Source organism: Coregonus clupeaformis, chromosome 3, assembly GCF_020615455.1.
Source record: "Coregonus clupeaformis isolate EN_2021a chromosome 3, ASM2061545v1, whole genome shotgun sequence".
NCBI classification, from domain to species: domain Eukaryota; kingdom Metazoa; phylum Chordata; class Actinopteri; order Salmoniformes; family Salmonidae; genus Coregonus; species Coregonus clupeaformis.
This window is the reverse complement of record NC_059194.1, coordinates 31663275-31733670: the sequence shown is the minus strand read 5'-3', so window position 1 is coordinate 31733670 and position 70396 is coordinate 31663275. Positions and strand designations below refer to the sequence as shown.

Here is a 70396-nt window from a genome sequence, read left to right as displayed (position 1 = left end):
TTAAGAAGAAAAAGTGTGTGATTATATAAGATGCATTCTCATAACGCCCGACCCACCTCTCACATGCCCAGGGCCCACCCCAAACAATACCACATCAGTCACTTCTAGGCCTAACCAATATAAAAAGGTGAGTGCTAAACATGGAGTACTTCGGCAGAGTGATGAGAGGCCTTATAACAGAAAGTGTTTGTGGAACAGTAGTTAGGCCTTGATCACTGTCAGATGACGACTAGTTTCTATCAATTTGGACAGGGTTGTCTGCCATATTATAATGTGTACAAGTTATGCTTACAAACTGGACTCCAACGTAGAGAGAACAGTTAGTTGGCTATCATTTGATGATGTACACTGGCATAATGTGAGGGGGAAATTAGCCAGCCTAACTTTCCCTAATAAAAAATATCTATTCACTACTATGACATGACACTTACATATAATCACAATTTGAGTTTGAGAGGTTCGGACAACATTCCAAAACGTATAAATGCTCAAAGTTGTCATGATTAACGTTATGCATTCCAAACTTGAAACCCATCACACTGTAATCAACAGTGAGTGGGTTACGGAAACAATGGCAGTTTTTAATAATTTTACAAGAGCAAGGTTGATACAAAGTATCCAATACAGTTGTTTGCAAGCCCAACCCATTACAACATGTGGCTGATAAAGTTTAGTACATTTCACTATCGAACAGCTAGCTACAAGTTTCAAAACTCTGCAGAAGCCGCCATGTTAGCTAGCTAGTTAACTAACCTTCGTAACTAAATTAACTGGATGGCTACTAATAACGACCGTTTGTTTTCGCATCTGGCTAGCTAGTTAGCCAGTAAGCTAACATTAGCTAAGGTTAGTTGGTCAGATAACCGTGCCAGATAAACACATCGTTACTTATTATCGGAATCATATTTGAATTAAACAAAACGCGCTGTAAGCATGCCAAAAATACAGAAAAAGTTCGACCTAATGGTGGCTAGTTTATATTTTAACAAACATATCAAACTACCGTTGGATGGTTAGCATAGCAAGTTAGCTTGCTTGCTAGCCTAACGTTATTGCGTGTGGGAGATGCGTACTGGTGGATCCCATTTCGTCCGATTCGTTATTAGCGAATGGCGCTACAAAGTGAATATCTGAAATTCAGTAACGCAAGATCACCGAGGAAACGTGGATATCCCCCACGTGCACGTTATGCGTGCATCATTCGCTACCCCGGTAACGTAGTAATGCACGAGCGGCGGATTATTTACCCCAATAAATGTATTTCGGTTGGATTGAGACAGTGTGTGTGCGTCGGTGGTCTTCCCTCTCTCCCGATCGCCATGAAATCTGAAAAAGAGGAAGTCGCCGGTTCGTGGGGGGTCAGGCCGCCCGCCGTACCAGTGTACACAACGTGTGACGGACAGGCAGAGTGAGAGGCACTGGTATGAGAGGAAGGCAGAGCGCCCTCACTTCAATGGCGGTGGTCAAACCGTGCACCCAATCTGGGTTGCCAGGTCTAGCCAAAATATCTAGCGAATGACCCATAAAACCAGCCCACAAGGCAACTACGGCTAATTTACAGTCACGTGCAGCCAGAATAACAGCAAAGTATTTGCATTTGTTTAAGCTTTTTCTAGTGACATTTATTTGGAAACATCCATAACAATGAGCTAATGAGGCGCGATTTCGGCTGGCATAGAAAATGTGCTCACTTGTCAGGACACTCACAGTTGTTCAGAGGAGCTAGCCAACAACACAGCTAACACAATCACTTCAAACTGCAGCTGGAAAGACTGCAAACTGGCTGCACTTCGTTTCGTTTTACTTTTTTAAAATGGACATTTCTTTGTATATATCCATAAAAATGATGCCATTTTAGCAGTGGCAAACTAGCCGTGGTATATTGGCCATATATCACCCGAGGTGCCTTATTGCTATTATAAACTGGTTACCAATGTAATTAGAGCAGTAAAAATAAATGTTTTTTTCATACCCATAGTATAAGATCTGTTATAAACTGGGTGGTTCGAGCCCTGAATGCTGATTGGCTGACAGCTGTGGTATATCAGATCGTATACCATGGGTATGACATAACATTTATTTTTACTGCTCTAATTAAGTTGGTAACCAGTTAATAATAGCAATAAGGCACCTCGGGGTTTGTGATATGTGGCCAATATACCACGGCTAAGGGCTGTATCCAGGCACTCCGCGTTATACCACACCCCCTCGTGCTTCATTGCTTAAATATACCATGGCTTTCAGCCAATCAACATTCAGGGCTCGAACCACCCAGTTTATAATTATCCAATAAACCCTTTTTCCATAATGTTATCGAGGAAATTAAGGAATATTGATGTCATTTTTAACAACGTAGGCTAAGAAGCAAAATTCGTTTTTCTATCAAAATAATAATTCTTGCAAGTTTAAGAATATGTCGCAAGACAAAAGATAAATATACCATGGCTGTCAGCCAATCAGCGTTCAGAGCTCGAACCACCCAGTTTATAAATGTAAATAAATCCAGTTTGCGCATGTGCATAACTATAGATAAATCCGACAGGAGAGTTTGAGTGATGAAAGTTTGACAGAGGATCTGTGCAAGAAACACTTTCAATATATATTTATTGTATCAAATGGTAGGCTACAGTAGCCTGCAATGGCATAGATATTAATAGCCTACTTGATGGCCAACAGATGCAAATGTAGCCTATCATTCTCCACATTTAATGTATTTTTCATTGTGGACATTTTCCCACAACACAAGCATGAGAGGGAGTTCCATAACTTCCATTTCAAATTTCCACTCGCGCAGCGCTCCAGACCCTAGAACTGAACATGAGTTACCAATGTAATTAGAGCATGGCGCTTGTAACGCCAGGGTAGTGGGTTCGATCACCGGGACCACCCATACGTAAAAATGTATGCGCACATGACTGTAAGTCGCTTTGGATAAAAGCGTCTGCTAAATGGCATATTATTATTATTATTATTATTATTATTATTATTATTAAGAGTAAAGTCCTTTGCTTGATACTGTTATCCATAAGAAAAGTCGACATTAGAACGCAGTTTACTTTAAACCACCTCTGAGCAAATGTATCTAAAGAGCTCTAGTGCGCTTAAAGTCGTTTTCCAATGCTTTGTCGCCGTTATATCAGTTCTAGCGCGTTAATATGTTTTATGGAAAAAGAGTGTCTCCATAATGAACAAAAATATAAACGCAACATGCAACAATTTCAAAGATTTTACTGAGTTTCAGTTCATATAAGGAAATCCGTCAATTGAAATAAATAAATTAGGCCCTAATATATGAATTTCATTTCTGGGAATAAAGATATGCATCTGTTGGTCACAGATACCTTTCAAAAAATGGGCCTCACAATGGGCCTCAGGATCTCGTCACGGTATCTCTGTGCTTTCATATTGCCACCATTGGCACTCTGTTCACAACGTTGACATCAGCATACCGCTCACCCACACGACACCATACACATGGTCTGCAGTTGTGAGGCCGGTTGGACGTACTGCCACATTTTCTAAAACGACGTTGGAGGTGGCTTATGGTAGAGAAATGAACATTACATTCTCTGTTAACAGCTCTGGTGGACATTCTTGCAGTTAGCATGCCAATTGTACACTCCCTCAAAACTTCAGGCATCTGTGGCATTGTGTTGTGTGACAAAACAGCACATTTTAGAGTGGCCTTTTATTGTCCCCAGCACAAGGTGCACCTGTGTAATGATCATGCTGTTTAATTAGCTTCTTGATATGCCACATCTGTCAGGTAGATGGATTATCTTGGCAAAGAAGAAATGCTCACTAACAGGGATGTAAACAAATTTGTGCACAACATTTTAGAGAAATAAGCTTTTTGTGCATATGGAAAATGTCTGGGATCTTTTATTTCATCTCATGAAACATGGGACCAACACTTAACATGTTGTGTTTCAATTTTTATTCTGTGTAAATAGCCTACCTACAACTGGTAAAAAGTTGTCATGGCCTCTGTGTGTGTGTGCTGCTCTGTCTCCATGACTGCTGCAGCCACGGCCGGCCCGCTCATTAGGCAGATTGATGAGGGCGGCATTTTCAGAGCTAAACTGACCAAGACTCACCTCCAACAACAACAACAACACATAAAACCTCACTTAATTCTGCCCCAAAACAATGACCATTTCTCTCAACCAGTGGCATATGGGATTTTTAGGTGAGCGCTGATGCCGCCCTTTGATTAGCAGTGGCCACTTTGTCAAAGGCAGGGGCCAAAATATTTTGCTTGTCCATTCCCAGCGTGCCTCTCAAAGATGCTGTTGGAGAGACGCATCTCTGCAGCGCTCCACCAACATTCTGTCAAAAAGATTATCGAATATAAATCATGTAGCAGATATAGGATATGGTAGAAATAATATGTGGCCTTTTCTGTAGCCTACAGGCTGGAGATAAAATGTATGACAATGTAATGAGATGGACACTTTTTACATCATGCAGGTTTCTCTGATCAAATAGCCTAACCTAAATGGCACTTAATCAAATAAAGAGTGAGCTGTCGTGTTAACAAACAACATACCCTAAAACAGGATAGGTCAAAGTAAAATGAACAATATGCAATGGACAATCATAACTGTTGTCCAGGAGTTTCACCCCATTGTCATGATCAGTGGTTTCAAGTTTGTATCATAAATGTTTTGACAAGCTGATCATAGTGAAAAACAAATGTGTAAACACATTGCAAATAGCTGATATTCAGAGCTTAAATAGGCAAATTGATTAGTCACAGGAATCAGGACTAATAAAGCCAATGCAATGGCCTGTTTTTTTTTTTTATTTCACCTTTATTTAACCAGGTAAGCCAGTTGAGAACAGGTTCTCATTTACAACTGCGACCTGGCCAAGACAAAGCAAAGTAGTGCAACAAAAACAACACAGAGTTACATATGGGGTAAAAAAAAACATAAAGTCAGAGATACAACAGAAAATATATATACAGTGTGTGCAAATGTAGCAAGTTATGGAGGTAAGGCAATAAATAGGCTATAGTGCAGAATAATTACAATAGTATTAACACTGGAATGCTAGATGTGCAAGAGATTATGTGCAAATAGAGATACTGGGGTGCAAAAGAGCAAATTAAATAACAATATAGGGATGAGGTAGTTGGGTGGGCTAATTTCAGATGGGCTGTGTACAGGTGCAGTGATCGGTAAGGTGCTCTGACAACTGATGCTTAAAGTTATTGAGGGAGATAAGAGTCTCCAGCTTTAGGGATTTTTGCAATTCGTTCCAGTCATTGGCAGCAGAGAACTGGAAGGAATGGCGGCCAAAGGAGGTGTTGGCTTTGGGAATGACCAGTGAGATATACCTGCTGGAGCGCAGACTACGGGTGGGTGCTGCTATGGTGACCAATGAGCTAAGATAAGGCGGGGATTTGCCTAGCAGTGATTTATAGATGGCCTGGAGCCAGTGGGTTTGACGCACGAACATGTAGTGAGGACCAGCCAACAAGAGCGTACAGGTCACAGTGGTGGGTAGTGTATGGGGCTTTGGAGACAAAACGGATGGCACTGTGATAGACTACATCCAATTTGCTGAGTAGAGTGTTGGAGGCTATTTTATAAATGACATCGCCGAAGTCAAGGATCGGTAGGATAGTCAGTTTTACGAGGGCATGTTTGGCAGCATGAGTGAAGGAGGCTTTGTTGCGAAATAGGAAGCCGATTCTAGATTTAACTTTGGATTGGAGATTCTTTATGTGAGTCTGGAAGTTGAGTTTACAGTCTAACCAGACACCTAGATATTTGTAATTGTCCACATACTCTAGGTCAGACCCGTCGAGAGTGGTGATTCTAGTCGGGTGGGCGGGTGCTAGCAGCGTTCGATTGAAAAGCATGCATTTAGTTTTACTAGTGTTTAAGAGCAGTTGAAGGCTACTGAAGGATTGTTGTATGGCATTGAAGCTCGTTTGGAGGTTTGTTAACACAGTGTCCAATGAAGGGCCAGATGTATACAAAATGGTGTCGTCTGCGTAGAGGTGGATCTGAGAGTCACCAGCAGCAAGAGCGACATCATTGATATACACGGAGAAAAGTGTCGGCCCAAGAATTGAACCCTGTGGCACCCCCATAGAGACTGCCATAGGTCCAGACAACAGGCCCTCCTATTTGACACACTGAACTCTATCTGAGAAGTAGTTGGTGAACCAGGCGAGGCAGTCATTTGAGAAACCAAGGCTATTTAGTCTGCCAATAAGAATGCGGTGGTTGACAGAGTCGAAAGCCTTGGCCAGGTCGACCTGGTTTTCACCTTTCATTCAGAACCTAAATTGAACCTAACTTCAAAGTCTGGAAAATACTTATTTTAGACGTCTTTTCAATGTCATTTTGCTTACTGGGACTATTCTACTTTTGGGAGGGGCAGCATTTTTTGGTCTTGCCTATGGCTGCAGAATGGCAAGGACCAACCCTGGCTGCAGCACTCTCTCAACCAGTGCTTTCAACTCACACACACCCCTCTGGCCCTCCCCCTCTCCAAAACGGTAGGCTTACCACATAGATGGGCATTCATACAATTATATTTCAGTCAGCACTCTAAGCTACACCTCAGTAAGCACGGACCGACCCCGAAGCCTTTTGGACTTTTATTGGTGCAGTTCCGGACCGGCCTTGATTTCCACCTCCACAGACATTGGTTTTTGATCCGGTTCGGACCAAATCTGAACCAATCATAGCCTAAGCCTATGTTTGGTTCAGATTTTGTCCGGTCTGGACCAACCTTGATTTGGCCCAAACACAGACGTCTATAAATTACTTATTTTCAACTCTCATTCAGAACCAAAAATTAGCCTGATTTCAACATCCGGAAAATACTTATTTTTCAACGTCCGGAAAATATGCCTTTTCAACTTCCTCGAAAATATGTATTTTAAACATACAAAAAGGTTTTCACCTTTCATTCAGAACCTAAATTGAACCTAACTTCAAAGTCTGGAAAATACTTATTTTAGACGTCTTTTCAATGTCATTTTGCTTACTGGGACTATTCTACTTTTGGGAGGGGCAGCATTTTTTGGTCTTGCCTATGGCTGCAGAATGGCAAGGACCAACCCTGGCTGCAGCACTCTCTCAACCAGTGCTTTCAACTCACACACACCCCTCTGGCCCTCCCCCTCTCCAAAATTCACTCACTCACTCAGTAACAGCCTGCTCAATACCTGATAGTCAGCAGCAGCAGTTCACAGTGAAATATATATATATATACAGTAGCAGTCAAAAGTTTGGACACACCTACTCATTCAAGGGTTTTTCTTTATTTTTACTATTTTCTACATTGTAGAATAATAGTGAAGACATCAAAACTATAAAATAACACATATGGAATCATGTAGTAACCAAAAAAGTGTTAAACAATTTTAAATATATTTTATATTTGAGATTCTTCAAATAGCCACCCTTTGCCTTGATGACAGCTTTGCACACTCTTGGCATTCTCTCAACCAGCTTCACCTGGAATGCTTTTCCAACAGTCTTGAATGAGTTCCCACATATGCTGAGCACTTGTTAGCTGCTTTTCCTTCACTGCCGTCAAACTCATCCCAAACCATCTCAATTGGGTTGAGGTTGGGGGATTGTGGAGGCCAGGTCATCTGACGAAGCACAGCATCACTCTCCTACTTGGTCAAATAGCCCTTACACAGCCTGGAGGTGTGTTGGGTCATTGTCCTGTTGAAAAACAAATGATAGTCCCACTAAACCCAAACCAGATTGGATGGCGTATTCCTGCAGAATTATGTGGTAGCCATGCTGGTTCAATGTGCCTTGAATTCTAAATAAATCACAGACAGCGTCACCAGCAAAGCACCCCCACACCATAACACCTCCTCCGCCATGCTTTACGGTGGGAACTACACATGCGGAGATCATCCGTTCACCCACACCGCATCTCACAAAGACACGCCGGTTGAAACCAAAAATCTAACATTTGGACTCCAGACCAGACACATTTCCACCGGTCTAATGTCCATTGCTCGTGTTTCTTGGCCCAAGCAGGTCTCTTCTTCTTATTGGTGTCCTTTAGTAGTGGTTTCTTTGCAGCAATTCGACCATGAAGGCCTGATTCACACAGTCCCCTCTGAACACTTGATGTTGAGATGTGTCTCTGACTTTAACTCTGTGAAGCGTTTATTTGGGCTGCAATTTCTGAGGCTGGTAACTCTAATGAACTTATCCTCTGCAGCAGAGGTAACTCTGGGTCTTCCATTCCTGTGGCGGTCCTCATGAGAGCCAGTTTCATCATAGCGCTTGATGGTTTTTGCGACTGCACTTGAAGAAACTTTAAAAGTTCTTGAAATGTTCCGTATTGACTGACCTTCATGTCTTAAAGTAATGATGGACTGTCGTTTCTCTTAGCTTATTTGAGATGTTCTTGCCATAATATGGACTTGGTCTTTTACCAAATAGGGCTATCTTCTGTATACCCCCCCATACCTTGTCACAACACAACTGATTTGCTCAAACACATTAATAAGGAACGAAATTCCACAAATTAACTTTTAATAAGGCACACCTGTTAATTGAAATGCATTCTAGGTGACTACCTCATGAAGCTGGTTGAGAGAGTGCCAAGAGTGTGCAAAGCTGTCATCAAGGCAAAGGGTGGCTATTTGAAGAATCTATATATTTTGATTTGTTTAACTCTTTTTTGGTTACTACATGATTCCATATGTGTTATTTCATAGTTTTGGTGTCTTCAGTATGATTCTACAATGTAAAAAATTGTAAAAAAAAAAAAATACTTGAATGAGTAGGTGTGTCCAAACTTTTGACTGGTAGTTTATATTATAAATATATATATTAAGAGAAATGCCATGGCGGCCGCGATGCAGTTTCGATCGACTTAGCCCAAAAAACACGACACCCGCGACCATTACATTTTCACCCGCGACATTGCTGCGAACATGGCAACACTGCACCCAATGACTTTCTCCATAATATGTGTTCATGTTGATGATATACTGAAGAAACTATTACGATTTATCATGCAATGTTCTTTACAGACAATTCTATATTTTTACTGGGTCACTGATCTCTGTAAAGTTAAATAATATAGAGTAATGCATTGTTATATTGTTTGTGTTTTACCTTTCTACATGTCTTACAGGAATTAAATAAGTTATATCTCAATGATTTGTCCAACCTTTAGAAAGTTTAGATAACTCAGTGTTGACCGCCAGGTGACAGTATATAGTCAATAATGTGCCCTATCCTCTCTTGACATTATAATCTTGCAATTAAACATGTTACATAAAGAAATCTTATAACATATACACCAGTCTTCCTTGGTCATCCAATTTGACTCCTATCAATATGCAAACCCCAACCCATCTTAAAGGGATAGTTCACCCAAATTATACATTAACGTTTACATTTACGTCATTTAGCAGACGCTCTTATCCAGAGCGATTTACAAATTGGTGCATTCAACTTATGATAGCCAGTGGGACAACCACTTCTTTTTTTTAATGCAAGAGAGGTGAGCAAAATGTTTAATATGTTGTATTTGTAACATAGTTAACTATTAAATGCATTACAGAAGTGTAATGATAGATCAGCTAAAGTTAACCTGGCCGTTTGTTACTTTCTTTGTGAATTAATTAAAGAATTGGCTTGAATCCTGGGCTATGTATTCGTTTGCATTGTTTTTGGTTTAGTTTTGTAGCTAATTCAAACAGTCAAGCATCGAAAATGTATGGCAATATTTAATATTTGATCAAAAATGCATGGTGCTGAGTGCTTTTACTTAAACCACACTCAGTAAACGCATTGTAACGTTGAAAGGATAGACATGAAAGCTAGCTACCTAGCATGTCAGTTATTTTCAGTAAATTAATTAATAAGCTTGTTCCCCATTGCTTTTGCTCTATAGTTCTCACCAAAATGAAGAGAAAAAAGGACATAATGTCCTTCTTCCTAAGAAAAGACAAGGCAGAAAGTCAGACAGAGCCAGAGGGTTCAGGTGTGGAGAGACCAAGAGAGAGCAGAGAGCCTGCAGAGAGAGAGCAGGAAGACTTGTCCATTGGAGAGACTGAGAGTGAAGGCAGAGTAGAGCAGGAAAGTGAGACAGATGGAGAGACTGAGGCTGAGGGGGATGTAGAGGCTGAGAGTGAGACACCAACAGAGGAGCCATGTGCGTCCACAAGCAGTGGACCATCAGGTTTATGATGTTGAATAAATCTGTGGTTACTTGTAAAGCAGTGCAATTAGTCAGTTTATATTTTACATTTTACATTTTAGTCATTTAGCAGACGCTCTTATCCAGAGTGAGTGCAAACATTTTTTTCTTCTCATGATGTATAAAAATGTGTCGGTTTATAATTGAAATGAATGATCTCATTTAACATGCTATTGGGCTTGTGATATAGATATCAGATTGATATCAGAAGTTGTCTGATGGCTATGGTATGTGTCTAAAATTACCCAAATAGATACTTTTAATTATAGTTTTTTTTCTTCAATAGATATCAGCAAATCCTGGCAGCCAGTGATGAACATGTACCCAAGAACTCTGATGGGGGACAGGAGGAGGAGCTTCAAGGCGGCCTGGTACCACATCCACCCCTGGCTTGAATATTCAAAAAAATCAGTGTTTTGTTGCACCTGCAGGCATTTTAGCACTCCTAAAGTCTCAGAGACTGTATTTGATTCAAAATTAGGTTTTAACAACTGGAAGAAGGCAACTTACAAAGAGGGGGGATTTGCAATTCATGCAAGGTCTGAGCGGCACAAACAAGCAATGATTACATGGAGAGACTATCAGAAAGCTGTAAAAAGTAATGCAAAACTGGTAAATGCCCTAAACAAGGAACACAACAAACAGGTTCAAGAAAATCGGGACTATATTGAAACAATAGGAGAAGTACTACTACTTACAGCCATACAAAAAATTGCACAAAGAGGACACGATGAGTCTGCAGAGTTTGATAATAAAGGGAACTTCATGGCAATCTTAGAAACAATAGCTAAGCATGACACAAATGACATAATGCAAAATACACAAGCAAAGGGATTCAGAATGAGGTTCTGAGTAGTTTGGCAGACATGGTTAGAACAAAAATTATAGAAGTGAAAGACAGTAATACAATGCTTTGAAGTAGCCTACCTTATCCATTTCATCCCTGATTTATTGAATGAGGGAATACTTTTATAAAGACAAAAGTATTTGGTTGTAATATCCTCCAGGATATCTGGGTCATTCTACAGATTCGGTGCCTTTTGTGATTGAGGAGGATGAAACAATGAACATTAAAATCTTAAGCTTTTTTTTATTTGATGTGACAAAGTAATGTGTGTACTTGATAGAAAATACATTTTCCCATCTCAATGTAGAGTATTAAGTTATTATTCTGTATTATTTTCTCAAACAAGTCCCAATTTAATTCAACCCCGTCACAGTCATTTTGTTATTCAACTATTCATTTTTCCAATAAGCTTGAGATCAGCTTCTGGCATAATCTCACAGCTTAGATGTCCCTTGTAAATAATGGCATATTGTAATTAAAGAGAAAATCAAGAAAAACTGACCAGCACCATCCTTTCCAGTTTACGATGAAGAAATTTCTAATCTAACTCCACATTTTCGCAAGAAATGTGCAAGAATGCTGCGTAATTCCTGACAAAATTGAAATAGCCTTATTTACCCTGATTTAATACACACAATAAAAACACTATTGATGTTATATTTTGTGTATTTAATACAAAAATGTAAAAAAATAATCTCGTAACAGGGATGAATGCACCGCAACAGGGTTGAAAATCATGTAACAGGGTTGAGTGAAAAGCATCACGTGTCATATGTTTTATCTTTTGAGATCACTAACATGTTGCCATTTTTTAAACATTTTAAACATTTTTAAACCTACTGTCAACATAGCTTTTAAAATCTAAAGAATCTAGATGAAAGCTAGACAGAGTAAAACACATTAATGAACTAATAACAGTAACAACATTTCATTGATTTCATAAAAATATCCATCTGATAATGGCAGGAGTCTGTTTGAACATTGAGCAAACATCTTAACATTGATAACCTATATAGGTCACATGTTGCCATTTTTAACATTTTAAACTACTGTCAACATAGCTTTTAAAGTTTAAACAATCAAGATGAAATCTAGACAGATTAAAACACATTAATAAACTAACAACAGTTACAACATTTTCATTGATTTCATAGAAATATCCAGAGTAATGGCAGGAATGTCTGTGTTGTTTGAATGTTTGAACATTAAGCAAACATCTTAACATTAATAACCTATAGGTAAGCCTACAGTTTGTTCACCATTTTTACTGAGAGAGCCTAGCCCACACTTCCTTCTGTATTTCCATGTGCCTAGAAGTCACCGGTTTAGGGGGATCAATGTGTTCCAAGATGTCCTCAAATGGATACCACAGGATATCATCAAGAAGTGGCCAGAAGTACTTATTTGGTCCAGCACAGCACATGCATTTGACCTGCACATGGGATTCATCTGTGGCTAGAATTATTCCGGGATAGAAATCGTCATCATATTTGGCCACGCACCATTTCCCGCATATGTCTGGATTTGCCCAATCAACCTCCCTCTGTGACACGACTGATGTAACTTTAGGGGTAAATGTGAAATGTTGTGTATTGAAACACTGGCATTCCAGTTTCTTGTTGTGGACTGTGCACATACAGCTTACATCACGGTAGGCAATTTGCCTTGCAGCCACACAAACAACTTGGTGGATCCGCATTGTGGATGGAACTACTGGCAAATTGGCTGGCATACCTTGGACGGCTTTTCGATGGCCTCGTCTTCAATGAAGTAAAGCTTGATGGCAGTGTTGTTCTCCTCTAAGACCCTGTACAGAGTATGAGCATTTGGGATGTCACATCCTTGACTTATCAGCCTGTCTGCGGTTCTTTTTAGGGTTGCACCAACACCATCTGGTGCTCCCTTCCCATGTCCAGGAGAATTACCTGACCACCGGCGCGCGGATGTCCCTCACCTTCCTCTCTATGTGTGTTTCCTTTCTGCTGCTGTTTTTTCCATTGTTGAATCTGAAATTGTAGGTCAAGGTCAAGTCAATGACCTGCTTACTCTTCAAGACTAAATATTGTATCCTTTTAATCACTATGTAGTAAAATGAACATGAACTTGCAGATAATACTCCTAAATATGTCAATGTATATAGGAGAGAGAACAAATTAATTGTCACTTTTTTAAAGTTATTATTTTAAAAAATTCCTCGTACTTTTAGTTGATACTGTAAAACCGTAAACAACAAACATTCAACAAGAAAATATGATTGGTATTAAGCAATATACATTAAATATTGCTAAGATTTAACAGCTATTCAACCCTGTAACAGCCATTCAACCCCGTAACATAAAAAAATGTGATGGGGTTGAATGTGACAGGGTTGAAGATTTTGTGCTAATCTGTTGCTAATTCGGGATGCTAGCAGCTAGCAGTGTGCCACATGGCCTTATTCAACAAAAGACATTGTTATACTTCATAGCTATAAAAACAATTCTTGGTAAAATCTTAACTATGAATTCCCCCCCCCCAACAGAGTTGAATACCTGAGATTGACAAAGCCCATATGTGCTTAAAAAACATGAAATATTTATAAAAGGTGAGAGAGCAGCTTTCCACTTGTCACACCAGGCTTCTCTGAAGACTTGTATGATGTCACTTCCTCATAAATGATGTCCACAGGATCAAACCATTATTTAATTGTGAGTGGGGGGTATTGTTGCGTTACGGGGGTTGAAAGAAATACAAGGACAGGGGTAAAAGCCTGAATTTCTCAGAAAATAAAATGTCTTATGCTGAGAAAATTGATTATGCATAATAAGGGGGCATATACAATTAATTTAACAAAAAAAAGCATTATTATTTAACACTGTGTACTCAAAATGAGTCACGCCATTTGCATGATGGTCAATAGGGACAGGCGAAATTCTTAATACTCCTAAGAAAAGCAAACATATAAGTATTGAAATTCATCTCTGTTTAAAATCATATTCTCTACTCCATATTAAAAACATGTAAAACTTTGAAATGTTGTAATTTAAGTGTAGTTTGATAAATGTTCTGACAAGTTATAACACTAGTACATCTTGGGACACTGACAATACTGAAATGTCACCGAATCTGTAGAATGACCCAGCTACTGGGTGTGCAGGCTTTTGTTCAAGCCCTGGTCTAACCACATTGTAGCCTAAAAATCAGCTGCTCAACAGGACCTTGATAAGCAGGTCTGGATCAAAAGACAAGCCTGCATACCCAGAAGCTCTCCAGATGTAGGGTTGACCACATGTTGACAACATGTGACAAACAGTGCAGTTCTATGTGGGGGGCTAAGTGCCTTGATCAAGGGCACAATGGCAGGAGGTGGTAGGTCTACATGGGATCAGACACAACAGCTTTCCAGTGTCAATAATGCTTACTTTTTCATGTAGGCTATAATAAGTCGTTAAAAGTCATGGAGAAGTCATTGAAAATGTGTATAAACCATTAACAGTGAATAATCAGAGGTCTCTATAGCATAATTTCAGTGAACATAGTCCAATGGACTGACTTGGAAAAAGACAGCTCCTGCACCTATTCCATCCCAAGTCAAGCACTGCGTATGTTCAAATAATCTATAGGTTACTTTGTTTTAGCTTCAAAATACATTTTTAGACACTTTCGGATGATTTGGACATAATGCGTGAAATATGCTAATATCGGTCCTATGACTTAAATGGGATTTGTGCCAGAAATGCTGAAATAATAGCATTTGGAAACAGTGCTAGTGAAGCTAAACCAAATATGGTGAATAAATAAGATATTGTAGTTTCCTCAGGCCATTTACCAATTATTATTTTTTTATGTGGGGGTGGGGGCAATAAGTAGACTATTTCTATTTCAAATCTTCTATCATTGATTAAGACAGGTGGGTCCACTCCAAAGTGCCACGTCATGAAGACACTCACCTGTCTCGATCAATGAGAGAAGATTTGAAATAGACAAGATGGCGGCATACACACTGTTAGATTACTTCATGGAGAAAAAATATTTATTTATTTTCATAAATTCAAACAAACCACCTGCAACTGGACACAGATATTTTACAAGGTACACGTATGGCCGAATGAAGATAGTATCACCAAATTAAGGCTGGTCGACAATTCTTTATGCTGCTACGCCAAACAGTACCTATCCTGTAACGGCTAATGGAGCATCACATTAGCCCGTTATAATTTGCTAGCTAAACTAAAGCATGGATTCCCGTCATACCTTGTCCATAGACTGCTTAGAGGGTAATGAAACCAATATGTAATTTGGGTGAACTATTCCTTTAAAACCATCTCTCATTTAAAGAAACACAGGACAAGGGGGATTTTTCTTGCAAAATTATTCTCTAATAAACTTTATTTGTACACAAATTGTGTAAGAGGACACTTCCATCTGAAAACATACAATACAAATTATCTCAGAAAGGCCACCAATCCTCTGCATCGCTACTGGTTTCTTCTCACACACATACACTCACACAAAATGGTTTCCACATGTGACCACTGTACAGTACATTATTACATTGTGCCCTATAGGATCCAACTGCAGCATCGAGTCAATTATTCAAATCCTATTACAGTGCAAGTGTGATCTGTTCATTAGTGGGAAACAGAATCAGAGAATGGAGACCATAGAAATAGAATCTAGGTTCCATTTCTATGGTAGACCAAGAAGAAAACATCTGTATGTTATGAACAAAAAGCAGTAGAACAGCAACAACTTCTTTTTATACTCAGCTTAAGGCATGATTAATGTACAATATTGATTTAATCCAATGGATAAGTGGTTTGGAGAACTAATGAATGCATTAGTCCAAGAAGTTAGGGGAAAGGAAGCAGTAAAACATCCACTCGCCAGCTGAGGAAAGCACATGGGTCCCTCTGATTCCCTTTACTGGTGGGTGGGTATTCCAGAGCCAAATCAACGTAGTAGTAGTACACCCATGAAAACAGATGTGTGTGCAGGCTTCTGCTTGTGTAACATTTTTCAGAGGCCTTCGATCAGCAACGCAACTGGACATACGTTCAGAAATGTATCCTGCCGACAGGAGTGTCCATAGAACCAAACGGCATCATTTTTATTATGGTAGTAGCAGTCGTACACCAACTACCCAGATAATTAGAAAGAGCCTATTTTGTACCTTCAGAATTCATCACTTCTTAGCCTTTCTCTTCATTGGGTTTCTGGATATACACATTTGCCCATACAGTACAGTCAGGCAAAATGACATTTTCCAGAAATGCTGAATAACATGAGCTTGTCGAAGTTGCTCTAGCATTACAATAATGGTAATATTGATTCTTATTAGTCTACAGTCAGCCAGTGATATGAAGGCCCCTGGTGTGGACCCTAGCAAGGCAGCAGGTTCCTGAGGGCTCAGCCAGGGGTGTGCGTTTATTTATCATTTCACCTTCATTGAAAACATTTATATAAAGTGTTTGTGTGGTGGATAACTATGAATATCAAGCACACAGAGAGCACAAGGGACCTCTTTCAGTTCTCCTCAATGAGGTTCAAGTCCAGTTCTGTGCAGTCTCTCTCAAACACACTCGGCTGTCCAGCCTCTAGCACACCCATATTTATTTTATCCTCATCATCCTCATAATCTTCCTCCTCACTTTCACTTAGCGGTCCGATGCTGGTTCTTCCCATGAGGTCTGCAGGGGAAAAGGTTCCTCTGAAGTCCCCTTGAACAGGCTCCATCTCCACGCAAACAGCCGCTCCACACACCAGCGGCTCACCACTGCGAATCTACACACAGGACATAGAAAACAATAAATACATCAATGGTTTTCAATCCACACACACACACACACAGAGAGTACCAGTCAAAAGTTGACACACCTACTCATTCAAGGGTTTTTCTTTATTTTTTACTATTTTCTACATTGTAGAATAATAGTGAAGACATCAAAACTATGAAATAACATATGGAATAAAAGAAAAGTGTTAAAGAAATCAAAACATGAGATTCTTCAAATAGCCACCCTTCGCCTTGATGACAGCTTTGCACACGCTTGGCATTCTCTCAACCAGCTTCATGAGGAATGCTTTTCCAACAGTCTTGAAGGAGTTCCCACATATGCTGAGCACTTGTTGGCTGCTTTTCCTTCAATCTGCAGTCCAACTCATCCCAAACCATCTCAATTGGGTTGAGGTCAGGGGATTGTGGAGGCCAGGTCATCTGATGAAGCACACCATCACTCTCCTTCTTGGTCAAATAGCCCTTGCACAGCCTGGAGGTGTGTTGGGTCATTGTCCTGTTGAAAAACAAATGATATCCCATCTGGTTTGGGCTTAGTGGGACTGTTGTATCGCTGCAGAATGCTGTGGTAGCGATGCTGGTTAAATGTGCCTTGAATTCTAAATAAATCACAGACAGTGTCACCAGCAAAGCACCCCCACACCTCCTCCATGCTTCAGGGTGGGAACCACACATGCAGAGATTATCCGTTCACCTACTCTGCGTCTCACAAAGACATGGCGGTTGGAACCAAAAATCTCAAATTTGGACTCCAGACCAATTGAAATGCATTCCAGGTGACTACCTCATGAAGCTGGTTGAGAGAATGCCAAGACTGTACAGCCGTGGTCAAAAGTTTTGAGAATGACCAGTATTGGTCTTCACAAAGTTTGCTGCTTCAGTGTTATGAGATATTTGTCAGATGTTACTATGGTATACTGAAGTATAATTACAAGCATTCCATAACTGTCAAAGGCTTTTATTGACAATTACATTAAGTTTATGCAAAATGTCAATATTTGCAGTGTTGACCCTTCTTTTTCAAGACCTCTGCAATCCGCCCTGGCATGCTGTCAATTAATTTCTGGGCCACATCCTGACTGATGGCAGCCCATTCTTGCATAATCAATGCTTGGAGTTTGTGTGGGTTTTTGTTTGTCCACCAGCCTCTTGAGGATCGACCACAAGTTCTCAATGGGATTAAGGTCTGGGGAGTTTCGTTATCACTTTTGCCTTATGGCAAGGCGCTCCATCATGCTGGAAATGGCATCGGTCTTCACCAGGATGTGTTGGTACCATTCTTTATTCATGGCTGTGTTCTTAAGACAAAATTGTGAGTGAGCCCACTCCCTTGGCTGAGAAGCAACCCCACACATGAATGGTCTCAGGATGCTTTAATGTTGGCATGACACAGGACTGATGGTAGCGCTCACCTCGTCTTCTCCGGACAAGGTGTTTTCCGGATGCCCCAAACAATCGGAAAGGGGATTCATCAGAGAAAATGACTTTACCCCAGTCCTCAGCAGTCCAATCCCTGTACCTTTTTGCAGAATATCAGTCTGTCCCTGATGTTTTTCCTGGAGAGAAGTGGCTCCTTTGCTGCCCTTCTTGACACCAGGCCGTCCTTCAAAAGTCTTCGCCTCACTGTGCGTGCAGATGCACTCACACCTGCCTGCTGCCATTCCTGAGCAAGCTCTGCACTGGTGGTGCCCCGATCCCGCAGCTGAATCAACTTTAGGAGACGGTCCTGGCACATGCTGGACTTTATTGGGCGCCCTGACGCCTTCTTCACAACAATTCAACCTCTCTCCTTGAAGTTCTTAATGATCCGATAAATGGTTGATTTAGGTGCAATCTTACTAGTAGCAATATCCTTGCCTGTGAAGCCCTTTTTGTGCAAAGCAATGATGACGGCACGTGTTTCCTTGCAGGTAACCATGGTTAACAGAGGAAGAACAATGATTTCAAGCACCACCCTCCTTTTAAAGCTTCCAGTCTGTTATTCTAACTCAATCAGCATGACAGAGTGATCTCCAGCCTTGTCCTCATCAACACTCTCACCTGTGTTAACGAGAGAATCACTGACATGATGGCAGCTGCTCCTTTTGTAGCAGGGCTGAAATGCAGTTCATTTTCATGGCAAAGAGGGACTTTGCAATTAAGTGCAATTCTTCTGATCACTCTTCATGACATTCTGGAGTATATGCAAATTGCCATCATCAAAACTGAGGCAGCAGACTTTGTGAAAATTAGTATGTGTCATTCTCAAAACGTTTGACCACGACTGTACAAAGCTGTCATCAAGGCAAAGGGTGGCTATTTGAAGATTCACTTTTTTGGATACTACATGAGTCCATATGTGTTATTTCATAGTTTTGATGTCTTCACTACTATTGTACAATGTAGAAAATAGTAAAACATTTAAGAAAAATGAGTAGGTGTCCAAACTTTTGACTGGCTAGATACCTCCGCTTTATCCGAAACTAATAGGCATACAACTTGTCAACAGCTTTTAGCATTTTCCATGGTTATTCAAATACCATGTGAGAATCTCAATGTCCACCTTTCAAATGAGGACGGTCTATGCAAATCATATGTAAAATGTATCGGACTGTGTGTCTGGACAAATGTTCTGTATTTCCTCATCCTGCTCCGAGACCCCAGTCAGAGCTAACTCTGTGCAGTCCCTTGGTCTTGTTACACCAGAAAGGCAGCCATTTCATAAACCACCACCCACCATCTTAAAACATGACAAGGAGACACACACATACACAGCCAGCTGCAGACCCAGCAGCAGCTCCAGTCACACCCCCAGGTCCCACGCCCAGAAGGCCATAAAAATCAACTGGGGGTGAGAGAGAAAACCGAAAAGAGAAAGGAGAAGTGATGACATCACTCCCCAGAACAGAAAGTCAGTAGTGGTGCCCAAATCAAGTGGTTAAATATAGATGGCTTGGTGGTGGCTGTCCATAGGGGCATGCAATTGGGCATGGGCACGCATCAACGACCGGACACATAGGAATGCAAGGGTCAGCCCAAAAGCACACATACACGCCGGGTCAGGGCAATGAGGTTACATAGCCAGGCAGCACAGTACCGACAACACCACACCCTGAACCCAAATCCAGACTGGTCTGGCTGGGACAGGAATGTGAGAGCAGTAGTTCTGCCTCATGAGGGGAGAGAGAGATTCAGAGAAACAGAGAGCCAGAGGCCCATTTCTCCTCGCTAATGATCCCAACATAAACACTCTGGTCTGTGGGGAGAGAGGCACGAGAGCAGGGGGTTTGGGGGGTGGGGGGGTGCTTTAGGCCTCCTGCTACTCTCGCAGGCAAATAAAAAAAGTTTGCTCTGACTAAAGGAGAACTATGAGCAGTTTCTACTAAAATGGTGCATGCTGTGCATTTTCAGCTCTACACATTCCATTTATATCTTATTTAATAGGCCTTAAAACTGTTTCACATCCCATCCAGCTCACCTGAGTCATCTTGCTGAAGTCGAGGCCGGGCCTGGTGTAGTAGGGGAGCGTGTCCGGGTCATGGCGTCGCTTCAGGCCAGGCTTACGTAGATCACAGGGCTGAGAGTGGCAGCGTGGGAGACGGAGGGGCAGGACACGCCTTGAGGACGACGGGGTACTACAGGCCGAGGAGGGAGTGGGGGAGGGGGCCGGGGGCTCCATCCCAAGGTAGCGAGGGGCTAGAGCTGGAGCACGAGAGGGCCGGGGGGGCAGGATGTGCACAGGTGACAGGGAGAAGCGGCGCTGCTGCAGGGGCCGACAGGAACCCAGCGTGGCCGGGGAGGAGGAGCAGGAAGCGGGGAAAAAACCGGCACAGCCCTCCCTGGGCGGGTCATAGTGGTCCCAGGAAACACTCCACGGGAGAGGGGAGTCAGGGGACAGGGCCAGACTGAAGAAGGTGGGACTGGAGGAGGAGTGCAGGGAGGAGGTGAGGGAGGAGCTGGGGCCTCGGAGGGGTACGGAGCCCACCAAGGAGCCAACCCCCATGCCGGCCACACCCCCTCCGCTGTGGCAGCGGCGCTTGACGGGGGTCCAGATCTTGGAGGCGCTGGGGCGCCAGGGGGTGCGGCAGCTGGACAGGTCCTCAGGGACGGACAGGGAGCGGCAGTGGCGTTTGGGAGGAGGAGGGGGCAGCGGCGGGGAGCTCTGTAGGGACAGGTCTGTCACAGAGGTGCTGGGGAGAGGGGTTCCTAGGGGGTCCAGGACAGAGGAGGCGTCCTGCAGATGGGTCTTGGAGGATGAGAACATAGACCAACTGCTCTCTGTGGAAGTGAAACAAACCAAAAACATGTCTCAATGTTGGCACATCCCCAAGTTAATGATTGAGCCGGAGCTTTGAATGAGGCCCCTTTATAAAAGTTTCAGGAATTAATGGATCCTTACCTGGAGTCAACCCATACCCGCGCCAATACACAGTGGGGTTAGAACCCACTTCAGGCAACGACTGAAACAAAGCAATGAAGATGAGGGGATTTATAGCAACGGCAATTCCTTATAGAAGAAACGCTACAAAACAGCCAGTGTGTGTATCACATGGCATGCTCACCACATTAAGAGAGAAAGCCCTGCGGTAAGGGGGCTCCTCCAGATTCTGTTTGCGGAGTTGCTCTGTGATGAGCGTCACCATGGTGACACGCTGATGCCAATGAGGAAGGGAGGAGGAAGAGAAGAGGAAGTGGTGGTGTTTGTCAGTCCGTCAGACTTCTGGCGAGGTTTGTGGTGTCCCCACCCCACCTCAACCGGCCAGACTGACCCTTCCAACCTCACTGAGACGCTGTCATCAACAGCTTCATCATCTCACCTGAACAGAGAAAGAGTAAGCAGAGCATACACATTTTAATGCTGAGTAGCAGACCATATTCACATGACTAATTTTACCAGGGATTGGTTTAGCACATCAATCTGAGCATCATGGATACATAATGATTGGGTTTGCGAGTCAATTTCCTGAGAAAAACAAAGTTCCATCTTAATCCCACAGCTGTGCGTCGCGTCGGGTAATACCAGGAAAGTGCGTGTTTGCACTTTGTATAAATCATAAAGTGTCAGGATACTTCATGCACTTAGAACAAATGCCATCTCTTACAAAGATACATAAAAAGCGTGCGGAACTCACGTGCAGCTATAGACACCGTTTTGTAAGAGAAGACCAAAAGGAGGAAGAGTGAACACTGCCCTAATGAGTGTTCCTTACCAGATCAGAGTTATAAGAGACAGACTAAGATATAGGCAAGCTCCTGCCTCAGCGAGATTAAAGGTACGCAGCAGAAGTGCAACCTCAAAAGGCAACGTGAAGAACACCAATCGGACACATTGCAGAAAACCTTTATTGTCTTTGTGAGAATACAAACAAAATAATATTTTTTGGTTGCACTGATGTAGACTTCAGGGGAATACCACATCACATTATAGTCAGGTGGGTCCTATTTCAGAGTGAGTGCTAATAGTGTGGCCCGTGTAGATGGCTGTGAGGAGAATGAGGGGGAGGGAGAATGAGAGAGGAGGAAAAGAGGGGGAGGATGGGGGAAGTGTGCGAAACGGAGGGGGAGTGGGGCCATAGGCATGCCATGCCCGCTCTGTGAGACAGACAAAAGGGGGAAGAGAAAGTGGAAAATGGGACTAGAAGGAGCTTAAAATGACCAAGGCACAGAGAACAAATAAAATATGCATAGAAGGAACCGAGCACCACGCAAAACAGAGTGAAACAAGGTGCCAGTTAGTAGAGTTCACCGACACATTTCCCCCCCCCATGCAAATACCAGAGTCAGTCAGCTTTTAAACGGTTATTGAAACTAGACACACCCTATGGGGACAAACTGACTCTGCTATACAAAGTCCCACACCAAATAAGACCAGCCCAGATACAACACTTGACTAGTCATTGCAACCTTTGCACTGTTGTGTATAATTATTGTGCACATCAATGAAACCAAAAGTTATAAAACCAACAATTGATCAACCGCCTATGTAATCATCCCAATGTGGGTGACAGCGGTCTCTTCCTGGTTTTGGGAAATATGGAGTTCCCCCCCCCACCTCCTAGCCACTGTTGCTTTAAGTGCTTAGGCAGCTGTGTGGCCTACAGGGCCTTGGTTTCCATGTGGCAAGTTAGTGCTACAGCACATGAAAACGCAACAAAGTGCACTAAATACGACTCAAATGCTGGTGCCATGGGACTAGCCATTTTACAGATAATCTAATTTAATGGCTAGACTTACTTTATGGGAGAATCATCACTAATAAAGATTAAATATCAAACCTATCAAGCAGTTACAAATGCTAATGACTAAAACGTGCATGGTAATTTCATTCATATAGGAAGTTTGGTGTAAATGGCACACGTGTGCCACTCACTGACAAACCCATACAGTTAACCTAACTGAACCTCAACATGTTTAGAAAGACGTTATAAAGCTTGTTTGCAACCTAGCTAGCAGGCAACTCTTTTTGGAAGTTATCAAAGCAAAGAAAGTCTCAAATCAATAATAAGAGTGCTTGGTAAACCGAGTCTAGCCAGACAGACTTGTGGTCAGCTCAGTTCTCCATCTTCTGATCTAGCTAGTTAGAGTAACTAGCTAGTAACTACTCAGCTAGTAGTAGGCAAGCTAGCCTACTAACGCCACAATAAATTATGTGATGTGACCAATTGGATTGTTGCTTGCTAAAAATAATAGGCTAACTAGTAGCACTATGGCAGTCGCTCTGGATAAGAGCGTCTGCTAAATGACGTAAATGTAATGCAAAGTAAAATGGCATGTTGCTAGTTTGCAAGAAACTTGCAAACGTATGACGTTAGATTTGGTCATCACCCCAAATACGAAGCTTAGCAGCTAATGACGGCTACGAAAACAATTAGCTAGTTAACGTTAGCCAGCAGCAATACGGTCTGTGGTGAGCCAACCAGGCAGTTGGCTAGCTATTCAACGTCACAGTTGGCAAGCTCTGACAAACTAGCCTGTCAGTGTTGGCTAACAAATTGCAGTATCACCACAAGCATATCTAGCTAAGCTAGCTGTTATTCATTTGGTCGACATTAGCTGTCCAAGTAGCTAACGTTAACTTGACAGCCATCTAGTTTGCTAGCAAGCCAACTCTAGTCTAGCTAACTTTAGCGAGCATGAACACGCAGCCCGTGGGAACTGACCGTCCTTATCACTCCACTAACTTAGCTGTTTGCTAGCAATTAGCTAGTTTGCTATGTTGTCATGCTTACACATCTAATTGTCAACATTTCTGAATTTATTTACATAACGGTATAATACATGTTACTTAAAATGATGTTGATTATTGACAGCAAAACAAGACTGTGCTTCGTAGCTAGCTCGATGATGAATTTACCTGCCCACCGTGTCTCCTTAGCAACCGAAAGCAGCACGGAGTAGTAGTTGGCCTTGCACCGAATATATAGCCATCGGAAGAAACCATTAAAAAGGGGTGGTTGAAACGTCTAACATGCTTGTATCTTTACTACACAAAATCAATATATATCACAATCCATCTAGGAATTAACTATATATCTTATCTAAAATTAAAAGTAAATCTTCAACGTGAAAAACGTTCTGATTTTTGACTCTTGAAAATCAAAAACTCCCCCATTCTGCTGAAAGTAGAAAAAAAGAGTCGACAGAAACGTATTCTAAAGACAATATGAAGATCAACGCATTGAGTACTGTACAGGCATTTTCAGTGATAATAAGTCAGCAATGTGTTGGTTGGGTTGGTCTTTTGAAACTACCACAGTTTTTATTAGTCCTTTTGGAAATTCGTGTGCCGGGCGAGATCCCAGCTCTCTACAAAAACATGTTTTGAACTCTGGGTAGTGTAGTTTGTCCATTTTTCGTGACATAATAAGTACACGTTTTTGCATGGGAAAGAAAACTCAAATGCTAGTTTTCCATTGTACTAAAAGACAGACACATTATTCGTTATATATATATATATATATATATATATAATTATAATTATAATCCAGAATGCATCGACGTCATTCAGACAGAAGCATGCGCAGTTTATGAAAATCCACATGATTTCTTCAGAGAGTTGTAATGACGGAAAGTACAACTAGAGTTCAATTTAGTAATACAAACTAAGAAAAACGCAGTGGAAAATGGCTTTGGAAATGTTCAGGAAAAAAGAGACTCTTGCAATGCGAAAGAAACTGATTGGGTATGTAACTGTGCATGACTTGAAGAATCTGAAACTGGCAGCGACAACCGGTAGCAACGCTTGGGCTTGTAGGAAATGTATTCACTGACATATAAAATGGTGTGCATTATGTCTCTCCTAGGCAGTCTTGCAGACTCTTCTATTCAGACGATCCGGTGAAGATAGTCAGAGCCAGAGGACAGTATTTGTATGACGAGAATGGCAAGCGGTACTTGGACTGTATCAGCAACGTTCAGCACGGTAAGAGACACATCTATAGAGCTCGCGAACTTGTAGTCCTACAAATAGGAAATGATATACATCAGGTTCGTTCAGCCATTCCTATGTGCAAAATTAATGGAAAATGAATAGTTTTGGAATAAAGTTAAAGTCCGAAAATATGGTCTGAGGTTAACACCGGATTATGAGATTTTATACGTTTTGTTCTGTGAGATAATACCAGTCAGTTAGCATGACCTTTATACATTTACATTTGACATTTTAGTCATTTAGCAGACGCTCTTATCCAGAGCGACTTACAGGAGCATTTATGAATGATGAAGCCTTTATTTGTTTTTATTAAATACCCAATGGGAAAAACCTGGTCTAAAAAATGTTTGAACGTCTTTTTACTGACCAGAATGTGTTTTTCTAACCACCATATGACCAGCCGGTCATAATTATGACCACTATATTATGTGCTATATTATATAGCCTACGATCTTAACTATGACCAGCATCATAACCTGGTAATGACCACCTGACTACATCTTATTACCTACACTCTTAGAAAAATAGGTTCCAAAAGGTTTCTTCGGCTGTACCCTTTTTGGTTCCAGGGAAAAGCCTTTTTGGTTCCACGTAGAACCCTTTTGGGTTCTATGTCGAACCGTGGAAAGGGTCCTACATAGAACTCAAAAGGGTTCTAGCTGAAACCAAAAGGGTTCTACCTGGAACCAAAAAGGTTATCCTATGGGGACAGCCAAATAACCCTTTTAGGTTCTAGATAGCACTTTTTTTTCTACTGTAAAAAGTATTGCAGAGGATAAAGTTGGATATTGAAAACATTGTTCATTACGTTTGGATTTGTTTCCATAGTCACCAATTAAAGTTAATCTGCAACATATTTTTACATTTAAAATAGATCAAGCAATGGCAAAAACAAATCTACATCACACTTTTTGGACATCTGCATACAGTAATTGTTTCATAATTCACCCACATACATTACATGCATAGAAAGACTGGGACACAGAGTATATAAAGGCCCATTGTTTTATTTGATTAATGATTAATACGAGTGGTGTATTTGTATTTATTATGGATCCCAAGCTAGCAGCTACTCTTCCTGGGGTCAAGCAAAATTAAGGCACTTATACCAGATATTATAATACATTCATGACAGATTTCACAACATATTAAGTGTGTGCCCTCAGGCCTCTACTCTACTACCACATATCTATAACACAAAATCCATGTGTACATGTGTGTATAGTGCGTATGTTATCGTGTGTTTGTATGCATGTGTCTATGTTTGTGTTGCTTCACAGTCCCCGCTGTTCCATAAGGTGTATTTTTATCTGTTTTTTAAATCTAATTTTACTGCTGGCATGAGTTACTTGATGTGGAATAGAGTTCCAAGTAGTCATGGCTCTATGTAGTACTGTGCATCTCCCATAGTGTGTTCTTGACTTGGGGATTTTATTTTATTTTATTTTTACACGTTTGAGTGAGCGACGGAGAATGAGCAAGAGAGAAATGGGAGAAACTTTACATGACTCACCAAGGGAGGTGTCTGTTGAATCAGGACACAAGGGTTTTGCACCTTGAAAAAAAAGGCGAGTTAAAATAGGATTTTATTTGCTTTACAAACGTATATTATTAGAAGCAGTGCTATTTCAATTGGATTTACTTACACTACACTGTTAGAAAAAAGGGTTCCAAAAGGGTTCTTCGGCTGTCCAAACGGGTTCTTCTGCTGTCCCCATAGGATAACCTTTTTTGGTTCCAGGTAGAACCATTTTTGGTTCCAGGTAGAACCCTTTTCTGTTCTATGTAGAACCCTCTGTGGAAAGGGTTCTACATGGAATCCAAAATAGTTCTACCTGGAACCAAAAAGGGCTCTTCAAAGGGTTTTCCTATAGGGAAAACCGATGAACCCTTTTAGGTTCTAGATACCACCTACTTTTTCTAAATGTGTAAGATCAGGCAATCATGGGCAGCAGAATAGCATGTCTCTTTGGGAATCCAGTCTTAGTGAGACCTGATGCAGAGAAAAAAAAAGTATAAAACAGAAGTCAATGACTATGGATTTAAGGAGGGGTGGTTCTGCTCTCTCCTTTCACTGGGATGTGGCAGAATAGGTCAATTGTAACCGAGTGGGTGGCCAGGCACTGCTGTAGAGGCCTTGCATCAGGTCATTGACATATTGACGAATCATGATTAACCATTACCTAAGGTCTTCACTAAGTTAGTCAATGTACTTGCTAGGCTAAGTCTATGTTGCCCCTCAGCAATCTGGCAGTCAGGCAGACAGACAGAGAGAGAGAGAGAGAGAGAGAGAGAGACAACAAAACATAGGCTATTTACATTTCTTAGTCAGCAGGCTGGATAACTTATGTACTCCTCCCGTTGTTCCCTCCTCCATCTTTCCATCCAAGATAGAAGGTTCCTGCAAAAAAAGAGAATCAAGAATTGAAAAATGCAGTGGAGAGGTGTAACGTTAGAATGAGTGTTGATGGGGAGCAGGGATAGGTAAAATGTACCGTATTGTCAAACACAAAATACAAAAAAATAGAAGGATCTCTGATAAATCAAGAAAATCTTCACATCAATATTGGGGGGTACACGTTTCAAGAATTAAACTAGCTTACTGTCTCACACACAATCAATGTTTCCTATACAGTTGAAGTCGTAAGTTTACATACACCTTGGCCAAATACATTTAAACTCAGTTTTTCACAATTCCTGACATTTAATCCTAGTAAAAATTCCCTGTCTTAGGTCAGTTAGGATCACTACTTTATTTTAAGAATGTGAAATGTCAGAATAATAGTAGAGAGAATGATTTAGTTCAGCTTTTATTTCTTTAATCACATTCCCAGTGGGTCAGAAGTTTACATACACTCAATTAGTATTTGTTAGCGTTGCCTTTAAATTGTTTAACTTGGGTCAAATGTTTCGCGTAGCCTTCCACAAGCTTCCCACAATAAGTTGGGTGAATTTTGCCCATTCCTCCTGACAGAGCTGGTGTTACTGAGTCAGGTTTGTAGGCCTCCTTGCCCGCACATGCTTTTTCAGATCTGCCCACAAATGTTCTATAGGATTGAGGTCAGGGCTTTGTGATGGCCACTCCAATACCTTGACTTTGTTGTCCTTAAGCCATTTTGCCACAACTTTTGAAGTATGCTTGGGGTCATTGTCCATTTGGAAGACCCATTTGCGACCAAGCTTTAACTTCCTGACTGATGTCTTGAGATGTTGCTTCAATATATCCACATAATTTCCCTTCCTCATGATGCATTCTATTTTGTGAAGTGCACCAGTCCCTCCTACAGCAAAGCACCCCCACAGCATGATGCTGACACCCCCGTGCTTCACGGTTGGGATGGTGTTCTTCGGCTTGCAAGCAACCCCCTTTTTCCTCCAAACATAACGATGGTCATTATGGCCAAACAGTTCTATTTTTGTTTCATCAGACCAGAGGACATTTCTCCAAAAAGTACGATCTTTGTCCCCATGTGCAGTTGCAAACCGTAGTCTGGCTTTTTTATGGCGGTTTTGGAGCAGTGGCTTCTTCCTTGCTGAGCGGCCTTTCAGGTTATGTCGATATAGGACTCGTTTTACTGTGGCTATAGATACTTTTGTACCTGTTTCCTCCAGCATCTTCACAAGGTCCTTTGCTGTTCTGGGATTGATTTGCACTTTTCGCACCAAAGTACGTTCATCTCTAGGAGACAGAACGCGTCTCCTTCCTGAGCGGTATGACGGCTGCGTGGTCCCATGGTGTTTATACTTGCGTACTATTGTTTGTACAGATGAACGTGGTACCTTCAGGCGTTTGGAAATTGCTCCCAAGGATGAACCAGACTTGTGGAGGTCTACAAATTTTTTTCCGAGATCTTTGCTGATTTCTTTTGATTTTCCCATGATGTCAAGCAAAGAGGCACTGAGTTTGAAGGTAGGCCTTGAAATACATCCACAGGCACACCTCCAATTGACTCATGATGTCAATTAGCCTATCAGAAGCTTCTAAAGCCATGACATCATTTTCTGGAATTTTCCAAGCTGTATAAAGGCACAGTCAACTTAGTGTATGTAAACATCTGACCCACTGGAATTGTGATACAGTGAATTATAAAGTGAAATAATCTGTCTGTAAACAATTGTTGGAAAAATTACTTGTAATGTAAAACTATAGTTTGTTAACAAGACATTTGTGGAGTGGTTGAAAAACGAGTTTTAATGACTCCAACCTAAGTGTATGTAAACTTCAAATCAAATAAAATTAAATGTTATTTGCCACATGCGCCGAATACAACAGCTGTAGACATTACAGTGAAATGCTTACTTACAAGCCCATAACCAACAATGCAGTTTTTAAGAAAAAAAATAAAAATAGGAAATTTACATTTACAGTGGGGAGAACAAGTATTTGATACACTGCCGATTTTGCAGGTTTTCCTACTTACAAAGCATGTAGAGGTCTGTCATTTTTATCATAGGTACACTTCAACTGTGAGAGACGGAATCTAAAACAAAAATCCAGAAATCACATTGTATGATTTTTAAGTAATTCATTTGCATTTTATTGCATGACATAAGTATTTTATCACCTACCAACCAGTAAGAATTCCGGCTCTCACAGACCTGTTAGTTTTTCTTTAAGAAGCCCTCCTGTTCTCCACTCATTACCTGTATTAACTGCACCTGTTTGAACTCGTTACCTGTATAAAAGACACCTGTCCACACACTCAATCAAACAGACTCCAACCTCTCCACAATGGCCAAGACCAGAGAGCTGTGTAAGGACATCAGGAATAAAATTGTAGACCTGCACAAGGCTGGGATGGGCTACAGGACAATAGGCAAGCAGCTTGGTGAGAAGGCAACAACTGTTGGCGCAATTATTAGAAAATGGAAGAAGTTCAAGATGACGGTCAATCACCCTCGGTCTGGGGCTCCATGCAAGATCTCACCTCGTGGGGCATCAATGATCATGAGGAAGGTGAGGGATCAGCCCAGAACTACACGGCAGGACATGGTCAATGACCTGAAGAGAGCTGGGACCACAGTCTCAAAGAAAATCATTAGTAACACACTACGCCGTCATGGATTAAAATCCTGCAGCGCACGCAAGGTCCCCCTGCTCAAGCCAGCACATGTCCAGGCCCGTCTGAAGTTTGCCAATGACCATCTGGATGATCCAGAGGAGGAATGGGAGAAGGTCATGTGGTCTGATGAGACAAAAATATAGCTTTTTGGTCTAAACTCCACTCGCTGTGTTTGGAGGAAGAAGAAGGATGAGTACAACCCCAAGAACACCATCCCAACCGTGAAGCGTGGAGGTGGAAACATCATTCTTTGGGGATGCTTTTCTGCAAAGGGGACAGGACGACTGCACCGTATTGAGGGGAGGATGGATGGGGCCATGTATCGCGAGATCTTGGCCAACAACCTCCTTCCCTCAGTAAGAGCATTGAAGATGGGTCGTGGCTGGGTCTTCCAGCATGACAACGACCCTAAACACACAGCCAGGGCAACTAAGGAGTGGCTCCGTAAGAAGCATCTCAAGGTCCTGGAGTGGCCTAGCCAGTCTCCAGACCTGAACCCAATAGAACATCTTTGGAGGGAGCTGAAAGTCCGTATTGCCCAGAGACAGCCCCGAAACCTGAAGGATCTGGAGAAGGTCTGTATGGAGGAGTGGGCCAAAATCCCTGCTGCAGGGTGTGCAAACCTGGTCAAGACCTACAGGAAACTTATGATCTCTGTAATTGCAAACAAAGGTTTCTGTACCAAATATTAAGTTCTGCTTTTCTGATGTATCAAATACTTATATCATGCAATAAAATGCAAATTAATTACTTAAAAATCATACAATGTGATTTTCTGGATTTTTGTTTTAGATTCCGTCTCTCACAGTTGAAGTGTACCTATGATAAAAAATGACAGACCTCTACATGCTTTGTAAGTAGGAAAACCTGCAAAATCGGCAGTGTATCAAATACTTGTTCTCCCCACTATACGTAATTTAGCAGACGCTCTTATCCAGAGCGACTTACAAATAATTAAAGAGCAGCAGTAAAATAAAATAACAGTAGGGAGGCTATATACAGGGGGTACCGGTACAGAGTCAATGTGCAGGGGCACCGGTTAGTCGAGGTAATTGAGGTAATATGTACATGTGGGTAGAGTTATAAAGTGACTACGCATAAATAATAAACAGAGTAGCAGCAGCGTAAAAGAGGGGGGTGGGGTGGGGGGGCAATGGAAATAGTCTGGGTAGCCATGATTAGCTGTTCAGGAGTCTTATGGCTTGGGGGTAGAAGCTGTTAAGAAGTATTTTGGACCTAGACTTGGCGCTCCTGTACAGCTTGCCGTGCGGTAGCAGAGAGAACAGTCTATGACTAGGGTGGCTGGAGTCTTTGATAATTTTTAGGACCTTCCTCTGACACCGCCTGGTATAGAGGTCCTGGAAGGCAGGAAGCTTGGCCCCAGTGATGTACTGGGCCGTATGCACTACCCTCTGTATTGCCTTGCGATCGGAGGCCGAGCAGGTGCCATACCAGGCGGTGATGCAACAAGTCAGGATGCTCTCGATGGTGCAGCTGTATAACTTTTTGAGGATCTGAGGACCCATGCCAAATCTTTTCATTCTCCTGAGGGGGAATAGGCTTTGTCGTGCCCTCTTCACGACTGTCTTGGTGTGTTTGGACCATGATAGTTTGTTGGTGATGTGTACACCAAGGAACTTGAAGCTCTCAACCTGTTCCACTACAGCCCTGTCGATGAGAATGGGGACGTGCTCAGTCCTCTTTTTTTCCTGTAGTCCACAATCATCTCCTTTGTCTTGAGCAAGTTGAGGGAGAGGTTGTTATCCTGGCACCACACGGCCAGGTCTCTGACCTCCTCCCTATAGGCTGTCTCATCATTGTTGGTGATCAGGCCTACCACTGTTGTGTCGTCAGCAAACGTATTGATGGTGTTGGAGTCGTGCCTGGCCATGCAGTCATGGGTGAACAGGGAGTACAGGAGGGGACTGAGCATGCACCCCTGAGGGGCCCCCGTGTTCAGCGTGGCAGATGTGTTGTTACCTACCCTTACCACCTGGGGGCGGCCCGTCAGGAAGTCCAGGATCCAGTTGCAGAGGGATGTGTTTAGTCCCAGGGTCCTTAGCTTAGTGATGAGCTTTGAGGGCCCTATGGTGTTGAACGCTGAGCTGTAGTCAATGAATAGCATTCTCACGTAGGTATTCCTCTTGTCCAGGTGGGAAAGGGCAGTGTGGAGTGCAATAGAGATTGCATAATCTGTGGATCTGTTGGGGCGGTATGCAAATTGAAGTGGGTCTAGAGTTTCTGGGATAATGGTGTTGATGTGAGCCATGACCAGCCTTTCAAAGCACTTCATGGCTACAGACGTCAGTGCTATGGGTCGGTAGTCATTTAGGCATTTAGTGTTCTTGGGCACAGGGACTATGGTGGTCTGCTTGAAACATGTTGGTATTACAGACTGTCAGGGACATGTTGAAAATGTCAGTGAAGACACTTGCCAGTTGGTCAGCGCATGCTTGGAGTACACGTCCTGGTAATCTGTCTTCTTGGTGAGAAGGTGACAACAGTTGGTGCAATTATTCGCAAATGGAAGAAACACAAAATAACTCTCAATCTCCCTCGGCCTGGGGCTCCATGCAAGATCTCACCTCGTGGAGTTGCAATGATCATGAGAACGGTGAGGAATCAGCGCAAAACTACACGGGAGGATCTTGTCAATGATCTCAAGGCAGCTGGGACCATAGTCACCAAGGAAACAATTGGTAACACACTACGCCGTGAAGGACTGAAATCCTGCAGCGCCCGCAAGGTCCCCCTGCTCAAGAAAGCACATATACAGGGCCGTCTGAAGTTTGCCAATGAACATCTGAATGATTCAGAGGAGAACTGGGTGTAAGTGTTGTGGTCAGATGAGACCAAAATCGAGCTCTTTGGCATCAACTCAACTCGCCGTGTTTGGAGGAGGAGGAATGCTGCCTATGACCCCAAGAACACCATCCCCACCGTCAAACATGGAGGTGGAAACATTATGCTTTGGGGGTGTTTTTCTGCTAAGGGGACAGGACAACTTCACTGCATCAAAGGGACGATGGACAGGGCCATGTACCGTAAAATCTTGGGTGAGAACCTCCTTCCCTCAGCCAGGGCATTGAAAATGGGTCGTGGATGGGTATTCCAGCATGACAATGACCCAAAACACACGGCCAAGGCAACAAAGTAGGGGTGTAACGATCCATCTACTACATCGATGTATCGATTTATATTCCTATGATCCAACTACATCGATCTGTGCTCGGCGAGTTGGCCTTTTGGACAACATATATCGATCTAAAATCGTTTTAAAATGTAATAAATCGATTGTATCGATACTAGGAAATAACCCATTGGATTTAAGCACGTCAGACTTTATATGGATGTTTTTCCTTAGCACTTTTAATGATAAAGGCTTTAAACATTACTCGATTCAGTCTGCCTATCCGTGACATCATCGCGCCAGCAGCAGCGCAAAGGCGCCAAGACAACAAAACATAGCATGGCGGACGACAGAGGAGAAGCCGACGAGCGAGAAATTATCAAGCCACCATTGCGGTCCTTACAAGAAACGGGAATCTAGGAAACTTCACCTGCACTGTCCAGTATCCAGGTATTTATTTCAGTCACACTGGTTGAATTTTTGGCTAAAAGGTTACTGAATCGATTTCAAGTCACTGAATCGTTTCGGATCGTATCGTTCTAAATGAACCAATATCGTCCTTGAATCGTATCGACAACCACGAATCGTGATACAAATCGAATCGTTGTTAAAACGAATCGTTACACCCCTACAACAAAGGAGTGGCTCAAGAAGAAGAACATTAAGGTCCTGGAGTGGCCTAGCCAGTCTCCAGACCTTAATCCCATAGAAAATCTGTGGAGGGAGCTGAAGGTTCGAGTTGCCAAACGTCAGGCTCGAAACCTTAATGACTTGGAGATGATCTGCAAAGAGGAGTGGGACAAAAACCCTGCTGAGATGTGCGCAAACCTGGTGGCCAACTACAAGAAACGTCGGACCTCTGTGATTGCCAACAAGGGTTTTGCCACCAAGTACTAAGTCATGTTTTGCAGAGGGGTCAAATACTTATTTCCCTCATTAAAATGCAAATCAATTTATAACATTTTTGACATGCGTTTTTCTGGATTTTTGTTGTTGTCATTCTGTCTCTCACTGTTCAAATAAACCTACCATTAAAATTATAGACTGATCATGTCTTTGTCAGTGGGCAAACGTACAAAATCAGCAGGGGATCAAATACTTTTTTCCCTCACTGTATGGTCAGATTTGCCAAATGGAGGGCGAGGGAGAGCTTTGTACGCGTCTCTGTGTGTGGAGTAAAGGTGGTCCAGAGTTTTTTTTCCCTCTGTTTGCACATCCGACTTCAACTGTATGTATTCATGTACCATCTCGCTCTACACACACACACACACACACACACACACACACAGCTAGCATGACAAAATGTTGACATGATGACAATCTTTTCTATAAGTTATTGTGATCATAATCATCATCTCTCTCCCCCCTCTCTCACACAGAACACACACACATAGCTAGCATGACAACTTTGACATGACAATGTTTTCTAAAGTTATTGTGATCATCTCTCTCTCACACACACGCAGAGAATATACACATTTGCTATCATTAACTAAACAGATATTAAAATGTTAAAATGTTAGCTAGCTAGCTACAACCAACACCTACAACAGGTAAAAATGGAGGATTAGCCAGAGAGCTAACGTTAGCTAGTTAAAATTAGCCAGCTAAATTAGTTAGTTAGCTAGCTAGCAAATATTTCCTTGATGTTCTTCTCCCCAACAAACTGCCCCATTACCTACAAAAGTTAAACAAGAATGCAGGAGAACAGGGACTACCACTTAGAAGTTAAATATTTTAGAAGTTTTTTGTGTACATTTTCAGAAACTGTTGTTGACCGATGCGCTCAAGCAAGCAGGCTGCCTGCACGCAGAGATCTATTACTGCGCGCGAGGCACAGATTCCAATCCAACTTTTAGCTGGAACTGATATGCCTACCTCCTTATTTAGCTACTGAAATTAAAATAAAATTACTGCTGCATTATGTTAATTGCTTAAAAGCTTTAAGGGACAATATAATAGTCATATTTTCAGGATCAAATTCAGGTGCAATAATTATTATTTTTTGTGGAAATAATTGTGATTAAAAATAGGGTTTTGTAAATCCTGGTGGATTGTAGTATGATATTGAAATAAAAGACAGGCCTATGTGTTATTTCTTAAATTCTGAAAACAAAATTAGTTAGTCATAATAGAACTTCAAAACAGAATTCACAGCAAGCTACCAGATATCATTGATTAAACAACCATTATTTCACTGTACTGCAGTTTTACTGTGTTTTAACGGCAGTGCATTTTTGTAAGGGTATCCTGTATTATTGTGCATGTTTATTGCCTAGAACAAATGTTATGGACGTGAATATACACTTTTCAATTGGGTGGACTGTAACTACGAAAAACACTGCCATAGCCTGTAGTAAAACCAAAAGCATTTATAGATTTGGAGATTCTCTAAATTAAGGACCATCTCTGATAGCTATAGGACCGCAGAGACAGTCACACATTTTTGCTTTTAATGACCTATCAAATTCCATGACTTGGGGGTGAAATTGATCACATTTATTTGTTTTTTGTAAAATTGGCATTTCAACACCAGCAGAAAAACAACCTTAAATGGCCCTACTCCTGAAAAAGTTAATCGGGCCGGATAAGCTGAAGTGGACTCGGCCTGGGTACCAATAGCCGGAGCCCAGAGTAATCTTGTTCTGCCGGACTCGGGAAGAGCTCAGCTCGCATGAAGCCCCCCGAGTCCGAGTCTGAATCATGCAAACCCTGCTGAAAAAGAACATTACTCCAATTTTAATAATTGTAATGCTTCTAATGTCTTATATGCAATGGGTGCATGGCCCACAAACACTATGCCCATGTTTATATAGATTGATGTCTATTCATTGAGTAGCATTTAGATAACTGGTCAGTAGTTCAATCAGATTTCAATAACAATCTACCAAAATAAGACGTCTTTTTTTCATAACGTCTAAAATACATCTTAATCTGGTTGTGATCTGGTTGTAAAACGTCCTGACCAGATTTCAACCAGTAAAAGACATCTTTATCACGTCGTATGCCCACTGGGTAAATGCTTCAAAATTCACCAAAAGTGACCTGATGAAGATGATCTAATTGAACTCCGTGGCGGAGTTAGTGCCTACAAAAAGACGCCATTACTATTTCTCTCTATTGGTGACATTCTTTTAATGCATCTGATTTGATAAATATTCTGTTGTATTTGGTGAATAATATTTTGTGAGAGCAAAGGACACAGTCCAAAGCCCTTTGAACTTTACAGTAGTACCACAACATAATCAACGTGACAGTACCTCCTAGTGGTAATTGTATGTAACGAAATGTTGAGAATGTTGGATTGTTCTTGCACCTATGCACCTACAGTGGGTCACTGTCATCCCAGCATCACACAAGCAGCCACGACGCAGATGGAGCTTCTGAATGCCAATTCGCGCTTCCTTCACGACAGTATAGTTCAGTATGCCGACCGCCTCGCTGCCACTCTGCCCGACAAGCTGTGTGTCTTCTATTTTGTCAACTCAGGGTAAGACACCATGCCCTACAACCTAAGACTTCCTCCTGAAACACAGCCCCAATGACATCTGCGTAAGATATAGGAAGAATAATGTAATATATATGTCTCCAACAGTTCAGAGGCCAATGATCTAGCACTACGCTTGGCCCGCCAGTACACCCAACATGAAGACGTCATTGTGCTTGACCAGTAAGGTTTCTCACATATCACACAAAAACAACTACTGTTCTGCTTCCTTTTCATTTGCATGTCTCAGTAGATTTCTTCTCTAAATGTACTCCTTCCTCTTTCCCCCTCCTCCATACTAGTGCATATCATGGGCACCTGACTTCGCTCATCGATATCAGTCCATACAAGTTCCAGAAGCTGACAGGACAGAAAGAGTGGGTTCACGTGGTATGTAAGAGGAGACATATTTCATGCCTTTTTGCCGTGTGCTACAAAAAGCTAATATTGTTATTTTCCCGTTTAATCCTTACAGGCACCCATACCAGACACCTATAGAGGTATATTCAGAGAGGACCATCCCAACCCAGCCCAGGCATATTCAGATACTGTGAAGGACGTGATAGACAAGGTGCACCAAAAAGGTCGCAAGGTACGGTAAATACAATGGGTTTTGCATGGAAAAGAACAGTTAGAAAATAGTCTCAATTTGGACAACCAGCAGGGTGTAATGCTGATAGTGTAGTAACAGTGTAATAACAATGTTTATAAGTATTGTACTAATTCTATGGATCTAATAACTCAAAACTGACTTGCAACCTAAAGGTTTCTGCATTTTTTGCTGAGTCGTTGCCCAGTGTTGGAGGCCAAATCCTCTTGCCCAAAGGATACTCAACCAAAGTAGCAGAGTAGGTACTTCTTCTGAGCATACAATATTAGTGCACTATTATACTGTACCATTCTCTCATCGGTGAAGAAAAGGGCTTTAGAGCCAAATCCACATTTGAGTTAGGATTGAGGCCATTGTGATAGTAAAGGCTATTGCTTTAATCTTTGACGTGACAGTGAGTGATGGTATCTTTCTGTCTCCACAGATATGTGCGCTCTGCAGGGGGAGTGTTTGTGGCAGATGAGATACAAACAGGTTTTGGGCGTGTAGGGAGCCATTTCTGGGCCTTCCAGCTGCAGGGTGATGATTTCAGCCCTGACATAGTGACAATGGGCAAGCCGATGGGCAACGGACATCCCCTGGCATGTGTAGCAACCACAGCGGAGATCGCTGGGGCCTTCACAGCCAACGGAGTGGAGTACTTCAATACAGTGAGAAACTGGTGGCTGTTATAACCTATATTCTGCCTATTAAGTAATGTTAACCATGCACAAAAGTTAATGCTGTACATGTGTAACTCAAATTAGAAGTCTCATCCCTAATCATGGTTTGTGGTTCTCCTGTGACTGTGTGCAGTTTGGCGGTAACCCAGTGTCGTGTGCCATCGGCCTGGCTGTCCTGGACGTGATTGAGAAGGAGGACCTGAGGGGGAACTCCTCACGAGTAGGAGGGCACCTATTGGACCTGCTGAAACAGCTACAGACCAAACATCCAATCATTGGAGACGTCCGGTAGGGGGCCTATGACATGGATTATGTGAAGGGAATGTCTCTATAATAACTACCTGCATATGACTATAACTACCCTGCTGCCAACCTCATAGTCTAGTCTACAGCATGATGCATCCTGGCTGAATACGGTATACAATAACTGGTTTTGTGTTTACTCTTGGCAGTGGAGTGGGACTGTTTGTGGGCTTGGAGATGGTCACCGACAAAGAACAGAGGACCCCAGCTACAGACGCAGCAGCGCAAGTTGTCAGAAGGTGAGAGGTCAGACTGTGGGCATTCACTGCTACAAGGCCTTATGAAGCAACAACTATACAATCATATCAAAGTGTGTCAGTGTTTGCTGCAGTCACAATTCAGTGAAGAGTTAACACTATTCTTATTTTGATATAAATCTTTGCATTACTTTTAAAAGAGAACCTGTAAGCAGAAATATCCTTTGGTCTCGTCTCCCATTCCAGATTGAAAGAGGAGTGTATCTGTGTCAGTACAGACGGCCCCTGGGAGAACGTTGTCAAGTTTAAACCTCCCATGTGCTTCAGTATGGAGGATGCAGACTTGGTGGCAGACAGGATACACCACATTCTCACAGGTGACTGGAACACTTAGCCTTGACTTATTACAATACATTTACACAGTTGTGTAGTATACGTTTATTATACTTGAGACAGAATACCCAGTCTCAACAAAACTTTTAAACCCAACTCGACTTAGCCTCCACAACTGCAGTGTTTGCTGAACCTAAGGTTCAGGGAGCTTACACCAACCTGATGATTTATATCTGCTGACACAGAAGTGTTGGGGGGACTATTTTTGAACCAGGTCAATGGCACAAAGTCTTGATGGAGCCATACCACACACCACCGAAGCAGGTGTGCGGGGACCTTTTGACAATTCTACTTTTCCTTTTCAGACATGGAGAGCAGTCATCAAAAACTGGACAATGGAGATTTCTAAGGTTTGTACAAACCTGTAGAAAGATTTAATTGCATCAGACAGTAAGAATTGGTCACAATCAGAAGAGTCAGAGGTAGTGTTGTTGTTAGTGTGACGTACTCTTCCAGTAGATTTCACTAACCGTTTCCAAAGTGCATTTCTCAGACATTGGATTTCATAGGGCAGAGCACCGGGGCCCGTATCCACAAAGCATCTCAGAGTAGAAGTGCTGGTCTAGGATCTGTCCATAGAAATTGTATTTATTATGATCTAAAAGGCAAAACTGATCCTATATCAGCATTCCTACTTTGAGGCGCTTTGTGGATACGGTCCCAGAACGTGGGTCTTTTGCTTTTCAGACAAACTGGAGTCATCATGGAGGAAGACAAGGGAAGGAATGCAGACGTATTCAACACAGCCAATCTCACAGATCCATACCACAATGAAGGATAAAAAGCCAAATCGTTAAGACATTAAGATTACACTACTAGATCTACCAACACGAGAATGGTTTGTGATAGTTCATGAAGTGGAATTAGTGACTGCTTTTGATCCTGCATGAGGGACAGAAGAGAAGCAGTGACATATGCAACAGAAAGGCAATACATTTGTACTATAAAACACTAACGTTGTGATCCTCCTCACATTTATACTTCCCTGTGGAAATAGATACAATCACATAGCAACTACTGGATCAAGAAGTGCTCACAACAAAGGTCTACTGATGTATGTTAGGCTGCGTTTATACAGGCAGTTAAATTCTGATATTTTTCCCCCCACTAAATTGGTGTTTTGACCAATCAGCTCAGCGAAACGGTCTGTGATTGGTCAAAAGACCAATCAGTGGAAAAAAATATCAGAATTGGGCTGCCTGTGTAAACAGCCTACTTGACGTGAAATGGACACCGGCCCAGGCAGACTGATGAGGTCACTTCCAGCTGATCTTGATAACTGCAACATTGCATGGCAACAGTGACTTTGTACACAAGTACATATGACTGTACTGTATTGATGACAGACAAAAATAATGTATGGGAGTGGGCGTGCACTTACCAGAGGACTACAGTTATTACCTTGACTTATCCACCTATAAAAACATACCAAATACTGTAGTTCAACTTCAGATCCATAGTGGGGTAAGATCAGCTAGCTTGGAAAGTAAATATACACGTAGGCTACGTAGTACAGCCTTCACCCCATTGACTGAGCAAGTTATCCCTCTGCCAGCAAAGTATCTGCCACCGCATCCCAGAGGCATCCATCCATACGGCACGATTTTAACCTTACCCAAGACAGGACAAGCAATCCATTTAACAGTACAAAGCAGTTAACAGTAACCAAAACAGCATTAGGGGGTTTATAAATAATAACAAAAGGATCCACGTGTAATATAAACCAAAAGTTTATTTCTACCAATTTACCCAAGACACTAGAGGAATGAGTTTCCAGAGGGAAAGGGAAGGCCGTCTACTTACATTAACAGGCTTGAGCTCAGTTGTACTGTATCGTATAACACTAGTAAAGCCACTTAAAATTACAGAGAAGATGGGGGGACCTCCTTAAAAAGCCAAAAAACGTATGCTGGTTGTCCTCGTCTACTAGCCAAATGCAAACATTCACTAGACAAGCTTACAATGAAACCTTTGATTAGTTTTAATCCCTTATCTCACCTCACCCCACATCTGAAGCCATGCAACTCGCATCAAACACTCAGCAAGGGAAAATGTTTTACTAAGCCTAGAAACAAAAAAATGCTATCGTTTTATTTCAAAAGCTTCTGAAAGCTCTGCTCCTGTTTGTTGGCAAATCCAGTAGACATGTAAAATACAACCATACAATACATTAGATTCAAAAAGGTACCAAAAAGTACAGTTAAAATAACATTTCCATCTCTGGAAATGTAAATGGACACAAAACAATATAAAATAAAAAAAAAGGTGGAAAAGTGACATTTGCTTCCCCAGTTCCTCACTTGATCTGTACATATGGAGTATGAGTCCACATTTCTGCCAACTCCAAAGGAAAAGCCAGAGCCCATGTTCGCTGTGGCCGGACCATGGATTTCTTTTTTCTTTATTTACTTTAGACCTTAAGAGAGAAACATGGTGCATACAGTTACTGACCATAACCAAATGGCATTTAGTATTACACACAGGGACACCACGATGTTTATGAATTACTTTACAGTTGTATACTTATATTAAAATGAACAAACTCACTCAGTGAGAGGAGAACATCAAAGGGGACATGACACCTAGCTGCCATACCTAGCACCCCATCGGAAAGGCCCTAATGCTTATACTGGGTCAACCACCACCACCACCACCACCTCAACCCTTATTGATCAAGTAGTGTTTATAGGGATGCATCTTAAAATGGTTGGCACATGGAATGAGTCCATTATTAATGAATTCCACCCCACTCCCCCCGTTAACAAACGTTTGAATGGGATCAGACTAGATGGGAGAAATTTTGGAGTCAAAGGCACAAATGGTTACAGCTAGATTGTCATATCACCATAGATGATGCAAAAATGCATACCTGCACTACATGTGATCAGTATGGCTTGTAGCTACTCTGGTGGCCTCCACGTCTTGGAGTTTTCCCATAGCCTGCATTGCCCTGGTCTGGAGGACAAGAAAGAAAGGGACTGAGTGTCTTCCGTACGACAAGTACCAACAAAGTTTCTCACATTTGCGTTGTGGGTGGTTATCGCTTACTGTAGTCGTAGCCACCCCCATAGCCATAGTATCCAGCGGAGTAGTCGTAGTTCCCATAGCCTCCGTATCCGCCGTAGCCGTAGCCCTGGTTACCATAGCCTTGGTTCCAGTAGTTGTTGTATCCACCACCTTGGTTCCAGTTCTGGCCCTGACCTGAGAAGATTACGTTACAGTGATTAGATGCACATAGAGCAGAGTTATATAAACAACTACTTTGATCTTGGGACTGGGGTGAGAGGAGCCAATTTAGAACCCTTTTTGCCAGGTTAAATCCACACCAGGTGTTTGGTGTTGATTCTCACCTCCACGGCCCCTGCCTCTTCCTCCTCCACCTCCACGGCCGCCAAACTGCTGCTGCTGGTACACCTCTTTGGGCTGGGCTATTTTAATCTCACACTGGAACAGATCGGTAACATGAAGACTTAAGTCAGACATGGAAAAAACCTTTGCCACACTTACTGCATGGATCTTCAATGTGAGGGTGACATGTTCCCTGAGGAAACCACCACTGATTTTATTTTTTATACAGAAATCAAGAGCTTAATTTGAAAGAGACCGTGCACAAACACACAATGCATTGACTGCATTACAATTGTTTACCTTGCTTCCACTGACGTTGTGGAATTTCTTTTCTAGCACTTTTTTGACAGGTGTTTCATCCTTATACGTGATGAACACGAACCCCCTTCTCTTTTCCGTCTTTGGGTCCTGTGGAAGCTCAATCGTCTCGATCTGCAGGTCAAAGGAAAGAGAAAACAATTACTGTTAAAACACCAAGTCAGTGTTATCCCCAAAGAGAGATGTTGATACTGTACCTCGCCAAAGGTTCCAAAGTACTCCTGGATATCGTCCTTGTCTGTGTCTGGGTTGAGGCCACCAACAAAAATTTTCTTTACGGGCTCCTTCTTCATAGCCATGGCCTTCTTGGGGTCGATCTGTCGTCCGTCGAGTCGGTGTTCCTTCTGTTCCAAAACCTAGACAAAAAGGAAGAATGGTCAGAGAATGAAGAATGGCAAATAGTTGTATGATGTTGCCAAGTTGTAATATTCCACATGGAAACGACATGCAGTTCTTAGAGAAAAGTAACAAACCCCCAAAATATGTCATCATCTTACCTTGTCTACACTGACTGCTTCTTTGAATAGAATAAAGCCGAAGCCTCTTGACCGGCCTGTCTGCTGGTCCATCTTTATGGTGCAGTCCGTCACTTCACCGAATTTAGAGAAATAATCTTTAAGATCTTTCTTACTTGTGTCCCAGCTAAGTCCTCCAACAAACATTTTCCTAGCAAAGAAAAAAGGAAAAAGGAAAACTGACTAAATATGATGGTTGGGTAACAAAATTGAATTTGTTTTTTTTTGGGGGGTTTCATTGTTGGACATAAGACTAACACACCTGGAAACCAGCTTCAAGTTATTTTAATTTAAGAAATCTGTTCCCATGCATAATAGAAATACATGTGATCGTATACAAATGTAAGCAAGGTTTGAGATGATTATGTTTTAGTCATATTGTGTGTAATATATATATATATGCGCCTTTTTGCAGTCTACAAATTATTTGTAGTTATTTTCTGGCCCCCCGACAAACTGCTCCGGAAAAAAATTGTTGATGATCCCTGATCTAGTACTACTACAAATCTGTGGCCATTGCTGACGTAGGAAGGCTGGGCCTACTACTTACTGTATGTCCAAAACCACGAAGGCCCATCATAAACCCCAAATCTCTGATCAGAAACAGTCCGTTATGTGACCTAAACAGAATAAACAATATAGCCCTGCAAAAAGATAATCACCGGCGAGGGAGTGTTACATTTGATCGCTGCTGTAAGTGCCCATCCCCCCTTGCTCCGCACATGGCGCCAACAAAGCCAGACGAAACAAAGAAGCGATGCAATCCATTCGCACTCTGCTGAGATCTAAGACATTTCTACACTCACCCTGCATCCTCCTCGCCTTTGCTGGCGTTGATCTGTCCGCCTTCGCCCTCAGTGGCACCATTTTGCGAATCTTCTCCCTCTACTGCAGTCTCGTCTTCTATGCAGGCTTCGGTCTCTTCCTCGCCTTTATTCAGGGGTTCGGTCTCTTCCGTTTCATCGGCTGTTTTGGCTCCGTTAAAATCCTCCTCGCCTTCGTGGCCGTTTTCTGATGTTTCCATTAACTGTTGCTCGGTGTCAGACATTTTATACTAGTTAGGTTTCCCTTTCCTGCACAAAATAAAACATTGTTACAAAAGGACCTGTACAATTATGTAACCCACTCGCAGTACATGCTTCGCCATTTATTTCTATGCCAGTGAATACATTCCCCCACCATTTTGGCTGGCAAGATTGTCTCCCATACATTTACAGAAAGCCATGTTTCCAGAATGCAAACGTAACATGGCAATCGATTCAACGAATGAGGGTGCAACAAAGTTTCCATTCTTGCACCGACAATATAACAACCAAATATCGTCAAACAATGTAACTGTATCGCGCCGATAACCGTTAGCATGACCCATACCACTCCGTTACGTAACGCGAAGGCCACGGTAACTGTTTTGCTATCCAAATATTACTGTCACATTTACGCCTAATAACGAAAATAGTTATTCTTATGGTACTTACACAAATAAAATAAATAAGATGGAAAAGAATCCCCTAAAGCCGCTTAATGATCACACAATCAGGAAAATACTCTTCAAGATGGATTCTCCCATACAACGCCAACTCGTGGTTGGTTTTATAGTACCGGTTAAACAAAAAACGAACTTTCATTTAGGGGGCCTCTGATTTGATCCCCAAAGCTGCCAATCATGGCTATGGCCAATTATGTACCCCGATTCACGTAAGAACTTGCAGTACCTTTTCTTAATTAGGTACATTCTTGAAGGAACAAGCCTGCAAACTACAAAACAATATTATTATATAAAAATAAAAAAAATGGGGGGGGGGCGGGCCAAGAGACCAGAGGTGGCAGAACTGAGTGCTCGGGTTGGGGTGTAGGTTTTGAGCATAGCCTGAAAGAAGGGAGGGGCAGTTCCTCTTGCTGCTCCATAGGCAAGTACCATCTTGTAGTGGATGCGAGCTTGGACTGGAAGCCAGTGGAGTCAGGGCCAGAATAATGCAGGCGCTTACCGGGGCTGAAGCCCCTTGCCCAAGAGGCAGCAAAAAAAATAAGTAGGAAATATATACAGTATATATTATTGACATTTTCATTGTAGTCATTTAGCAGACGCTCTTATCCAGAGCGACTTACAGTTAGTGAGTGCATACATTTTCATACTTTTTTCATACTGGCCCCCCGTGGGAAACGAACCCACAACCCTGGCGTTGCAAGTGCCATGCTCTACCAACTGAGCTACACGGGGCCTTCATATTATATATTTTATACTTTTTCACTGCAACCGCCAACCACAGGAAGACTCAGGAGCACGCTCTCAATGAGTATAGACAGTCTGCTGCAGTCTGCTGCCACTCTGCCAATCATCAGATTGGGGGAGGAGAGGAGGTAGGGGGACCACATGGTTAACTGAGGGGCCCTGCCTTGATTGGATTAATAAAAAAAATAAAAATAAGATGCATAATAAATAAATGTGACGGGTCAATTGTGTGAGTCAGGGGCTGGGCCCCACCTGTAGGGTGCCCAAGAGGCAAAAAAAAATACAATTACATTATTTTTTATTATTATACTTTTTTATCCAACCACAGGAGCCCACTCTCAATGTTCAAAATACACCAGAGAGCATAATTTAGCCACAGAGGATCAATAGTTTATCAAAAAAATAGTATGAAAATGTATGCACTTACTAACTGTAAGTCGCTCTGGATAAGAGCGTCTGTTAAATGACTAAAATGTAAATGTCAAAATAACTGTGGATTAAGTTTTATCACAAGCACAAAAGTATTTATCCCCCTTGGCGTTTTTCCTATTTTGTTGCATTACAACCTGTAATTTAAATTGATTTCATGTAGTGGACATACACAAAAAAAATAACTTGTTTCCAAAAATTCTAGAAAATAAATAACGGAAAAGTGGTGCGTGCATATGTATTCACCCCCTTTGATATGAAGCTCCTAAATAAGATCTGGTGCAACCAATTACCTTCAGAAGTCACATAATTAGTTAAATAAAGTCCACCCGTGTGCAATCTAAGTGTCACATGATCTGTCACATGATCTCAGTATATATAAACCTGTTCTGAAAGGCCCCAGAGTCTGCAACACCACTAAGCAAGGGGCACCATCAAGCAAGCGGCACCATGAAGACCAAGGAGCTCTCCAAACAGGTCAGGGACAAAGTTGTGGAGAAGTACAGATCAGGGTTGGGTTATAAAACAATATCCAAAACTTTTAACATCCCACGGATCCCACGGAGCACCAATAAATCCATTATTAAAAAAATGGAAAGAATATGGCACCACTACAAACCTGCCAAGCAAGGTGGGCATTAATCAGAGAGGCAACAAAGAGACCAAAGATAACCCTGAAGGAGCTGCAAAGCTCCACAGCGGAGATTGGAGTATCTGTCCATAGGACCACTTTAAGCTGTACACTTCACAGAGCTGGGCTTTACCGAAGAGTGGCCAGAAAAAAGCCATTGCTTAAAGAAAAAAATAACCAAACAGGGACTGGGAAACTGGTCAGAATTGAAGGAATGATGGATGGCACTAAATACAGAGAAATTCTTGAGGGAAACCTGTTTCAGTCTTCCAGAGATTTGAGACTGGGACGGAGGTTCACCTTCCAGCAGGACAATGACTCTAAGCATACTGCTAAAGCAACACTTGAGTGGTTTAAGGGGAAACATTTAAATGTCTTGGAATGGCCTAGTCAAAGCCCAGACCTCAATCCAATTGAGAATCTGTGGTATGACTTAAAGATTGATGTACACAAGCAGAACCCATCCAACTTGAAGGAGCTGGAGCAGTTTTGCCTTGAAGAATGGGCAAAAATCCCAGTGGCTAGATGTGCCAAGCTTATAGAGACATACCCCAAGAGACTTGCAGCTGTAATTGCTGCAAGGGTGGCTCTATAAAGTATTGACTTTGGGGGGGTGAACAGTTATGCACACTTAAGTTAAGTTTCACAAAAAATATTTTGCATCTTCAAAGTGGTAGGCATGTTGTGTAAATCAAATGATACAAACCCCCCAAAAATCAATTTTAATTCCAGGTTGTAAGGCAACAAAATAAGGAAAAATGCCAAGGGGGGTGAATACTTTTGCAAGCCACTGTATCTGCAAAAATTAAGGAAACACCAACATAAAGTGTGTTAAAAGGGAGTTGCGCCATCATGAGCTGCCAGAACATCTTCAATGCACCTTGGCATAGATTCTACAAGTGGACCAAACCATGCCAGGAAAATGCACCCCACATCATGACATATACGTTGTATCCCTTGTTTACTCAAGTGTTAACTTTATTTTGGCAGTTACTGGTATGCCTACAGGGAAGGCTGCAGTTGGGGCAAGTGTGACAAATATAGGCTACAGCTTGTTGCATTGTGGCTATAGACATATAATCCAAAGCCTGGGCTATTGTTTGTTTGAATTCAAGACCAGATTGATCTGTTTGTCAGAGTAGCCACTCATTTCGTTCATGATGATCTCTGCATGTGTAGTTCCCACCGTAAAGCATGGAGGAGGAGGTGTTATGGTGTGGGGGTGCTTTGCTGGTGACACTGTCTGTGATTTATTTAGAGTTCAAGGCACACTTAACCAGCATGGCTACCACAGCATTCTACAGTGATACGCCATCCCATCTGGTTTGGGCTTAGTGGGACTATCATTTGTTTTTCAACAGGACAATGACCCAACACACCTCCAGGCTGTGTAAGGGCTATTTTACCAAGAAGGAGAGTGATGGAGTGCTGCATCAGATGACGTGGCCTCCACAATCCCCTGACCTCAACCCAATTGAGATGGTTTGGGATGAGTCTGACCGTAGAGTAAAGGAAAAGCAGCCAACAAGACTTGGAAAAGCATTCCAGGTGAAGCTGGTTGAGAGAATGCCAAGAGTGTGCAAAAAAGAGTGTCATCATGGCAAAGGGTGGCTATTTGAAGAATCTGAAATATAAAATATATTTTGATTTGTTTATCACTTTTTTGGTTACTACATGATTCCATATGTGTTATTTCATAGTTTTGATGTCTTCACTATTATTCTACAATGTAGAAAATAGTAAAAACAAAGAAAAACCCTTGAATGAGTAGGTGTGTCCAAACTTTTGACTGGTGCTGTAAATAAAAACGTTTTTAGTAATATAAATCAATTTATGATATTACAGTACTGTATGAACGTATTAGACTGTGGGCAATGCAATTAGTTATGGCATGTATGTAAATATTCAATAATGTTGCATGTTGTTTATTAGCAGTCAAAGAAATTAACCTCATAAATGGTCAGCTACAACTGCACAGGTCTTTATGTGCAGTTCTTATTTTGTAAACCATCATACTGTAGGCAATCTTCTCCTCCTCCCCAAAATAAAGAGTGAAAAAACAGGTTCCTGTTGTCAAAATATAATTTTTTATTTCATCACAGGATTTTATGTAACACTGTTTCCTGAACATGAATTTAACCGATAAAGGCACATGCATGGTATTTTCTAGACTGGGCAGCCGAAAGTGGGCGCTAGACCTACACTATCGTCTAGGACCGACGGTCCGCCATTAAAGCTAGTTAAGGAGGAAAATTATGCCTTTGCAGCCTAAATGGAGGATGCTTTATGTACGAGCCGGTCCACGGGTGACACGAGTGTATTACCAGCTGGGCACATCAATCCTAGACGATAGTGCAGATCTAGCGCCCACTATCGGCTACCTAGGCTAGGTATTTTCCCCATCTCTGTTTTTTATTTTTATTTCACCTTTTATTTAACCAGGTAAGCCAGTTGAGAACAAGTTCTCATTTACAACTGCGACCTGGCCAAGATAGAGCAAAGCAGTGCGATAAAAACAACAACAACACAGAGTTACATCTGGGGTAAAACAAAACAAAGTCAAAAATACAACAGAAAATATATATACAGTGTGTGCAAATGTAGCAAGTTATGGAGTTAAGGCAATAAATAGGCCATAGTGCAAAATAATTACAATTAGTATTAACACTGTAATGATAGATGTGCAAGAGATGATGTGCAAATAGAGATACTGGGGTGCAAATGAGCAAAATAAATAACAATATGGGGATGAGGTAGTTGAGTGGGCTAATTTCAGAAGGGCTGTGTACAGGTGCAGTGATCGGTAAGGTGCTCTGACAACTGATGCTTAAAGTTAGTGAGGGAGATAAGAGTCTCTCTGTGCTTATGCTGCTTCCTCCCCAGTTGCTCCATTAAATATTTGTAGGTTTGTTGGGATTATTTCTGACCAGCCAATGTGCCAGCCAAGTCTTCGGAGAAAAACACAAATAACTGAATTCGTTTATTCAGAAATAACGCTAAAAGCAAATGTAACAAGTACTGAGGTTGATATTTGTATGTCCACATTTCTCATTCCACCCTGAAGGGGGCGACAGGCTTCTGTTTGCAGAGCTCAGTGAATCCCCTGAGCAATGTGGGGTTCACAAACAGCTGGACAGAGAGACTTGAAAATGGCTGTCTAGCAATGATCAACAACCATCTTGACAAAACTAATTTTTTTAAAGAATATGCTAATATTGTACAATCCAGATGTGCAAAGCTCTTAGAGACATACCCAGAAAGAGTCACAGCTGTAATCGCCGCCAAATGTGATTCTAACATGTATTGACTCAGGGGGTTGAATACTTATCTAATCAAGATAGTGTTTTATTTGTCATATTTTGTAAAAATACAATATAATTTTGTATTTTGTGTAGATAGTTGACAAAAAAAATACAATTAAATTCATTTGAATCCCACTTTGTAACACAACAAAATGTGGAAAAAGTCAAAGGGTATGAATACTTTCTGAAGGCATTGTAAATATTTAATGTGTGTTTGTTTAACTTACAGTGGCTTGCGAAAGTATGCACCCCCCTTGGCATTTTTCCTATTTTGTTGCCTTACAACCTGGAATTAAAATTGAATTTTTGGGGGTTTGTATCATTTGATTTACACAACATGCCAACCACTTTGAAGCTGCAAAATAATTTATATTGTGAAACCAATAAGAAATAAGACAAAAAAAACAGAAAACCTGAGCGTGCATAACTATTCACCCCTCCCCCCAAACTCAATACTTTGTAGAGCCACCTTTTGCAGCAATTACAGCTGCAAGTCTCTTGGGGTATGTCTCTATAAGCTTGGCACATCTAGCCACTGGGATTTTTTCCCATTCTTCAAGGCAAAACTGCTCCAACTCCTTCAAGTTGGATGGGTTCCGCTGGTGTACAGCAATCTTTAAGTCATACCACAGATTCTCAATTGGATTGAGGTCTGGGCTTTGACTGGGCCATTGCAAGTTATTTAAATGTTTCCCCTTAAACCACTCGAGTTTTGCTTTAGCAGTATGCTTAGGGTCAATGTACTGCTGGAAGGTGAACCTCCGTCCCAGTATGCTTAGGGTCATTGTCCTGCTGGAAGGTGAACCTCTGTCCCAGTCTCAAATCTCTGGAAGACTGAAACAGGTTTCCCTCAAGAATTTCCCTGTATTTAGCGCCATCCATCATTCCTTCAATTCTGACCAGTTTCCCAGTCCCTGCCGATGAAAAACATCCCCACAGCATGATGCTGCCACCACCATGCTTCACTGTGGGGATGGTGTTCCCGGGGTGATGAGAGGTGTTAGGTTTGCGCCAGACATAGCGTTTTCCTTGATGGCCAAAAAGCTCAATTTTTGTCTCATCTGACCAGAGTACCTTCTTCCATATATTTGGGGAGTCTCCCACATGGCTTTCGGCGAACACCAAACGTGTTTGCTTATTTTTTTCTTTAAGCAATGGCTTTTTTCTGGCCACTCTTCCGTAAAGCCCAGCTCTGTGGAGTGTACGGCTTAAAGTGGTCCTATGGACAGACACTCCAATCTCCGCTGTGGAGCTTTGCAGCTCCTTCAAGGTCATCTTTGGTCTCTTTGTTCCCTCTCTGATTAATGCCCTCCTTGCCTGGTCCGTGAGTTTTGGTGGGTGGCCCTCTCTTGGCAGGTTGGTTGTGGTGCCATATTCTTTCCATTTTTTTATAATGGATTTAATAGTGCTCCGTGGGATGTTCAAAGTTTCTGATATTTTTTTATAACCCAACCCTGAACTGTACTTCTCCACAACTTTGTACCTGACCTGTTTGGAGAGCTCCTTGGTCTTCATGGTGCCGCTTGCTTGGTGGTGTTGCAGACTCTGGGGCCTTTCAGAACAGGTGTATATATAGAATTTTTAAAAACAAGTTATGTTTTTCATTTCACTTCACCAATTTGGACTATTTTGTGTATGTCCATTACATGAAATCCAAATAAAAATCAATTTAAATGACAGGTTGTAATGCAACAAAAGAGGAAAAACGCCAAGGAGGATGAATACTTTTGCAAGGCACAGTACATTTGGGGAACATGAGCTTGATCTCTCGCTCGGCTGAGGAGAATGAGTCGCTGCCATGCACTGCATTCCTTAGGTCAGGGGTGCCGTACTTGGCTCGCAGGCTGGGATACAACATGCACATGTAGCCTACAGTAAAAGTGCTGAGTCATGCAGTATTGATCGATCATATGCGCAATAACTCATATATGCAGTACACAGTAGGTATGCGGAAGTAATAGAATAACTAGGCCTACCCGTATTTGAACTGGATGGACAACATTTTGTTGCATATTGATAAATATTTGCTCTCATCAGTGAACTTCCATTGGGTGAAATCAGTAAAAATTCAGATAGCTGTCAAGGTCTCTCAAGACAAACCACACTGACAGACCCCCCAGTGAATCTCTTTTCCATTTGGGGTGAGAAGAGGATAGAAGAGGGCTGGAAACCCAATCCTCTGCCTTCTGACTGACCATTCTGGGTGTCTCCCTGGCCTTGGTGCAGTTGACAGGTCTTCCAGTGGGCAATAGCCCGGTCTCTGGTGATCATGAAGGCCGTTAGGCTTAGGAAGAAGAGCTTCCCATACTGCACTGCTCAGGACAAAGCTGCAGCTTCCGTTTCTGTGAAAGAGCAATTACACAAACAGTGATGAATGACAAGTGTACATGGCAGATGTTGAGCTTGCCTGTGGTTCAAACCAAAGCACCGCACTCAATAATCCAATCAAGTTCGTTTTGCCCATGTCCTCCATCTATGCCTTTTGGTTAATTACGCTGGTATTGTGCGGTTTTATTCCCTAGAGACGAGACACATTCATTATTTTCAGTAGGAACCTCTGCTCTGGCAACACCCACTTTGTATTTACCCATTGCCAGTCACTGATGTGTCAAACTGTTCAGAAACTGGCTAGTGGCGACGCTATAGGCAGCATGAATGTTTGTAGTTCAACGGATGTGCTGCACGTCTGAATAAACAGTGAATACCAACCTGTAAAACAGTGAACCCAGATCTGAGAACGATATCCATCTCCTCATCGTGGTGTATAGTCAGGTTTGATCAATCCAAGAGTTCTCTCCACGTAAATCCGAGGAGAGGGCATCTGATTCTTGCATTTCATTCATAACGTTAGCTCTTGTAGAGTGAACTCTCCCTCAATCTTGACAAAAACATGGTTAGTAGACGTTGAAATTAACTTCAACACTTATTGCAATAACGTAGCTGGACTTGGATCATAAATGGTCGAGTAGTCAATAGACGTCTGGTTCGGACTAATAATACTGGCCCCATCGCAAAACCTGCCAGTCTGATGACGCGAAATATGACGTCAGCCAGCTACATGTTCAAATTGGCAATGGGATAACGCTTACATTTACAAGTACCAAGCGTTCAAAGTAGATAAACCTCAGGCTGATAAGAGCAAGGAAGGCCCATAGCTATCCAAGTTAAATATTTGTTACGTCCAACAAAGTTTCAGCTTGCTAGCTACAAACCTTTTCGAAGAAGTTAGCTCATTCCCATTGATGTTCGCATTGTTGCTAGGATACCGACTACGCCAAGATATTTAGACTACTCTTGCAGTTCAGTGGGAAACGCACAAACGCAATAACATGTTGAATGTTCGACAATTACAATATGTCAAAATGTTTCACCCATTTATTACAGAATCACAACCCAGTTATTACAAAAGGTCAACAAAAAATGTCTGCATCAAAACTGCACCACACATCGTGCAAACGTATTCAACCAAACAAGACAAACTCAGTTCATTTAAAACTATTTTATTCATCGCCGAATCTGTGAAAAGGTCCTTATCGGGTTCCGATGGTAACCTGCCACACTCTGATCAGGTTATCTGTGTAGCCAGCAAACAGGGTCTGTTAAAAGAGAAGGGACAATAAGAAATGGCCAAAAATTGCAACACAAAAAGAAGCTGTTGACAATGTATTAAAGTATAATACTCCCACTAGGGTTGACCATTCCAAGTGCTAGACATTGCATGAATATGTACTCTAGTTCCTGTACCCATCATCATTGCAGGACTTGTCATCAGAGCCAAAGCTCAGGCAATAAATGTCACTTTGTAATCACAGGGCAAGGCAACAACCAACTGGGCAGACACTACTTTCTGAGAGCAGACTGAAATAACATGACCCAGTTCTAGACATAATCCCAGGGTTCTAATGTAGTTCTGTGGGATGTAGAGTAGTAATGGGGTATGTCATACCTGTCCGTCAGCAGACCAGGCCAGAGAGGTGCACTGTGGGGGCTCGGCCTTACTGTTGGTGCTGATCACCTCCTGTCTCAGCTCATCCACAATTATCTTACCCTCCAGATCCTGAAGGGAGGGGAGGAGAAGGGGAGAATGATGAACATAGCTTCGATAGAGACAATGGGTTGTGATGGAATTGGAACAACTACTCTGATGTGGACATGGCAATCACATTCTCAGGTCCAATGGATGGCTTCAGAAAAGGAGCCAGTTAGCAGAGCTCAGAAACAGCCTCTTTATCATCATAGAAATAAGATGGCATTGGAATTTTCCATCATCGCTCCTTGACTAATGTAGAGTTGAGTACAGACTACAACACAATAAGGTCTTTCCAACCAACTGCACCGTCAGCACTGATGTATTCTGAGAGTAGGAGTCTTACCCAGATCTTGATGCTGGGGCCGGTGGCGGCACAGAGCCAGTATCGGTTGGGGCTGAAGCAGAGGGCGTTGATGTTGTCACCACTGTCCAGGGTGTACAGGTGCTTCCCCTCGTTCAGGTCCCACAGCATGGCCTGACCATCCTATGGGAGGAGAGAATGGGATTCAGGGTCAAAGGTCAGCCAATGCAAATTAACATGCATGCTTGCAGGGCAACTTGGGCATGCAATAATGTGTAGAGTCCATGGTCGTTCACTGGGGATATGACCAATCAACAATAACACCTTAAAAGGCAAATCTCAGTTGGCAGGTTGTAGTAAAATAAATGAAGTTTCAAAAGTGCAGGTTGCGTTCAGAAACAGCCTCTTTATCATCATAGTGAAACAGACGGCATTAGAATTTCCATCATAACTTTGCAACACCACATTACACACCAATAACTATCCCCACGTTATTACATCAACCACAGAACCATCCAAGTGCCCTTAATTTAACCTGGTCACATTCAATAAAGGCAGAAACTGCTGGTGAACAGTGACAATTTTAAATCTATAGCGTAATAGCCAATATTAGCAGAGTGCTTTCATCATACCTTTCCACCAGAAGCGCAGAGAGAGCCATCGGGAGAGACGGTCACTGTGTTCAGGTAGCCAGTGTGGCCAATGTGGTTAGTCTTCAGCTTGCAGTTGGCCAGGTTCCACACCTAGAAACAGAACAATGGGGAAGGCCATGTGTCAGGATACACATAAGAAAAATACCCGCCAGAGGTGAACCATTTCAAGTGTTCGACATTGCACACATTTGCAGCCTGGTTCCTGTACCCATCATCATTGCAGGACTTGTCATCAGAGCCGAGGCTCAGGGTGATAATGTCACATTGTAATCACAGGGCAAAGCAGGAAAACACTTAATCTTACAGAGAGCTTGATTTTATTACATCTATAGTAACCAAACCCCCTTTAACAATTATCAAGATCTCTGCTTAGTTAAATAATCTACACAGCCAACTGTCCTATTGAGTCACTTGTGCTGTATGCAGTTTTGTCCTTACCTTGACCATCTTGTCCCAACCACATGAGACAATGATGGGGTTGCTGCTGTTAGGGGAAAAGCGCACGCAGGACACCCACTCAGAGTGGCTCTCATCCTGGATGGTGTACTTGCAGACTCCCAGGGTGTTCCACAGCTTGATGGTCTTGTCCCGAGAGCCAGACACAATCTGCCTGTTGTCAGCGGAGAAAGCCACGCTCAGGACGTCCTTGGTGTGGCCCACAAAGCGACGGGTGGTGGTGCCACTGGAGGGGAGGAAGATAATCGTTGAGTCCATGTGTAAATCTTCACACTACAGACGACTAATAACCGTTATTCAAGTCAACACTATTGAAACCAAGGCAGAACATGATATTCTCTGATATACCCACGTCTCATCTTTCACAGGTAAGCGCAGGTTGCGTTCAGAAACAGCCTCTTTATCATCACAGGGATACAGATGGCATTGGATGTTTCATCACCACTTTAGAACCAGCATTGACTCATGTCTGCAGCATGATATGAAACTACCAACATTTCCTTCTTGGGCTCAGGCACCAGGGGTGAACCCCCTATACCCAAATGGTTGGATTAATAACCTCGTCCTCGCTGACCTGATATACATGGAGGGGTGTAAACAGGTTGGTAGAGGCAGATAACTCTGGTCCTAGAATGTCTGTGTGTAGGCTTTTGTTCTAGCTCAGCAATGAACCACCCAGGACAAAATGAGTAAACTAATCCTAGTCTTCAGTTCAGAATCACTTGAATCAGATGCCTGCACACAATTTAGACCTCCAGGACAGGAACTACCCCTCTGTAGTTCACAGGAACCCTGTATGGAGCTAAACCATCACCCCACTGCCCCTATACTTACGTGGTGAGGTCCCACAGGCGGAGGGTCCCATCCCAGGACCCGGACAGGGCAAACTGTCCATCTGAGGAGATGACTACATCGCTCACAAAGTGAGAGTGTCCCTTCAGGGCGCGCTGGGGGATGCCATAGTTGGTCTCATCACGGGTCAGCTTCCACATAATGATAGACTTATCTGAAAAAGAGAAATGCTGATTATAAATTTAAATTAAATGTATGGAATGGTAGAGATTGCAGTTGAACAACAATAGGTAGGCCTAGCTAACTAATGTAACATGGGATGTTGACAGAAGCAAAAGTGCATTGCCGTGCAAGCTGTCCAACTAACGACGCGTTAAGTATGGAAAGCTAGCTATCCGGCCAACTACCGGTATGTTGCCTTCAACAATCACTGACAGACAAGTAAAACCATAGCTTCCTCAAACAGGAACATTTAACAGATTACTATGCTAGTCACAATTTAATTGGCAGGTCCAGAAATCCATTTTTCATTGCTAGCCTACTGAACATTTTGTCCACTTGGCGGTGCACGTGGATGTGGTGTCGGCATAGCAGGTGACGTTTGTTCCCAAGGGCCAGCAATCGGACAGAAAACTTATTTGTAGAGCAGTTTGTCCACTAGACATTGCGTTTGACGCAAGACTTGTCCCCTACATTGATTGAGCTCACTTTTCTGATTCAATTGTTCAAGCAGTCGAGGCTACACATCAATTTAACAAGTACCGGGTAACATGCTTCGGGTTAGCAATATTGCCGTCCATCGTAGCGGGCTGAGAAGCGCTTACCTCGGGATGCAGACAGAATCATATCGGGAAACTGAGGGGTAGTCGCGATCTGGGTGACCCAACCATTGTGCCCCTTCAGGGTACCCCTTACTGTCATCTGCTCGGTCATTTTGGCGAAGTTTTAATGTGCCCTTTTCAAGGATTGATATAGATTAGTTTGAGGGCTAGGTTTCCCTAGTTCCTCTCACATTTAGGCACAGAGAAAAAGGAAGTTCAGACCCGGATGCAGAACCTTTGAGGGGTCGATCGCGCGCGGAGTACACTGGGAAGAACAGTTTTAACCCTTTCGTACCCGTGTGCTTTATTTTTTATTTTTACCTGGATCTTACTCTTCTTCCATGTCAAACAGAAACAGAATAATATTCTTCGAAAGATTAAAGAGACCATTGCAAAGTTATAATTTAAAGCACATATGTCAATGTATTTTACAAAACAACATCATTTGGATAGGTAGACATCACGTGAAGTAGCAATCATGTTATGGATGGTGGTAATCCCCCCAAAATGTATCCCCAAATTACAGTTACATAAATGTAAGTGCTGTAAAGGTGTGACATGAAATAGGCCACAGAAGGCCTTTCATTCCAATAATTATTAGTAGGCCTAATGCAGTGGTTCCCAAACTTGGGGTCCCTGATATTGAAATGGGGTCACTTGAGAAAATCTGTAATCTTATTAAACAAAAAGGCAAGAAAACGTTTCAGTTGGGGTCCCCTATATATTTTTTCCTCAATTTGGGGTTGCAAGCCGAACAATTTTGTAACCCCAGGCCTAATGATTGCAGTCAGAATGCATTATGGTCTTTCGCTCTGAATAATATAGTAGGCCTACTATTCCTAATGCAAAATACATTTTCCTCGTAATTATATAACTTTATAAAAAATATAAAAAAATATGAGTGAGGATAAGGCCTATCATTGCAAGAATGTAACTGAACTGATCAATGTGGGGACCGAGTCAGCTTTTTTGAAATTATAAGATAACTTTTATGGACAAGTTCTGATTCATCATTTGGAATATGAGTGCAGAGAATGGTTAAGAACAAATGACCAGAAGAGGTTCAAGAAGGTAACAGTATATTTTATGGAGTTTATTTCAGTCTACATGTTGAGTTGACTAGATTTTACATTATACAGAGATAAAGATAGCAGTTACAAAAATAGCTTAATTATTTTACAACCAAAATACACAACCAAATAAACAAACTCACAAAATCGACCTAATACTGTAATATTTTTTTTATAAAACACGCTAAACTGTACTCAGACATTGTGTCACCAATGGTTGGCAATTATTCCTTAAAAAATGAGAAACTGAGGATATCTGCCAAAGAAATAAACCTGTAATATTGCAGAGAAACATCAGTTTGTCAAGGTAGAGTATCACACACATTGCTGCATAAGTCCAACATCAAAGGCCCAATGCAGACGTTTTAATCAATATCAAATAATTTCTTGGTAACAATTAAGTACCTTACTGTAATAGATTTTAATTAAAATGGGGAGAGGTTTGAAACTCTACTTTGTATTGGTCTATTAACCAATTTACCAACCTTCCGCAAACCTGCTGATTAGAAGGTCCTGTGTAGATTGTCTTTTCAACCAGCAACTATCAAGAAAAAACACTGATCCAATTTTTCACACTTTCACAGTGACTGCACTGGGCCTTTAAATGAGAGGGATGAAGAAAACAACCAATATGATTGTGCACTACATCCCAGTTTCAAATATAACACTTTGTGAATAAAAATACTGAAAATGGTACATTAATAAAGTACAATATAATGAACCAGTTGTTTATTATATTCCAGGGGCATTCATTTAATAGCATAAATGTGGTATAGTGAAACTCACAAGCAAGTTACTTATATCTGTCATGTGCTCTTGATATTGAAATTGAGGTGTGTGTGTGTGTGTGTGTATGTGTGTGTGTGTGTGGACCCTACAGGAATACTTGAGAAACACAGAAACACAGAGTGATCGAGCACCATGAAGATAGATCTCCAAAAGACCATCCATAAAGTTAGAAAGAGTGATCGAGCACCAATTAGATAAATCTCCAAAAGACAATCGATGAAGTCAGAAAGAAAAATGTAAATCAGAATAAATGAAAAAAGATAATTCATGATGTGATAATGTATAAAAACAAACAAGTAGGTTTAGTTAAACCAACCGACAATTATGACCTTTTTGTCATGGTGTGTCAATGTGGACCAATGAATATAACTATTATTAAATTAATGACTTTGGGTACATTATTGTACTTCAGTCTGTGAACTCTAGTCTTATATGACTAAACTCATTGGTTAAGACAAACAAACAATTTTAAGTCAGCAGCAAGAATTCATACTGTTGTTGAGAAAACAGTATTTCATCGAAATGTGTCTTTAGCTAAGGTTAAGTGATAATACTTCAATATACATCTTCAATACTGTACTGTCAACACTGTCAGAAAATACTGATGTGATATTTCTAATTGGCATCTGATGAAAGCCAAATAAAATCACAAAATTACTTAATGTTCAAATGAACTTCATATTCAACTTCATTGATGGATTACTACATATTTGTGAATACTGCACATGGCTCCTTCAGTTCTGACTTTGAATTTAACACAATGAACTTAGTATGTATCTGTATATTATACAAACACGTCCATGCACAGGAATGCAAATGTAACTGAACTAGAATAAAATCAAATAAAACATCACACTTGTCATCACTCCCAGTAGTGTAAGCCACACACAAAAAACATCTGCATAAAAAACTGATGCCTTGTGGCATTTTACATGGAAAGACTGTTAGAGATTGTTCTGTGCAAAGTAAATACCTCAGTAACTTATTGCCTTAGTGTGCTGGTATGGGTGAAGCTACTGTATATGATGATGTGACTAGTGTTGATCATGCACTTTATTAAATGGAAACACTAAAGTAAAGAAGAGCAACAAATTAAATCGCCATACACCATATCATAAAAACACTTTCATCATATCCGTCGGGTGAATCCACAGACATCATATATTATTATTATTATTATTATTATTATTATTATTGTGTCATCATAGGTAAATCCTTGCATCTGTAGCCCAGAACCAACTGTGAGTGTGGTAAAAAACTACAACAGCCAATGGGTGAGAGCCCTCTTCAGGTGTAAGTGGAAATGTAGTGTTCTGTGTCGCCCCCTCCTGGTGTTTTTCCATAATGCAGGATCTCAGTATTATGAATTGAACTGAATTGCACGGAACCGTTTCATGACTCTCTCAATAGAGGTTGTCTGTCCTCTGTGCTTCCATGTCTGTCTGTCTCTCCCGCGTCTTCCCTCTGTCCTCCAGGCCTGCTCTCCCCTCTGGGCTTAGAGAGAGCGAGACGCTTGCGTTTGAGCTTCTGTCTCCTCCTCTCCTCCTCCTTCTCCTCCTTTCAAAAACAGAGAGAGGGAGAGAGACTTACACTCCTCCATTTACCACACCAGGAGTCTGTCCATCCGTGGGGTTGAGCAGGGCGGTGCGAGCACACACACTCCCATGCAGAATTAATGGCCAGGCAGCAACATGGCAGACGAGACTCCATTAGTAAGGCCACTCTACCTATCCATCCACTCTCCAGCATGTGCCTGTATGTCCGTTAGGTTAGGAGTCTGTTTGCTGCTTTATTTCTCTCCCCTGATGTTGCTCAAAGATGGCTGTGTCCCATTGAGTACATTTTACTTTATATCCAGAGTCTATGTGTACAAAACATATCTGCATTGATCGATATATGCGGTCTGGTTAATACTGTTGACTCAAAATAACAAAACAAAAAAAATCTCAATATATTATATAAAACGTTTCCATAAAAATGCAAAAAAAGAACATAAATGCGATGTAGTATTCAGTTGCAATATATACCATATCAATATGTACAGTGGCCATGCTTGATGTTAGTCATCACTGCAAGAGAAGGAGAGCAGGGATTAGTGGGGGTCACATGTCAAGAACAACACTAATGTTAACAAATCACTACAGCGCTATAATACATGCTTCATTCGTCATCTTATAATCATACTCATAAGATGATGATTATATAACATACATATTATAATCATACTCACACCCCAATAACATTGATATATTGGGTTTAATACATGCCTATTGGCACAGTCAAAATAATCTAAGTTGGGCAATGAACATTACGTTGTTCATTGTTGTTCATAGTTTATTATCTTGAAACTCCGGTTTGATAGAGAATGTACACTCATCATGTTGCATGTGGTTGCGAATGAATGTACTACATATAACTCAGGCAGGTATTAAGCAACCCTGTGTGTTATAATCTACCACCACTCACCTTGTGCCAACATCCTGGTATGGGCAGTCCATCCTGCCCCTGGGGATAACAGAACAAGAGAGAGGGGTGGTTAGTGGGGCAGTTTCACATAATGTATGGTGAAAACACCAAAGTTTAGTTTAGTTTATTAGGATCTCCATTAGCTACTGCACATGCAGCAGCTACTCTTCCTGGGGTCCATATAAAACATACAAATACATGACAAAGTACAGAACAGTTATAGTCAAGAGTATATAAGCAAAACAATATGTTTTATACAAAAAATAAATAAATAAGAGTTAGATATTGGACACCAAGAGACAACAGGAATACTATTTACACACTATTCATGCATATCCATATTCTTATATACAGTTAAATTAGATCTTTAGAAACAGTAGATGCGCTGTGATACAATATGTAACCTCTGGTGGCAAAGCATTCCATGATGACATGGCTATACATAACTGAGTGACACATTAAATCCGTTTTTGGTTTGGTACAGTGAAGAAACCCACAGTGGTGTGTCTGGTGGGGTATGTACAATGAGGGAAAAAATGATTTGATCCCCTGCTGATTTTGTACGTTTGCCCACTGACAAATAAATTATCAGTCTATAATTTTAATGGTAGGTTTATTTGAACAGTGAGAGACAGAATAACAACCAAAAAATCCAGAAAAATGCATGTCAGAAATGTTATAAATTGACCTGGCTCCCAGGTGTCTTTTATACAGGTAACGAGCTGAGATTAGGAGCACACTCTTAAAAGGAGTGCTCCTAATCTCAGCTTGTTACCTGTATAAAAGACACCTGTCCACAGAAGCAATCAATCAGATTCCAAACTCTCCACCATGGCCAAGACCAAAGAGCTCTCCAAGGATGTCAGGGACAAGATTGTAGACCTACACAAGGCTGGAATGGGCTACAAGACCATCGCCAAGCAGCTTGGTGAGAAGGGGACAACAGTTGGTGCGATTATTCGCAAATGGAAGAAACACAAAAGACCTGTCAATCTCCCTCGGACTGGGGCTCCATGCAAGATCTCACCTCGTGGAGTTGCAATGATCATGAGAACGGTGAGGAATCAGCCCAGAACTACACGGGAGGATCTTGTCAATGATCTCAAGGCAGTTGGGACCATAGTCACCAAGAAAACAATTGGTAACACACTACGCTGTGAAGGATTGAAATCCTGCAGCGCCTGCAAGGTCCCCCTGCTCAAGAAAGCACATATACATGCCCATCTGAAGTTTGCCAATGAACATCTGAATTATTCAGAGGAGAACTGGGTGAAAGTGTTGTGGTCAGATGAGACCAAAATGGAGCTCTTTGGCATCAACTCAACTCGCCGTGTTTGGAGGAGGAAGAATGCTGCCTATGACCCCAAGAACACCATCCCCACCGTCAAACATGGAGGTGGAAACATTATGCTTTGGGGGTGTTTTTCTACTAAGGGGACAGGACAACTTCACCGCTTCAAAGGGACGATGGACAGGGCCATGTACTGTCAAATCTTGGGTGAGAACCTCCTTCCCTTAGCCTGGTATTGAAAATGGGTCATGGATGGGTATTCCAGCATGACAATGACCCAAAACACATGGCCAAGGCAACAAAGAAGTGGCTCAAGAAGAAGCACATTAAGGTCCTGGAGTGGCCTAGCCAGTCTCCAGACCTTAATCCCATAGAAAATCTGTGGAGGGAGCTGAATGTTCGAGTTGCCAAACATCAGGCTCGAAACCTTAATGACTTGGAGGAGATCTGCAAAGAGGAGTGGGACAAAATCCCTCCTGAGATGTGTGCAAACCTGGTGGCCAACTACAAGAAACATCTGACCTCTGTGATTGCCAACAAGGATTTTGCCACCAAGTACTAAGTCATGTTTTGCAGAGGGGTCAAATACTTATTTCCCTCATTAAAATTCAAATCAATTCATAACATTTTTGACATGCGTTTTTCTGGATTTTTTGGTTGTTATTCTGTCTCTCACTGTTCAAATAAACCTACCATTAAAATTATAGACTGATCATTTCTTTGTCAAACGTACAAAATCAGCAGGGGATCAAATACTTTTTTCCCTCACTGTATGTCTGTTTGAAGTGTATGCAAATAGATTATAGAAATGGTTAGGCATTTTCAACACACAAATGTTTCTTAAAAAGACTCGAAGAAAAGTGGTCAATTTCTCCTCAACCCTCAACCATGAAAGACTATCATGCATGTTGTTTATATTAGTTCTATGTGTGCAGTTAAGGCCAAGGCGTGCTGCTTTGTTTTGCTAGGTCTTTCTTTGCTGCATTTGACCATATTATTAGACAGTAATCAAGATGGGACAAGATCAGAGCCTGAACAACTAGTATAGTTGTTCTTTGTGTAAAAAACGCAGAAAGTCTTTTTATAACAGACATACCTCACACCGTCTTTGTCAATATGTCTACCATGATAGCTGACTATCCAATGTTACTCCTAGGAGTTCAACTTCTTCAACTTCTTCAATGGTCACATCCTTTATGCACAACTCCAGTTGAGGTTAAGGTATAAGAGAATGCTTTGAACCAAATACAATGCTTTTGGTTTTAGATGTATTTAAGACCAGTTTATTGGTAATTACCCATTCGGACACTGACTGTAACTCCTTGCTAAGAGTCTCAGTGAGCTAACTGGCTGTAGGTGCTGATGTGTAGAGTGTGCAATCATCAGCATACATAGTTATTTTAGCTACTATACCACATGCAAGTCAGCACATTAACAACCAACAACCACATCAAGACCACAACACAATATGGAGCTGGAATTATGCTGATCTCAGGATTCCTGTGACTATCCTGCCTACTGCTGTAAAAAATGACATAATTCAGATAGCAAACACACATGGAATAGGAAAGCAGACTAAGGGAAATAGTGCATGGGATCGAAAGGGGAAAAAGGCAGACACAAAGGAAAGAGGTGAAAAGGTGGAAACAGGTAGAGATACTGTACCAAAGGACAGGGGGCCTCGGGGCCAGAAGGAGGAAGAGGAGCAGGAGGAGGGATGGACTGTGCCCCCTCATCAGAAAGTCCTTTAGTCCCATTAGAACCCTGTCAGCAAGAGCCAACCTACTGTTACACACACTCTGAACGTACATTACTTCCAGAGATACAGAATAGCATATACAGTACAGAAAGTATTCACACCCCTTGACTTATTCCACAGTTTGTTGTGTTACAGCCTGAATTCAAAATTGATTATTGTTTTTTTCTCTCTCATCCATCTACACACAATACCCAATAATGACAAAGTGAAAACATGTTTTTATACATTTGTGCAAAATTTATTGAAAATGAAATACAGAAATATCTAATTTACATAAGTATTCACAACCCTGAGTCAATACTTTGTAGAAGCACCTTTGGCAGTGATTACAGCTGTGAGTCTTTCGGGGTAAGTCTGTAAGAGCTTTACACCTCTGGATTGTGCAACACTTGCCCATTAATCTTTTAAATATTCTTCAAGCTCTGTCAAATTGGTTGTTGATAATTTCTAGACAACCATTTTCAGGTTTTGGCATAGATTTTCAAGTAGTTTTAATTAAAAACTGTAATTCGGCCACTCAGGAACATTCACTGTCTTCCTTGTAAGTAGCTCCAGTGTAGATTTGGCCTTGTGTTTTAGGGTATTGTCCTGCTGAAAGGTGAATGCATCTCCCAGTGTCTGGTGGAAAGCAGACTGAACCAGGTTTCCTCTAGGATTTTGCCTGTGCTTAGCTCCATTCTATTTCTTTTTAATTCTGAAAACCTCCAAAGTATTTAACAATTACAAGCGTGATCAAGACAAAGGAGATGATTGTGGACTACAGGAAAAAGAAGAGGACCGAGCACACCCTCATTCTCATCGACGGGGCTGTAGTGGAGCAGGTTGAGAGCTTCAAGTTCCTTGGTGTCTACATCACCAACAAACTAACATGGTCCAAGCACACTAAGACAGTCGTGAAGAGGGCACGACAAAACCTATTCCCCCTAAGGAGACTCAAAAGATTTGGCATGGGTCCTCAGATCCTCAAAAGGTTCTACAGCTGCACCATCGAGAGCATCCTGACTTGTTGCATCACTGCCTGGTATGGCAACTGCTCGGCTTCCGACCGCAAGGCACTACAGAGGGTAGTGCATACGGCCCAGTACATCCCTGGGGCCAAGCTTCCTGCCATCCAGGACCTCTATACCAGGCGGTGTCAGAGGAAGGCCCTAGAAATTGTCAAAGACTCCAGCCACCCTAGTCATAGACTGCTCTCTCTGCTACCGCACGGTAATCGGTACCGGAGCGGCAAGTCTAGGTCCAAGAGGCTTCTAAACAGCTTCTACCCGAAGCCATAATACTCCTGAACATCTAATCAAATGGCTACCCAGACTGTATGCATTGCCCCCCCCACCCTTCTTTTACGCTGCTGCTACTCTCTGTTTATTATCTATGCATAGTCACTTTAATAACTCTACCTACATGTACATATTACCTCGACTAACCGGTGCCCCCGCACATTGACTCGGTACCGGTACCCCCTGTATATAGCCTCGCTATTGTTATTTTACTGCTACTCTTTAATTATTTGTTACGTTTTTTAAAATATTTTTTTTTAGGTATTCTTTCTTAAAACTGCATTGTTGGTTAAGGGCTTGTAAGTAAGCATTTCAGTGTAAGGTTGTATTCGGCGCATGTGACAAATACAATTTGATTTTATTTGATTTTATACCCATAACATGAGGCAGCAACCACTACGCTTGAAAATATGGAGAGTGGTACTCAGTAATGTGTTGTATTGGATTTGCTTCCTTCTTTTCACTCTGTCAATTAGGTTAGTATTGTGGAGTAACTACAATGTTGTTGATCCATCCTCAGTTTTCTCTTATCACAGCCATTAAACTTTGTAACAGTTTCATTGGCCTCATGGTGAAATCCCTGAGCGGTTCCTTCCTCTAAAGCAACTGAGTTAAGAAGGACAGCTGTATCTTTGTAATGATTGGGTGTATTGATACACCATCCAAAGTATAATTAATTACTTCAACATGCTCAAAGGGATATTCAATGTCTCCTTTTAAAAATGTTTACCCATCTAGCAATAGGTGCTCTTCTTTGCAAGGCATTGGAAAACCTCCCTGGTCGTTGTAGTTGAATCTGTGTTTGAAATTCACTGCTCAACTGAGGGACCTTACAGATAATTTAATGTGTGGGGTTCAGAGATGAGGTAGTCATTCAAAAATAATGTTAAACACTATTATTGCAAACAGAGTGTAACTTGAGTGTAAGTTGTTTAGCACATTTTTACTCCTGAACTTATTTAGGCTTGCCATAATAAAGGAGTTGAATACTTATTGACTCAAGACATTTCAGCTTTTCATTTTAAATTAATTTGTACAAATTTCAAAAAACATAATTCCACTTTGACATTATGGGGTATTGTGTGTTACAGGAGGGGGTCGCAGTTCCGGAGCGACCCACTAGGTGTCATCCTCCGACAACCTTAGGCACCTCCTTACTCACAGTCTGGACTAATCATTATCCTATTGGTGTCACCTGTGTCTACCTGTTCACCTGTGTATTTATGCCCTCACTTCCCTGTGTTCCCTTGCTCTGTTTTCTCTGCTAGTTTCTCTATGCTCAGCAGTACTAATCAGTGTCTGATCGGAGAAGTGTGTACAGGTACTCGAGAAGTCTTCTTCCTGTTTCTTTATTATTTCAGTCATAGTTACTATTTCGTATTTTGGCTGTCAGCCAGTTTTTGGAGACTTATTTGCTCCACCTTTCTTTCATCGTGTTAAGTCTGTTGTTTTATATCCTGGCTTCAGGACCACCAGTAAAGATCCTTGTTTCACCATCTCTGCCTACTGTCTATCCTGCACCGCACCTGGGTCACACCTCACACAAACCCTTACAATTGTGTGTAGGCCAGTGACAAAAAAAATCTCAATTGAATCCATTTTAAATTCAGGCTGTAACACAACAAAATGTGGAAAAGGTCAAGGGGTGTGAATACTTTCTGAAAGCACTTTAGTTAGAAATAGAGATTAAAATGAAACAAGTAAATAGTAAAGTATCTGCAATTGTAATTAAATAACGTTTTTTATCAAGTCTGGCTCAAAGGAGATAAATGTCCATAGGCTCATGGATGAAAGGTCAAGGTTGAGTGTGACGTACCACAGGACAGGGCTGGTCCAGTCCAGGAGGACCCTGCTCCCCCTTACCGCCCTTCAGACCTCTCTTCCCCACTGTCCCCCGGTCACCCTGTTGAGAGAGAAAGAGAGAGAGAGGTCAGACAGGCAGTGTTGGGGAGTAGTTCCACTAAATTCAATTCAACTAGTAATTCAACAACATGTTGCAGTACCTTGGTGGAAGTTTAACTAAATAAAAATCTTCGTAGTGTTTTCAGTAGTCAATAATTTTTTTGCCTGTAATGGTGAAGGTAACTACTGGAACTATTTTCACCCCAAAAAACATTTGTTATTATACGACATTTCAGATTCAGATATGATAATTTTTCTGTAACTCAACTTCTTCCAGTGTGAAGTAGTTGGTAGCTTGATAAACTATATATTTCAGAGTACTTACCCCAACACTACTCTGACATGTCTACCTCGGATCAGCCTCTCAGAATAGCACTAAAAACAAACAACCAACCCAGAAAAGGACTAAAAATGGCCCATATTAACATATGTAGCCTGAAATGGACAAATTGACAACTCACAAAATATTCTGGCCATCTCTGAAACTCACTTAGATAATTCCTTTGATGACGCAGTAGTAGTTAGTTATACATGGTTATAGATATATTGGAAAGATAGAAATGCAAATGGAGGAGGTGTTGCTCTGTATGTCCAGAGTCATATTCCTGTTAGAATGAGAGCTTCTCATGTCAGATCATGTAGAAGTAATATGGCTACAGGTTCATCTGCCTCACCTAAAGCCTATTCTTGTGCGAAGTTGCTATAGACCACCGGGTGCTAAAAGTCAGTATTTGGACTATATGTGTGAAATGCTCGATAATGTATGTGATATCAACAGAGAGGTATATTTTCTAAATATCTAAATATTGACTGGTTGTCATCAAGCTGTCCACTCAAGAAGAAGCTTCAAGCTGTAACCGATGCCTGCAATCTGGGTCAGGGTATCAGTCAACCTACCAGGGTATTTACAAACAGAACAGGAACTAAATCATTGATCACATCTTTACTAATGCGGCTGAAATCTGCTCTAAAGCAGTATCCACACCCATCGGATGTAGTGATCATAATATAATAGCCATATCTAAAAAAAAAATAAGTTCCAAAGACTGGACCTAAAATTGTGTATAAGCGATCATACAAGAGGTTTTGCAATGATTCCCATGTCGAAAATGTGAAAAATATTTGATGTGTAATGAGGAACAACACTTGAAGCATTTATGAAATTGCTTCTTCCGGTTACTGATAGGCATGCACCCATCAAGAAACTGACTGTTAGAACTGACAAATCCCCATCGATAAATGATTAATTGAAAAATTGTATGGCTGAGAGGGAGAGGCAAAGGGAATAGCAAATAAGTCTGGCAACACAGCAGACTGGCAAACATACAGCAAATTGAGAAATCACGTAACTAAACTAAACAAAAAGAAGAAGAAACTATACTATGGAAAAAGATAAATGATATAAAGAATGATAGTAAAATGCTCTGGAGTAATTTATAAAGTGAACTCGGCTCCATCCTTCATTGAGGCAGATGGCTTGTTCATAACAAAAACCTTTGATATTGTCAACCACTTGAATAACCTTTTTGTTGACAAGATTAGCAAACTTAGGTATGACATGCAAACAACAAACGCTGAGCCTTCATATTCATGCATAAAATAATGAAAGACAAGCACTGTAGTTTTGAGTTCCGCAAATTGGGTGTGAAAGAGGTGATATTCTTTTTGCTATCTATAAATAAGGACAAGCCAGCTGGTACCAACAACATGGATGGTAAGTTGCTGAGTTTGGTAACGGAATACATTGCAACTGTTTGCCACATCTTCAATTTAAGCCTAGAAGATGGTGTGTGCCTCAGGCCTGGAAGGAGGTCATTCCGCTGCCCAATAATAGCAGAGTACTCTTTAATGGTTGAAACAGTCGACCAATCAGCCTCTTACCAGTGCTTATCAAACTTTAGGAAAAAATTGTTTTTGATCAAATACAAAGTTATTTTCAACCAGGTCACCCGTGATACATGTCAGTATTCAACGTCCATCCATGTCTGAGGACATCGGGAGATGACGTGGGAACCGGCCACTAGGGGCAACAGTGAGCGGTGTTACCTTCAAGTAGGTTTCGGTTTTGCTAGGGCATTGTGGACGGGGATGACAGATGGGCGTAAGCATCTGCCTCTGATTCCAAATGTTGCATGTTTGAATCTAGCGATAGAAAGTTGTTTTTGAGATTTTGGTTTTAAGCCTATCCCAAACCTTAACCATTCCGAGTTAATGCCTAACTTTACAATTTCAGAGTTAATGCCTAAACTTAACCCATTCAGAGATTATTCTAATTTTCCCCCTTTTTCCTCGCATTTTGTGATATCCAATTGGCAGTTACAGTCTTGTCCCATCGCTGCAACTCCCCTATGGACTCAGGAGAGGCGAAGGTCGAGAGCCATGCCTCCTCTGAAACACGACCCTGCCAAGCCGCACTGCTTCTTGACACAATGCTCGCTTAACCGGGAAGCCAGCCGCACCAATGTGTCGGAGGAAACACCATCCAGCTGGCAACCGAGGTCAGCTTGCAGGTGCCCGGCCCACCACAAGGAGTCACTAGAGCGCGATGGGACAAGGAAATCCAGGCCGGCCAAACCCTCCCCTAACCCAGACGACGCTGGGCCAATTATGCGCCGCCTCATGGGAGTCACGGCCGGCTGTGACACAGCCCGGGATCGAACCCAGGTCTGTAGTGACGCCTCAAGCACTGCTATGGAGTGCCTTAGACCGCTGCGCCACTTGGGAGTTAATGCCTAAACTTAACCTTAAACACTTAAACAACTTAAACAACTTGAAATTTGATGTTTGAGAAACATGGATAAACGTATAATTCTGATGTGAGACTGAGAGCTAGTTGGTTATTTTACAGAAAAGAAATTAACAACAGACTTTCAGCATGCTTATAGGGAAGGGCACTCAACATGCTCGGCACTGACACAAATTACTGATGATT

At 41.7% G+C, this 70396-nt stretch overlaps 6 protein-coding genes across 18 annotated transcripts in view; 1 reads left to right on the top strand and 5 right to left on the bottom strand.

Moving 5' to 3' along the window:
* Positions 1 to 1399, bottom strand: part of LOC121544743 (C-terminal-binding protein 2) — a 17514-nt gene extending 16115 nt beyond the window's left edge. Inside the window, exon 1 of one of the 3 annotated variants that reach the window (XM_045208248.1) lies at positions 1248 to 1399. The gene's annotated coding sequence lies outside the window, so the exon portion shown is untranslated. Of the gene's footprint in view, positions 1 to 1003; positions 1101 to 1247 lie in introns of those variants that run through there. The other 2 variants (XM_041854863.2, XM_045208242.1) reach the window with 2 other exon arrangements.
* Positions 1400 to 15047: 13648 nt separating this feature from the next.
* LOC121544733 (protein FAM53C-like) lies at positions 15048 to 24224 on the bottom strand. Its single transcript, XM_045209414.1, has 5 exons — positions 24163 to 24224; positions 21371 to 21625; positions 21208 to 21268; positions 20287 to 21086; positions 15048 to 16816 (listed from the first exon to the last, which is right to left on the bottom strand). The coding sequence occupies exons 2-5, from the start codon at positions 21449 to 21451 to the stop codon at positions 16559 to 16561; spliced, it is 1200 nt and encodes a 399-aa protein (XP_045065349.1). The 5' UTR covers positions 21452 to 21625; positions 24163 to 24224; the 3' UTR covers positions 15048 to 16558.
* Positions 24225 to 24832: 608 nt separating this feature from the next.
* Positions 24833 to 40099, top strand: phykpl (5-phosphohydroxy-L-lysine phospho-lyase). Of its 2 annotated transcripts, none has more exons than XM_041854816.2 (13): positions 24833 to 24990; positions 25112 to 25230; positions 36763 to 36922; positions 37028 to 37102; positions 37222 to 37309; positions 37395 to 37511; positions 37685 to 37767; positions 37954 to 38179; positions 38325 to 38479; positions 38644 to 38733; positions 38938 to 39068; positions 39390 to 39434; positions 39772 to 40099. In XM_041854816.2, exons 1-12 carry the CDS (start codon positions 24932 to 24934, stop codon positions 39431 to 39433), a joined length of 1347 nt encoding a protein of 448 aa, XP_041710750.2. In that variant the 5' UTR covers positions 24833 to 24931; the 3' UTR covers position 39434; positions 39772 to 40099. The 2 variants fall into 2 exon arrangements, with proteins under 2 accessions (XP_041710750.2, XP_045064149.1); XM_045208214.1 differs by having other exon boundaries at positions 24887 to 24990; positions 25116 to 25230.
* A 699-nt stretch (positions 40100 to 40798) lies between these two features.
* On the bottom strand, positions 40799 to 44865 carry LOC121544730 (heterogeneous nuclear ribonucleoprotein A/B). Of its 4 annotated transcripts, none has more exons than XM_045208222.1 (9): positions 44741 to 44865; positions 44072 to 44338; positions 43248 to 43416; positions 42948 to 43106; positions 42733 to 42864; positions 42465 to 42528; positions 42133 to 42285; positions 41954 to 42039; positions 40799 to 41500 (listed from the first exon to the last, which is right to left on the bottom strand). In XM_045208222.1, exons 2-8 carry the CDS (start codon positions 44311 to 44313, stop codon positions 41969 to 41971), a joined length of 990 nt encoding a protein of 329 aa, XP_045064157.1. In that variant the 5' UTR covers positions 44314 to 44338; positions 44741 to 44865; the 3' UTR covers positions 40799 to 41500; positions 41954 to 41968. The 4 variants fall into 4 exon arrangements, with proteins under 4 accessions (XP_045064157.1, XP_041710762.1, XP_045064161.1 ...); XM_041854828.2 differs by having other exon boundaries at positions 42435 to 42528; positions 44741 to 44863; XM_045208226.1 differs by lacking the exon at positions 41954 to 42039 and having other exon boundaries at positions 42105 to 42285; positions 42435 to 42528.
* Positions 44866 to 53214: 8349 nt separating this feature from the next.
* On the bottom strand, positions 53215 to 57130 carry LOC121544715 (guanine nucleotide-binding protein subunit beta-2-like 1). Its single transcript, XM_045208208.1, has 7 exons — positions 56914 to 57130; positions 56132 to 56303; positions 55280 to 55523; positions 54821 to 54931; positions 54231 to 54371; positions 53804 to 53914; positions 53215 to 53453 (listed from the first exon to the last, which is right to left on the bottom strand). Exons 1-7 carry the CDS (start codon positions 57020 to 57022, stop codon positions 53388 to 53390), a joined length of 954 nt encoding a protein of 317 aa, XP_045064143.1. The 5' UTR covers positions 57023 to 57130; the 3' UTR covers positions 53215 to 53387.
* Positions 57131 to 57982: 852 nt separating this feature from the next.
* The window catches only part of LOC121545371 (collagen alpha-1(XXIII) chain), a 232966-nt gene continuing 220552 nt past the window's right edge, over positions 57983 to 70396 (bottom strand). For 4 of the 7 annotated variants that reach the window (XM_045208194.1, XM_045208193.1, XM_045208195.1 and 1 more), the window contains 4 exons: positions 67379 to 67465; positions 64192 to 64290; positions 61236 to 61274; positions 57983 to 60326 (listed from right to left, as the gene is read on the bottom strand). In XM_045208194.1, coding sequence (XP_045064129.1) covers positions 60162 to 60326; positions 61236 to 61274; positions 64192 to 64290; positions 67379 to 67465 — 390 coding nt within the window. In that variant the 3' untranslated portion in view covers positions 57983 to 60161. Of the gene's footprint in view, positions 60327 to 60796; positions 60839 to 61235; positions 61275 to 64191; positions 64291 to 67378; positions 67466 to 70396 lie in introns of all 7 variants that reach the window. The other 3 variants (XM_045208206.1, XM_045208207.1, XM_045208202.1) reach the window with 3 other exon arrangements.

Coding starts and splice junctions, on each gene's coding strand:
- LOC121544733 (XM_045209414.1), bottom strand. CDS start 21,451: ATGGTGACGCTCATCACAGAGCAACTCCGCAAACAGAATCTGGAGGAG. Junction 21,269..21,370: donor GGGCTTTCTCTCTTAATGTG/GTGAGCATGCCA, acceptor GCTTTGTTTCAG/TCGTTGCCTGAAGTGGGTTC. Junction 16,817..20,286: donor ACTTCAGCAAGATGACTCAG/GTGAGCTGGATG, acceptor TCCTGTGTGTAG/ATTCGCAGTGGTGAGCCGCT.
- phykpl (XM_041854816.2), top strand. CDS start 24,932: ATGGCTTTGGAAATGTTCAGGAAAAAAGAGACTCTTGCAATGCGAAAG. Junction 36,923..37,027: donor TTCTATTTTGTCAACTCAGG/GTAAGACACCAT, acceptor TGTCTCCAACAG/TTCAGAGGCCAATGATCTAG. Junction 37,768..37,953: donor TACTCAACCAAAGTAGCAGA/GTAGGTACTTCT, acceptor CTGTCTCCACAG/ATATGTGCGCTCTGCAGGGG.
- LOC121544715 (XM_045208208.1), bottom strand. CDS start 57,022: ATGACCGAGCAGATGACAGTAAGGGGTACCCTGAAGGGGCACAATGGT. Junction 55,524..56,131: donor CGCCTGTGGGACCTCACCAC/GTAAGTATAGGG, acceptor CCTCCCCTCCAG/TGGCACCACCACCCGTCGCT. Junction 54,932..55,279: donor GTTGGGACAAGATGGTCAAG/GTAAGGACAAAA, acceptor TTCTGTTTCTAG/GTGTGGAACCTGGCCAACTG.
- LOC121544730 (XM_041854828.2), bottom strand. CDS start 44,313: ATGTCTGACACCGAGCAACAGTTAATGGAAACATCAGAAAACGGCCAC. Junction 43,107..43,247: donor AAGCAGTCAGTGTAGACAAG/GTAAGATGATGA, acceptor CTTTTTGTCTAG/GTTTTGGAACAGAAGGAACA. Junction 42,529..42,732: donor ACAACGTCAGTGGAAGCAAG/GTAAACAATTGT, acceptor GATCTGTTCCAG/TGTGAGATTAAAATAGCCCA.